Genomic DNA, 72,089 nt, shown 5'->3' on the forward strand with positions numbered 1-72,089 from the left:
GCACTCAAGTCTTCGATGATACATGCTGCTTCAGGTATCCTTCGAATCTTGTACTGACCTGGCATCACATGTCTCCCTTGACATAGTGGGATCCTGATGTAAGTGATACAGATTAACCCTCATAATGTTGCATATTTTCCTGAGGTGTTCAAGCCCTGAGAACCGTCAAATATAGTTTTGCACCTTTTGTCGCCGCAGTGCCCAGCCTGGCGTGGACGTGTCCACTGAACTTGTGTTGTTTGGTAGTATATAATGTTTTACTATACCATGGCTGGTGATGTGGATGGAGTCGTGTTCTTGCAAGAATATGCTCACAAAATCGAAGAGTCAGTTTGTAGACTGGGCTGTATAAACTCTGTGTTATGACGCTGTTTTTGGACATTGTTTTTCCTTGGAAGCGTTTTCATTAATGTTGATGTGGTTGCTGTCCCCTGATGCAGGGTTATAGGATAGATTGTGGACATTGTTGTGATGCTTAGTTGTTTTAGGGTCAGTGTATTTACCCTCGTCGCCTGGGGAGTCCAGGTACGGCGGCGGATGTGTCCTCTCCCGTGCCTGGGTGTGTTCAGTAGTGGACTTGCCCTGCGGAGGGATGTGGTCGGTGTGGTAATCATCCTGAGTGGTAAGAGGTGGGTCAGGCGACGACCTTGACCTGTCTTGTGTAGTTATATCACGTGGCTGCGCCAGCTGAGGGTTAGATGTATACTGTCTCTGGTCACACTGTCCATGTCATATAAACATTTCGGTAAGTTGTTTACTGAGAGGTAGCTGCCTGGCTTTATCCTGGTGTCTGTCATTAGGATTGTTAATTCGAATTGCGTAAAATGCAAGATGTAAGGGAGGTGTCATAATAAATATATATATATATATATATATATATATATATATATATATATATATATATATATATATATATATATATGTATATATATATATATATATATATATATATATATATATATATATATATATATATATATATATATATATATATATATATGCCTTTATCTTGCATGACGGTAGCGGCATCTTTACACTCTCCAACCGACTTCCATTTCTCGATTTTACATCTTACCAACTGCGGCTGGGGTAAAGCGCCACACCTCGAGATAACCCAGGATTGCCCACGTCCTGAGACATGACCCTCACTGACAGTCAGGTAAGCCTGCTAACTGATGGGTCTTCATTTTTGTACATTTTTTTTCTTTCTCTACCCATTTTGGGGCAATGAGGGAGTCGATAGACGAGAGTAGGGGAAGAATGGTGATTACATGATAGGAGATGGATCAAGTAGGAATAGAAAAGAAAGGAGGAGAACATGGTGGTTGGTGTACGGCAACATAATGCAAGGGTGTAGAACTCTGACCTCTCTCTCCAGGTGTGTTCTAGTGTCCTTGTTAACTGAGTCAGAGCATGGGCGTCCCCCTCCCTCTGTGTCCTGGCGATCTGGTTAGTTAAACCAGTGGACGATCGTTCACCTCCCACTACGCCTAAGTGTCTCTGTCATCTGAGATGGGGTATAGTCGTTCATCACCCCCACTGCTCTCCACCATCCCGGTACAGGAGGCGGGGTCCCGTACCGTATGACATGTACAGGACTGCAACGTTGACGAAGAATTTGACACAGGAGTTTGGGCCTGACACACGAGTCAACAACAGCAGGCCTGCAGCTTACAGCCAGTGTACCATCATACTCCCTGGACAGACCCAAGTCAACACACGCCAAGCCTACGGCATACAGGTGTGACCACTCAAACACTGACTCGATTACATTCAGACACGTACACTATGTCTCCAGCATATATATATATATATATATATATATATATATATATATATATATATATATATATATATATATATATATATAAATAATGTGTGTGTGTGTGTGTGTGTGTCCTAGATTATGATGCTTACAGCAAGCAGTAACACCTGCACCATGATCACATCATACGCAGTAACACCTGCACCATGACCCTATCATACGCAGTAACACCTGCACCATGACCACATCGAACGCAGTAACACCTGCACCATGACCACATCGAACGCAGTAACACCTGTACCATGATCGCTACATACACAGTAACACCTGCACCATGACTACATCATACACCGTAATACATGCACCATGACCACATTATACGCAGTAACACCAGCACCATGACCATATCATACGCAGTAATACCTGTACCATGACCATTACGTACAGAGTAACGCCTGCACCCTGACTACAACATACACAGTAACACCTGCACCATGATCACAACACACTGTCACTTGCACCATGCTCACACCATACACAGTGACACTTGCACCATGATCACAGCATATATAGTAACACCTGCACCATGACCACAACATTCACAGTAACACCTGCACGATGACCACAACATTCATAATAACACCTGCCCCATGCTCACAACATACACAGTAACACCTGCACCATGATCACAGCATACACAGTAACACCTATACCATGACCATAACATACACAGTAACACTTGCACCATGACCATAACATACATGGTAACACCTGCACCATGACCACAGCATTCACTGTAACACCTGCACCATTGCCACAACATACACAGTAACACCTGCACCATTACTACAACATCCACAGTAGCACGTACACCATTACCACAGCATACACAGTAACACCTGCACCATTACCACAACATACACAGTAACACCTGCACCATTACCAAAACATACAGGGTAACACCTTCACCATTACCGCAACACACATGGTAACACCTTCACCATGACCGCAACACACATGGTAACACCTGTACCATAACCACAACATACATCACTGTAACACCTGCACTATTGCCACAACATACACAGTAACACCTGTACCATGGTAGCATCTGCACCATGACCACAACATACATGGTAACACCTGCATTAGTACCCCAACATACACAGTAACACCTGCACCATGACCACAACATACATAGTAACACCTACACCATGACCACAACATACATGGTAACACCTGCACCATGACCACAACATACATGGTAAAACCTGCACCTTGACCACAACATACATAGTAACACCTGCACCATGACCACAACATACATGGTAGCACCTGCACCTTGACCACAGCATCCACAGTAACACCTAGACCATGACCACAACATACATAGTAACACCTGTACCATGACCATAACATATATAGTAACACCTGCACCATGACCACAACATACACAGTAACACCTAGACCATGATCACAACATATATAGTAACACCTGCACCATGACCACAACATATACAGTAACACCTGCACCATGACCACTGCATCCAATGTAACACTTGCACCATGATCACAACATACACAGCAACACCTGCACCATGACCACAACATACATAGTAACACCTACACCATGACCATATCATACACAGTAACACCTGCACCATGACCACAACATATACAAACACCTGCACCATGACCATATCATAAACAGTAACACCTGCACCGTTACCATATCATACACAGTAACCCCTGCACCATGATCACAACATACACAGCAACACCTGCACCATGATCACAACATACACAGTAACACCTGCACCATATCTACATCATACACAATAACACTTGCACCATGACCACAACATACACAGTAACACCTGCGCCATGACCACACTATACACAGCAACACCTGCACCATGACCAATACGTCCACTGTAACACTTCCACTATGACCACAGCATACACTAACACCTGCATTATGACCATATCATAAACAGTAACACCTGCACCATGACCATATCATACACAGTAACCCTTGCACCATGATCACAACATACACAGCAACACCTGCACCATGCTCACAACATACACTAACACCTGCACCATGACTGTATCATACACTGTAACACCTGCACCATGACCACAACATACACAGTAACACCTGCACCATGACCACAACATACACGGTAACACCTGCACCATGACCACAACATATACAAACACCTGCACCATGACTATATCATAAACAGTAACACCTGCACCATGACCATATCATACACAGTAACACCTGCACCATGACCACAACATACACAGTAACACCTGCACCATGACCACAACGTACACAGTAACACCTGCACCATGACCACAACATACACAGTAACACCTGCACCATGACCACAACATACACAGTAACACCTGCACAATGACTATATCATACTCAGTAACACCTTCACCATGACCATATCATACACTAACACCTACACCATGACCACAACATACACAGTAACACCTGCACCATGATCACAACATACACAGTAACACCTGCACCATGATCACAACATACACAGTAACACTTGCACCATGACCATATCATAAACATTAATACCTGCACCATGACCATATCATACACAGTAATACCTGCGCCGTGATCACAACATACACAGTAACACCTGCACAGTGACCACAACATACACAGTAACACCTGCACAATGACCACAACATACACAGTAGCACCTGTACCATGACTATATCATGCACAGTAACACCTGCACCTTGATCACAACATACACAGCAACACCTGCACCATAACCACTACACACAGTAACACCTGCACCATATCTACAACATAGACAATAACACCTGCACCATAACCACAACATACACAGTAACACCTGCACCATGATCACAACACACACAGTAATACCTGCACCATGATCGCAGAACACATTGTCCTGAGCCAGAACACATGCACCATGACATACATAATAACATCTACCCTATGACCACAACATGAACAGTAACACCTGCACCATGACCATATCATGCACAGTGATACCTGCACCGTGATCATAACATACACAGTAACAGCTGTACAATGACCGCAACATACACAGTAACACCTGCACCATGACCACAACATACACAGTAACACCTGCACAATGACCACAACATAAACAGTAACACCTGCACCATGACCATATCATGCACAGTAATACCTGCACCGTGATCACAACATACACAGTAACACCTGCACCATGATCACAACATACACAGTAGCACCTGTGCCATGACTATATCATACACAGTAACACCTGCACCATGATCACAACATACACAGCAACACCTGCACCATAACCATATCATACACAGTAACACCTGCACCATGACCACAACATGCACAGTAACACCTTCACCATGACTATATCATACACAGTAGCACCTGTACCATGACTATATCATACACAGTAACACCTGCACCATTTTTACAACATACACAGCAACACCTGCACCATGACTATATATCATACACAGTAGCACCTGTACCATGACTATATCATACACAGTAACACCTGCACCATGATCACAACATACACAGCAACACCTGCACCATGACTATATCATACACAGTAGCACCTGTACCATGACTATATCATATACAGTAGCACCTTTACCATAACCATATCATACACAGTAACACCTGCACCATGATCACAACATACACAGTAACACCTGCACCATGACTATATCATACATAGTAGCACCTGTACCATGACTATATCATACACAGTAACACCTGCACCATGATCACAACATACACAGTAACACCTGCACCATGATCACAACATATACAGTAACACCTGCACCATGACTATATCATACATAGTAGCACCTGTACCATGACTATATCATACACAGTAACACCTGCACCATGATCACAACATACACAGTAACACCTGCACCATGACCATATCATGCACAGTAATACCTGCACCATGATCACAACATACACAGTAACACCTGCACCATGATCACAACATACACAGCAACACCTGCACCATAACCACAACCCTTATTGTCCTGAGCCAGAACTCTGGGCATATCATACACAGCAACACCTGCACCATGACCACAACATACACAGTAGCACCTGTACAATGACTATATCATACACAGTAACACCTGCACCATGACCATATCATAAGCAGTAACACCTGTGCCATGACTATATCATACACAGTAGCACCTGTACCATGACTATATCATACACAGTAACACCTGCACCATGATCACAACATACACAGCAACACCTGCACCATAACCACAACCCATATTGTCCTGAGCCAGAACTCGTGGGTGAAGGAAATGTTCGTCTCTTTGAGTCACCTGTTTTTGTTGTCGTCTGATTACCAGGGAAGGTTTGAATGGGAGGTGGACGCTCACTGTACCTGTGTGGCCTTTGACTGGCAAATATTGGGAGTCTCCTGCTGTAGTTGCTTCCACCCAGCCTGATGATGCGATAGCAACAGTTCTGTTACCCTCCCTTCCAGACACCACTGGAAAATAAACATGGATTTGAATACCTGAAATTGGAGAGTATCTGAGTTGTTGAGTGAAGTAGAGAGTACTCTGCCTCTCAGTAGATTGTAGTCCTGCTGGTCAGTAAAGTAGCCAGGAGTCCTGCGTTTCAGGTATATGTTGACTTTGGGTTAGCTTCGTTCCCCACCTGTCGCCAGAGTCCCACGTTAGGAGAATGATAAAGGAGACAAACTGTCTGCTGGCAAATATTACAACAGCATTTCCTGGGTCAAGAAATACAAAGCGAGCTATTCACACCTTGTATTAGGCTAACTCTAGCATATGCTTCTTCAGTTTCATTACCGTCCTTGAATAAGCACGAAGAACTAATGGAGAAGGTCCGGAGGAGTACAGAGAAGGTCGTGGATAAGTCAAGAGAACTGAGTTAGAGGGAATGGTTGAAGACCTTACATTTGTCTATAATGGAAAGAGAAGAGTGAGGGGTGACATGATCACAGCTTTTAAGTATGTAAACTTAGCTTGTTAACCGAGACCGTGAACAATTCTTCGAAACATATCAGAAGCCATGATATGCAGTAAAGTAAATTGGTAGAAAAGTTACAAAGAAGAACTTATTTTAGTACGAGTTGATGAATAGGAAAACTAAGTTATGACTTAGATTGTGAACTGAATGAAGAAAACATACACGAGTTCAAAGAGTTGCATATTAGTAAAGAAAGTTCATAAGATGGGGCCTCGCGACCGTAGAATTCGCTCCTCAGACAGCACAAATGGGTAATTTCACAGAGTGATATGCTGGGGGTTCTCACACACACACACACACACACACACACACACACACACACACCGCGGGGAGGAGGGAGCCTGGCACTCACACATGGCACAGTGCTATGTTACCGTCTCCGCCGCCAGTCTCGTTATTACCTTTATTAAAACGTGTGACGGGCCAACCTGGCCTCACCATCACCCGCTGAACTTGTCCTCACCCCAGCCTCTCCTGATGGCCGCCGGGTTAGCTCACCCTAGTACTCTACCCTTCCTCTTACGGCTCCTAGTAGTCCTCTAATGTCACACCTTTTCAGCCTCTTAACATCCCTTCTTATTCCTCTTACTCTTCTGTTAGTCATTTGGTAGTTGTTTTTTGTTGTTGTTGTTGTTCCCCGTTACATCCACTGCTAATCTTTGTTTCGGACACATGATGCGAATCAGTTTGAGGAAGTCATTGCAGCAATTTATTGCAAGAATATAGCAGTGTAGTTACAATATATGAATATAGATGTAGTTATATAATCGGGTCAGAAATCTGGTTCTGCGACGTGAAATGTGTAACTTTGTCCGACGTGCGGTGGCTCTACCCCAGCCAGGGTGTTCGTTGACTCGTTGAGGAATGACTGGTGGATTGTGGTGATTAATGAAGCCTAGCCAGAGCTGTGTGTATGGAGGATGGTGGTGGTTAGTGGTGTCTGGCCTGAACTGAGGGTATAGGAGAATGTGGTACTAGTGGAGCCTGGCCTGAGCTGTGGGTGTGGAGGAAGGTGGTGGCTAGTGGAGCCTGGCCTGAGCTGTGGGTGTGGAGGAAGGTGGTGGTTTGTGGAGCCTGGCCTGAGCTGTGGGTGTGGAGGAAGGTGGTGGTTAGTGGACCCCGGCCTGAGCTGTGGGTTTACCGAGCGTATCTTCATAAGTCTTCTCACCCTACAGCTCGACCTGAGTCCAAGCTGCTGAGTAGGGTCTTCGGTCCATCGAGCTGGAGTTCTCGGCCCACGTAACCTCTACAGCCTGGCTGGTATAGCACACTTTGTAAATAGACAGGGTCTTCTATAACTTCTCCACTGTATATCCTATAAGCAGGGTCTTCTATAGTCTCTTCACCATATATCCAGTAAACAGGGTCTTCTATAGCCTCTTCACCGTATATCATTTGATGTTTTTGTTGGTTACAATCAATGTATTCAAAAATCTTAGACCCCCGCATGTTTAAAATATTTTCTCGTGCTTTTGGCACTATTTGTTTTCAGTGGTAATATTTTACAAAATTTTCTCTGCCTGTCATGCTTGTTGGGCCGCGTTTCCCAGTTTTTGTATCCCATTACCACTTTTTCATATGAATAGCTTCAGAATGACGCCCACATGATTCCAGTTAACTGTTACCTACCGTGAACATAATACTGAGAAAGATCCTCATTTGGCTATTTCCTAGTGTATTTTTTTTAATGTAATTCAAGATTTGTTGAGGTTTTCGCAAAAGAGGAAACATTATGGGGTGAAAAGAGAGTGGTGAGATTAATTGAGGTTGTAATAGAGGCTTGTGTGAAGAAATATCAGGAGAAATTAAGTGCAGAATGGCAAAAGGTGAGAGTAAACGAAGCTAAGGGAGTGGGTGAGGAATAACAGATGTTTAGGGAAGCAGTGCTGGCATGTGCGAGAGATGTGTGTGGCATGCGAAAGGTGGGTGTCTCATGCCTTGTGGAGTTATGGTCTGTGTTCATCATTTCGTATGACGTTTTCTTTACTGAGAGAGCTTTTTTTTTTCTATGCTTGCTTTTTAAAGGTCTGGAGTTCTTATTCACTGTGTAGGTTCATGTTTCTCCTAATTTAAAACTTTTGTCTGGAGTATTTTGTGGTCATACATGTAACACATTCTTTTGGTGTTATGGCACACAGTTGTGTTCCCCATTGTGTTGCGGACAAGTCTTTGGTTACATATTCCCATTTTATGCGTTTACAATTAAAAATTGAATTTGCTGAGTTCATCTGCACAGTGGCGTGTGTTGTGCCTACATGGGTTAGAAGAAGTTGGGAAGGATTGTTAAGAAAGCAAGAAAACTAGGTGCAGAGACCACATCACTGAATAAGCTGTATCAAAAAGGTACAATGAAACAAGTAGACAGAATGATGAAAGATGTAACGCATCCGTTACATAATTGTTACACGTATCTTAAATCTGGTAGAAGGCTAGCTCTGCCCAAGCTGCGCACTGACAGATACAAAAAGTCGTTTGTACCAAAAAGCATTCTGCTTTTCAATCATCTATCATCACTATAACTTCTAGCTTTAAGATTCATGATAACTGTAGGTGATGGTTCATGATAGGGATGGTGACAAGCTGATATCGCATGTACACAATAGCAAAGTAACATTTTATATGAAATAACCTATGCAATATTTCTTGTTAATATTTTAATGTTTTTTTTTTTTTACAACTACTAAGGAGCTCTAAAGCCAAAACGAATTTCATTTTGTATTACATTTTGTATAACAATTTGACGAATAAAGTATCTTATCTTATATTATTATCTTAGCCATCCACACTTGTTTACGTTGTGATCAAAATCTGTTGGTGTGGTGACGTCACACTTTACGTCTACACTGTTTATGAAGAGCAGATCTGGTATGTTAACTTTCTAGTGGGTTCCAGGTGTTAGCTGACTTAAGAGAGAGAGAGATCTTGTCACACAGTCTATACTCTCTCTCTCTCTCTCTCTCTCTCTCTCTCTCTCTCTCTCTCTCTCTCTCTCTCTCTCTCTCTCTCTCTCTCTCTCTTTCATCCGCGCTGCTTCCTGTGAGATTCTCGGCGACAGTGTTGTGTCCACACTTGTTTCCACCTCCGGTATGGTAAGGTGAAATCCCCTGAGAAGTTAATGTCTGGAGCCAAGTTTCCCCAGGAGATCAAGATGGGTTTTTATGTCATTTGTATCGTAAATTCTTGTGTCTTTGCTTCTGTTGGCTTAAAGATAAGTGCAGTGCTAATGATCTAGTTTATATCCTTGATAACACAACACGAACTTCTGCTGCATTCTACGATCCTTGACAACAATTACTTATGGTACATCCCATGATCCTTGACAACACATCTGATACATCCCACGATCCTGACAACACTTATGGTACATCCCACGATCCTGACAACAACACCTCTGGTGCATCCCACGATCCTGACAACAGAACACGTCCTTTTGGTACATCCTTGACAACACGTACTGATTCTAGATCTTGCGAGGAATAAGGAGCTCACTTGTCATCATAAAAGAAACTCTGACATACAGTCCAACTCCCGCACACGACCTTCCAGATCTGTCGCATCTGTATACTCTGAGATCCAGCCTCACTCCTCACGTCTGATCTAGTGTGTGTAGGCTGCAGATATTGCATTTGACCCGGTCAGTAAGCCACTTAGCAAGATTTGTTTCTTTTTGTTTTGTATGATTTTTGCCTATGAATATTATTATATAAGAAAGATGACACACGTTGGGGTAAGTATCCTCTGCTCTGTTGAACTTGGAGGAGTGCTTTCCGATCCATCATCATCCTGTAGAGGGAAGCCAGGGTCATGTCTTGTTCTGCCACTTCTCCCCAGTCTCCGTTGGACCCCGTGACTGAGTCGAAAATAAATTCTTGGCCATTTTACATAGATCGCAGTGGAGTACATTGCAATCGTTTCGATTTTCTCCATATTTTGATCCTGCCACTTGGTAATGTTCGCAGTGGTGGCTGAGGCAGAGTCTGTCCTCTAGTAACAATAACTTGCACATTTCTTGGTGGTGAATCCTCCATCTCTCACTAGGACAACATTTGTGTTTCTTGAACAGGTTTAGATATGTTAGGGTACGCTGGAATTTACATATCTCCCGACATGATGTGCAACTCTTGCGCAACGTGCATATTCCCCTCGCGCAGTCTATACAGAATTTGGACTTTGAATGATATCCTTCCTCTCACAGTGTCTGACTCGTCCATATCTATTCCCTATCTGTGTGTACGTTTGTGATGACATCCTGATACTTCCAATGTTGCTTTCCACTGTGTCCCTCAGTGTGTTTCCCTGCCTGAGCCAGTGTCTGTTGTGACTGCCTGAGCACAACCAGGCTACTGGGTCTATGTCTGTGGTCCCACTCTAGATCTCTTTCCTTTAAAACGTTTCCCATTATTGTTCGTCGTGCTAGTGATGTTAATTGTGAGGGAGAGGGGGCGGTGGTGTGTGATGTAGGATGGGAGGAGAGCTGCTGCAGACACCTACAGGTTTCATGTGTACTTAGTTCTTTCCAATTACAGTTTACGAAGGGGGAAGGATATGTAGACTAACTCATCATACTTCTGTTGTTTGATGGGTGGTGCCCAGTGTGATGCAGAGGGGTGTTCACTGAATGTGATTGATGGAAGGAAGATGGAAGTGTGAGCCTCTGGCACCACATGGTGCTGGTCAGACCTCGTCAGGAGAGGGTCATGAATTCCTCATTACATCTTGTTACTACTCTTTGTCTCACTTTTTGTATTAACCTTGACGGTGAGGTGTTGGAAGGTACTTTTGACACTAGTCTTCTAAATGCACAGTATCAACACTTTTATATTTCACGTAAAACACTAGTGTTCATCTGTCAGGTAAGTGGTGATTACCTGTGAACTGTTACCAGAACTTTTCTCTGGGATGTTTGGTTAGGTTATGACTCGCCAGGGTTTGTTCGACGTGTACAACTTTCACTTTTATTCCACTAACTCTAATCACGTCGTCGCACCTGCTCAGAACACAAGGTGGTGTGGAGGACGGATAGTGGAACACTGGATGTATGGAGGAAGGTGATGGTTTAGTGGAGCCTAGCATGATCGGTGGGTGTGGTGCAGGGTGGTAATAAGTGTAGCCCGGCCTGGTCTGTGGGTGTGGTGGAGGGGTGGTGGTGGATTGCGGTGGTAGGGGAGCTAGGTTGATGATGCATTCAATAATGAAAAAGTAAATGAAATCGTTATTTACTTTTATTCCATGTATACTGTGGTTAAGTTCGTAGCATTCGGAAATAAATATGTATACAGTAAAATATTATGAGGGACAAAATGATGTATAAAAGATTGTGGGGCCACCAGCAGGAGGCAGCCGGGACAGTATCCACCAGCAGGAGGCGAACGGGGCAGTAGCCACCAGCAGGAGGCGTCCGGGGCAGTAGCCACCAGCAGGAGGCGGCCGGGGCAGTAGCCACCAGCAGGAGGCGAACGGGGCAGTAGCCACCAGCAGGAGGCAGCCGGGACAGTAGCCACCAGCAGGAGGCGGCCGGGGCAGTAGCCACCAGCAGGAGGCAGCCGGGGCAGTAGCCACCAGCAGGAGGCGGCCGGGGCAGTAGCCACCAGCAGGAGGCGGCCGGGACAGTAGCCACCAGCAGGAGGCGACCGGGGCAGTAGTTACCAGCAGGAGGCGGCCGGGGCTGTAGCCACCAGCAGGAGGCGTCCGGGGCAGCAGCCACCAGCAGGAGGCGTCCGGTAGCCACCAGCAGGAGGCGGCCGGGGCAGTAGCCACCAGCAGGAGGCGACCGTGGCAGTAGTTACCAGCAGGAGGCGGCCGGGGCAGTAGCCACCAGCAGGAGGCGAACGGGGCAGTAGCCACCAGCAGGAGGCGAACGGGGCAGTAGCCACCAGCAGGAGGCGAACGGGGCAGTAGCCACCAGCAGGAGGCAGCTGGGGCGGTAGCCACCAGGAGGAGGCAGCTGGGGCAGTAGCCACCAGGAGTAGGCAGCCGGGGCAGTAGCCACCAGCAGGAGGCGGCCGGGGCTGTATCCACCAGCAGGAGGCAGCCGCGGCAGTAGCCACCTCCTGCCAGCCACTTGAGAAGGTATATGAATGGAGAGGAAGTTGACGCTGAAGACGAAGATGGAGATTAAGACTGATCAGAGCCGACCATGTAGGAAAGGATGACTCAGGACCAGACAGAAAGTGGGCTCATCCTAGGAATTTTTCTCCCGTCATCAATTACATACAGAAAGATTTATACTTAGGTATAATGCGCTACCTCGCAAACGCGGGAGACAGCGGCAAAAAAAAAAGAAAAAAAAAATAATGTGAAATGCTGAGAGACTGGAGAGTAATAGTAATTAGCAACCTTGGGCCTCAGGGGATATGGGGTGGGGATGATGGGACGCCGTGGCTCCAGATGTGCCGTTCTCACAACTCCTGGTGCCCCCACATGTGTTGTCACATCTGCAGGCACTAGTGGCCTAAGATGTGTTGTTGGCACACCTGTAGATACTAGTGGCCCGGGATGTGCCATTCTCCCAGCTCCAACCACCGGTGGCCTCATATATGCTGTTCTCGCTGTTCCAGTCTCCCTTGGCCTCGGATGTGCTGTTGTGACACATCCTGGCAGTAGTGACCCAGATGTGTTCCTCTCACACCCTCACTCACAAACATTCTGTTGCTTTAAGAGGAAAGAGACCATCAGCTAACTACCCGTAGTGAGGAACTGTTTGTACAAACAGTAAGATATTACTGGAAATATTTGTTTTTGAATATTACTGAAATGATTGATGATTGAATGAAGTTTCCAAGGTAGTTATCAAAGCGCATCCATTCTTTATGATCGAAATCAGAGCCCCCAGCCCACAGCCAGTCCCCACAGACCTTTCCTATGTGTACCCTGACCGCTTCACATACCATGATTCAGCCCAATGACGATACGTCGTTCACTGTGTACCGCACTGCCCCAGCTCGCTCTATCCCATGCACGCTCCACACCCTCCTGCATTATCTATCTCGTCCTCATTCTCCTCCTCCCCCTCCTTGTACCTTCCATTTTTGACACGTATACCCTCCTAATCAGTCTGACCTCACTTATCCTTTCCATACGTCGGATTATACAGGCTTCAATTCCTGTGAGAAGCACGGAAACTACTTCACGGCAGCCATGGAAAATATTTTAGTCTTGCATACCACGAGTCTTCCTGTGTTAGGTCATGTTATGTGTGACTGCTGCAGGTGAGGTAAGTTGTTTGGTGCGTGTTACATTAAGCAAGTCTGATGGTGACGAAAGCTGTAGATGAAAGATAAAGTCAGATAAATGCAAGAAATATTTTTTTCCCCCACACTGCCACAAGTTTTCCAAGCAACTGCAACTCTAGAATGATATCATCCTCGATGTCGTGCAACCTTTTGTCGTTATTGGTGGAGTTGTGGCAGACAAGACCTTGCGTATTGTGGAAGACGACAGAATATAACTGGGAGGTGTCCAGACCAGGGGTCCAGGCCCGGGGTCTCGGCCTCATTCTGTCCAGCTCACTGGGGTAACGTTGTATGATAATGCACACCACCAACCCGGGGGATATTCAAATTAGATATCATGACTCCACCTAGGAACAAGGGAAAAGTTAGAGTCTAACTATGAGACTGAGTTCGTCTCTCCCAACGTATGTCAGGCGTGTGTTTCTTGTTTTAACAGCTTGGCTTGGGGGATGTCCAGGGGAAGGGGAAGGGTGGGGTTGTTCTTACAGAAATCGTTGGTTGTGTTTTGGTCAACAAGAATGGTGCATAGACTATGATATTCAAACCCTGGTCATGTACAGATAATTCAGATCATTGTTATGGTCCGGATAGTTGACCACGGTGTATCATGCTGTCGAGATTATAGTTATAGTGTAAAGACAAATAACAACATTAGGTATGATGGTGTGAAGTGGCGTAGCCCGGAACATGGCCACCAGATCAGACAAGATGGCATAGCCCGGAACATGGCCACCAGCTCAGAGAAGGTGGTGTGGCCCGGAACATGGCCACCAGCTCAGAGAAGGTGGTGTGGCCCGGAACATGGCCACCAGCTGAGCCAAGATGGCGTGTCTTGGGTTTACTGATCCTTCTTATTAGAAGTGAAGATGTGAAGTCGTTGCCGTATTTTGCAGTGCATTTTAGATGTATACTATTAGGAACGAGTGGAGGAGAGTCTTGGTGCTCTCACCCACACCACGCTCGCTCTCACTTGTTGCTCCTGCCCGCTCACTCCGGCTCTCTCTATGCCCAGGGCTGCTCGTCGCCCCTCTTATGTAACCGGGTTCTGTCAACATCCGGATGATATACATATAACATTCAGGTTGTAGCACGGGGTTAGAACATTACGCTGAAGGTAATCTATATTTTTCACTTGATGCAAGACTATGCAGTCGGTGTCCTTCCCTGGTCACAACCACCACCAGGCAGGAGGGGTCGTGTCAGTGACTCCCCCCCACACCTTCACCTCCCTTCACCATCCCAGGCACCCACCAGGCAGGAGAGGGAGGGAGGGAGGGAGGGAAGGGATCGTGTCGAGGTGCCACCCGGGGCCGCCCCAGCACAGAGGCTTTCCAGGTGCTCCTCCCTCCCGCCTGCTGCCTCCTCACTCTCACCTGCTTACGTTACTCCTCTTCCCCTCCCTCCACCCCACACACACACACACACACACACACACACACACACACACACACACACCCTCTAACCTGCTGCCTCTTGCACACTCACCTACTCAGAATATTCACCCACCCCTCCAACCTGCTGCCCCTGCACACTCACCTGCTCAAGTTACTCACCTTCTTATTCATCATATCATTTTCAGCTCACCTGGCCATGTAAACTTTCGCCCTCGCCTGGCCTACGTTATATCATTCGTTAAGTTTCCACGTTTCGGTCATTTTGCACCACACAGTCTGTATTCCCTGACCTCAGCCACGAGCCAAAGAAATTCGCCGTTTCCGAAATTACAAAATTCTTAACTTTAAGGTTATAACTTGATAGTTTTTAAGGCTAAATCTACTCGTAGTTAACTTGCAGTAACGTGATTAGAATTTGTTTAACACATGTCAGATGTTTTCCTGTCAAATATGCAGTTTGATTTTGCCGGTTGTGCTAATGAGGCTTATTTTGACAGGAATCATAGGAGGATTTTCCCTGACATCACTGGACCAGCTCTGAACAGACGTGACACAGATGGTCCCTGGATGGTCCCTTACCAAAGAGGTTCAGGCAACCCGGACCACGGTTCAAGATGGCTCTTATTACTAAGAATAGAAGCTTCTTTAGGTGGCCAAAACTCGGTTTTGAAGCAGAATTTGCTCAAAACTGAATAGTAAGGTCATGATTAGGCGTCGTTTAACCTATAATAGATTTGTTGTGAAATGTACAACGGCCGATCTTCGCCGATTATACACATTAGACCTATGTTGTCCAAATTTGACATTATTTCCTGAAGCATCTGGGCCAGTGTGAACCAAACCTCCCACAGATGGTTCTTGTATTGTCCTCCTGAACTTTGGCGACCCCGATCATCACACAAGATGGCCGCTCAAACGAAAAACAATTTCTTTTTTTTAGAATTGCTTCGCTTTAAAAAAATAGATGAGGATTGCTTTAAATTTGAACTGCAGCCACACAATTATATAGTTGTTTCACAAATATTGTTTTTTTCCTGTGAAATATATAGTTTTGGCTAATTATTTCAGCTATGCAGACTGATCATATTTTGATGAAACTACCGGTGTAATGGTGGGACAAATTTAGATGTGATAAGTGATTCTCTCTCTCTCTCTCTCTCTCTCTCTCTCTCTCTCTCTCTCTCTCTCTCTCTCTCTCCCACACACACACACACTCCCCAGTCAACTCTCCCTTCATTCCTGCGGCTTATTCAACCTTACTCGTCCTCCCGCCTCTATTTCACGCTCCTTGTCCTGACCGGCTTTTCCTGGAGGCCCCGCTCCTAGCTCTGGCCAGCACCTTTTAAAAGGTACGAGGGCCCCGCTACTAATTATGGTCAGCACCTTTTAAAAGGCACGAGGGCCCCGTTCGTAGTTATGGTCAGCACTTTTTAAAAGGCAGAGGGATCCGCTCTTAGTTCTGGCAAGCACCTTTTAAAAGGCACGAGGGTCCCGCTGTTAGCTCTGGTCAGCACCTTTTAAAAGGCACGAAGGCCATGCTCCTATTCCTGGCAAGCACCTTTTAAAAGGCACGAAGGCCCTGCTCCTATTCCTGGCAAGCACCTTTTAAAAGGCACGAAGGCCCTGCCCTTAGTTGTGGTCAGCACCTTTTAAAAGGCACGAGGGCCTCGTTCCTAGTCCTGTCAAGCACCTTCTACAGGCACAAGGGCTTCTTTTCTTGTCCAGGCCAGCCCCCTCCCTCCACCAGGCATGAGGGCACCGATCCTTGTCCTGGCCAGCATCCTGTAGGCCAGGTGACGATGGAAGGTGGAAGAGAGCAGCAGAACGGGTGAGCTACGCTGCGGCCCCAGGCCCGGGGCTCTTATTGTGAAGTGGAGCGGCACGCGCGGGTGTGGGGGGAGCACTAGTGAGGTGGCGCTGCTCGAGCCGCCGCCGCCCGTCAACAAACGTCGCAGTAAAGTGACTTTAAATCACTCCACTTTACGGCAGGAAACTACTGCATCTTGTATGCAGATTATATATGCAAATGTGCCGGCGGCTCGTGGGAAAAATGTCCCAAAACAAAGAAGAAATTGTCCCATGATGGTTAAAGGACTAATTATTAGAACTAATGTAACATGCACAATTATTCTCTCTCTCTCTCTCTCTCTCTCTCTCTCTCTCTCTCTCTCTCTCTCTCTCTCTCTCTCCAGGCGACTATCATGGCCACTTTATCTCTCAGTAATACAAACATTTGTAGGAAATGTCTGCGATTAAATATTCAGTTGTGCCGCCGCTGCTTGCACCACCTCCCAAGCCCCGGGGGTCGCACTGCTGTCCCGCCCACCTCTCCGGGGCCGCCCCAGCCCAGGGGGTCGTGCCAGTGTGTGCCGCCCGGCGCCGCCCCAGCCCAGACCCACCACCATGCTGGGGGGTCGTGCCAGTGTGTGCCGCCCGGCGCCGCCCCAGCCCACACCCACCACCATGATGGGGTTCGTGCCAGTGTGTGCCGCCCGACGCGCCCCAGCCCAGACCCACCACCATGCTGGGGGGTCGTGCCAGTGTGTGCCGCCCGGCGCCGCCCCAGCCCACACCCACCACCATGATGGGGTTCGTGCCAGTGTGTGCCGCCCGACGCGCCCCAGCCCAGACCCACCACCATGCTGGGGGATCGTGCCAGTGTGTGCCGCCCGGCGCCGCCCCAGCCCAGACCCACCACCACCCACCTTCCTGTCAAATGAAATCCCAAACGGCAGAGCAGCCGGCCAGTTTAGGAGGGGCACCAGCACCACCGGCCCGTTTAACATGGAAAACGACTTAACCAGGAACATGGCCAAATTTTTTTCATCCATTTTCTAGATATCGTTACAAGAAGTGGCGGGGTCTCTTACATATACGAAGGGGCGGAGATTTCCTGGCGGGTTCTGAGGTTAGGTTGCCTCGAGTGTCTGCTGTGTGGTGACTGAAGACTGATGATGACGGTAGAACTGTGTCGAGTGTTGCACTAGGAAGTAACTAAGGTCAACAACAGCTCTAGATGTCTATCATGCTGAGTTTTGAGCCTTATGTGAGAGGAGAATAGAGGAGAGTTTGAAGTGAATGTTCACTAAACTTCTTAAGAATTATAACATATGTTAAATACGACGATACGACTGTTGGTTAAGATAGTCTTGCCTTAAGGGTCAGGTCAAAGGTCACTTTTTAATCATGGGTCGTATCGTCTTGCTTTAGGATTTTAGTAAACACATGAGTACTTGTTACATTGTTGTTGACAATGCTTATCTTGTTGTTAGGGGTACTGTATATTGACGTTGCCAGGTCCCAGCTGGTAGCATACAGGTGTCCCAGTATATATATATATATATATATATATATATATATATATATATATATATATATATATATATATATGTGATTCGTAGCTATTATTTGTAACAGGTTTCATAAAACTAGAGTAAAACAGACAGGACGTTAGGTTGGAGTGCGTACTCTGGAAATTGATGTTATATTCTCAAATTTCACATTCAGGTCACTCGGCAATTTGCCTTCTCGCAGACATTTGTTGAATGTGATGATGGGAATCTATAGATCGGCTTACGTCTTTTGACATTCTGGGAGAGATGTCATCAGGGCCACTTGACTTAGGTTTGATTTTTATAGATATAGAAGTACCCCATAGAACTGGATGTCTGGAATGTTTAGCATCTCATTTTCCTTCCTTAGGAGAATGTTTTGTGTTATGTTTTGGTAAACATAGAGTCGGAATACTTGTTCAGTAAGGACGCCATTTGTGGACTGTCTTTAGTTAAAGCGCCATTCCCAAGATGTGCTTCATTCCTGAAGTCATTTTGAATGTTTTAAACTGTGTCTACGTGTAAGAAACCTAATTCAGTTTACATTACCAGTCCTGACGCATTGTATCAGAATGTGCTCATCTAAGCATAGGTATCATCAGGTTTATGTCTTCTAACCTAAGTGGAAATTTGCAGTAAAACACATAATAATGTCGTCACTGTGTTCCAGCTTTTCACCAACCTAAATCTAGTTCATCTCTGTTTGTGGATATCATTTGGTCCAGAATGTTATTACCTCTCGTTGGTTCATGGATCACTTGATTTAAAAGCAGTTATCAATTATATCCATGGTACCCACTCGGTCTCCTGGTAAGAAATTCCCAGTTAATGCTGTTTGTTCAAATCTCTTCCAGAGTTATCGCCTCGTTATTAACAGAAGACTTAATTTCTTCATGTAAAGCTATATCGTTTCCTTCACATTTTTGGGGGAAGTTTACGTAACAGTCCAGAGTATATTTTGGACGTCTTATTGATTGTATCAGCAGTCATGTGCATGGACGTAAGTTGTAAGTGTCCTCCTTACCTCTCTTTTACTGATGGCATAACTCCTTCGCCTGCCTTGGGTAATTATTCTTTGTTAATAGCTTCGTACCCTTGTGTCGCTAATTGTGCTGACGAGTTATTACTTCTAGCCTTCATCCAGGTATCTGTTGTTGCTGTGACATCAGGCTTTTCCGTCTGAGCGAATTAGTTCAAGAAATTTAACTGGCTGCGGCCCACACTGGGGTTACCATAAGGGTGGGAGGTGCCTGGCAGAACCCTACTCCAGGATTACCGTAGGTGGTGGCTGGTGCTTGGCTGGACCCCACACACGCCAGCTGCCCGAGCATCTAGCTGTCATCCCCATGTCATCTGCCATGTGTAACCAGGCGTTATCCTGGCGTGGTGCTGAGATATCCAGCTGACTCTCATAGTCAGCTGTGGAGCTGTGGCCCCCCGCACCGCTGTCGTCACATCCCCAAGCTGCCCCACTTGGACTATATATATATATATACAACTCTGTAACTAATTAGTAAGTTTCCCACGAGTGGTTCTCTACAACTTCTGAAGTATCTTCATTAATCTCAGAAGACTTGGCAGTATTATGGCCATTGGTTCATAAACGGACGACCAGGAAATATTGCTCTTGTTGTTATCAACCAACACTTTAGTGGTGGCATCAGCAGCTGGGTTGCCAGGTCTCACCTGTCGTACCCGCCCTCACCCCGTAATTACTCCTCCCACAGGAACTGTTACTATATCTTTCTAATATTTCACTTGCTTCCAGGAGTGAGCCTCACGGGGGGCATTACCTCGCCTCCTGCTTCTGGTTATGGATGTTCTTCATTTGTTTACTTTTGAATACATTCTTTTTGTCTTGTGGGGACAGTATGAGGCAGTGTGAGGGTCACTCACCAGGAGCGGGAGACTGCCAAGTGTGTTGTGCTGGTGTTGGTGAGGGCGGGGCTGGCCGCCTGGCTAGTATGAGGAAAGCCGATGTTGAATCAAGGAGGGAGCAGTGAGAGGCGAGGGAAGGTGTTGGCATGGTGTGGATAGTTGACGAGAGTGGATGTGGAGAGAGTAAACAGGTAGGAGGAAAGCTGTGAAGAGGAGAGAGGCAGCAGGAGTTGCTGGCACCGTGTTTCATTTCTAGAGTTATAAAGTTGCACAACCAAGAGTCCACGATCTAATTCCAGCTGTAGTAGACACACGAGATCCTCAAAACAATGCTGTGTGTTAAGACCAAGGTCAGTCTTTACTGAAGTGAAATATTACTCGGAGAGATGATTTGTGACACAAGAACCCCAGCCTATGGTTCGTGTTCTCCTGGATCATTACTCATGATACAGTTCTCCGTCGGTTGTGGCCCTGGTCTCCGTGGTGCCACTATCATGTTTGTCATTACAGAAGTCCTCCTTCGTCAGTTGCGGCCGTTGTGGTTTCGCTGCCGTGCTTGCTATGAAGATTCTGTTGTATCAGTTGCAGGTGTCCGCTGTCGTGGCGTCATATTGACCCCAACACGAAGATTGCTGGTGCGGGCCATGCTGGACCGACAGACGGCCCGTTGCGGCCTCCACCGCTAACTTCTCGGACACGAGATAATGTGGCCCACACTCCATGCTGTGGCCAAGTGGCCAACTTTCCCAGTGGGTTGTATTTAGGTGACAGAGATGTGGGCCTACTGACCGGGCATCATAGGACCTGTGATGTGGTGACAAGATATCGTGGGATTGATAGTTTGGTGACCGGATAGGCTGGCCGGATATCTTGGGCCTGGTAGTGTGGAACCCGTACAGTGTGGGTAATGTGGTGGACGGTTATCTATCTGTGTTGTGACCTAGCAAATTGGGAGTTGTATATATCATGCATACACATACAAAGTTTTGTTAAAGATAAAGTAAACCGTATGAGGCGTTCTATCTGACGAGTTGCCTCACGTTCTCATGGAGCAGCAACAAGAACAGCAGATGAGCTTAACATGAGGTGTTTGGTTGAGATAGACTGATCCTACTTTTGGGAATGATCCGGTACATCAACAGCCAGGAGGAGGTTCAGCGGTAACCAGAATAGCCCCTGTAACCACCTTAGTGGTCAAAGAACGCTTCAGGTGTGGGAAATTAGCTACTCATCTTGTATTTCAGCTAATAAAATAAGGAACAGAGGGAGCCAAGCAGGCATTGCTCCTCGACCTCGAAGGTTAGGGCTGGGATGTCTAAATGTGTGTGGATATGCTCAAGATGAGAAAAGAGGAGAGATACTCAGTTTGATTAAAAAAAAAAATTCTCCGAGTGAAACAACGTTCAAGGGTAAAGTGGAAGAATGGTTGGAAACGTCTTGGGGGCACAGTCAGGGGTGGATGAGAGGACAAGAGTTAAGAAAGGAGTAGCACTACTCTTGAAGCAGGAGTTGTGGGAGTGTGTGATTGACTATAAGGAAGTAAATTGTATATTGATGTGGGTAAAAATGAAGATGGATGGTGAGAAACAGGTGATTATTAATACTTATGCGCCTGGCTAAGAGAAGAATGATCATGAAAGGCAAATGTTTTGGGAGCAACTGAGTGAGTGTGTTAGCAGTTTTGATGTAAGAGACTGGATCATAGTGATGGACGATTTAAATGTGGTGAGTAATGTTGCAGTTAGGGGGCATGGGTTATTCGGGATTATGTATGAACAGCTTGTGGAGTTGTGTGCTGAAGGACTGGTGATTGGGAATACCTAGTTTAGAAAGATTGACATGCACAAATACACTCATGTGACTTAGAGAGATGGTCTTAGGGCATTATTAGATGATTGAAAGGTGTGTAAAAGAGAGACTTTTGGATGTTAATGTGCTGAGAGGGGCAGCTGGTGGGATAGCAGGTCGCTATCTTGTGGAGGCGAAGGTTGAGATTTTGTAGAGGTTTTCGGAAAATAGGAAACATTGACGGTCAGGAGAGAGTGGTGAGAATAAGTGACCTTGTAAAGAGAATTACATGAAGAAATACCACGAGATATTGAGTCTTGAATGGCAAAAGTTGAGAGAACATGAAGTAAGGTGAGGAATGGGAGGTATTTAGGGAAGTAGTGCTAACATGTGCAATGAGGCAAAGGGGAAGTGATAAAAGGTAGTAATGAAGGGAGGAGGGAATGCAGTGAGCATTTTGAAGGACTGTTGAATGTGTTTGATGATAGAGTGGCAGATGTAGTGTGTTTGGGTTGGGGTGATATGCTAAGTGAGAGTCAAGCAGAGTAGTTTGGCGAAGAAAGAGGATTTGGTGAAAGCTTGGCGTGAGATGAAATGTGCCACGGAGGCTGGAGTGAATGATTTGCAGTTGAATCTTTTGAGAAAGGGGATGACAGTGTTTTGATTGTTTGGTAAGGATTTTCAGTGTATTTATGGATCATGGTGAGGTGCCTGAGGATTGGTAGAATGCATGTACAGTGCCACTGTAGAAAGGTAAGGTGAATAATGGAGTATGTTCAAACTACAGAGGTACAAATTTGTTGAATGTACGTAGTAAGTTGTATGGGAGGGTATTGATTGGGAGGGTGAAGGAAATGTACTGAGCATCAGATTTGGGAGGAACAATGTGGTTTCAGAAGCGGTGGAGGATGTGTAAATCAGGTGTTTGCTTTCAAGAATGCATGTGGTATTTATGGATCTTGAGAAATCATATGATGGGGTTAGTAGAGATGCCTTGTGTAAGGTCTTAAGAATACACAGCGTTAGAGAAAGCTGCCAGAAACAGTGAGAATATCTTATCAAGGATGTAAGGCATGTGTGCGAGTAGGAGGAGAGGAGAGTGAATCGTTCACAGGGAAGAATGGTCTGCGACAGCGGTGTGTGATGCCATCATGGTTGTTCAATTTGTTTAAGGATGGGGTGGCGAGGGAAGAAAATGCGGGAGTCTTTGGATAGAGTGCGAGTATGCAGTCTGTTGGGGATGAGAGGGCCTTGCAAGTAAGTTAGTTGTTGTTTGCTGTTGATACAGCACCAGCTGTAGATTCGAGTGTGAAGCTGCAGATGTTTGTCACTTAGTTTGGAGGAGTGTGTGAAAAGCGAAAGTTGAGAGTGAATGTGAATGAAAGCAAGGTTATTTGTTTTACCAGGGTTTAGGGATAGGTTAGTTGGGATGTCAGTTTGAACGGAGAGAAATTGAAGGAAGTGAAGTGTTTTAGATATCTGGGAGTGGACATGGCAGAGAATGGAACCATGAAAGCAGAAGTGAGTCATAAGGTGGGAGAGGGAGAGAAGGTTCTGAGAGCGCTGATGAATGTGTGGAAAGAAACACTGTTATCTGAGAGGTCGGGCAAAAAATGGCATATTTGCAGGAATAGTAGTTCCAACAATATCGTGTGAGTGCGAGGCATGGGCATATAGATAAGTATGTCCGGAAGATGTTCAGTGTGTTGGTAATGAAATGAGGACAATATGTGGTGAAAGGTAATATGATCGAGTAGGTAATGAGTTATACGAGAGATGTGTGTTAACAAAAAGTGTGTGATTGAGAGAGCTGAAGAGGTTGTGTTGAAATGGTTTGGACATATGGAGAGAATGATTGAGGAAAGGTTTACAAAGGGGATATATGTGTCAGAAGTAGAGGGAACAAATAGGACGTGGCGACCAATTAGAGATGAAAAGATGGAGTGAAAAAGCTTTTGAGCGATCGAGGTCTGAATGTGGAAGAAAGTGAATAGAGCGAAGTAGAACTATGTGGTATACTGGGGCCGACGTGCTATCACTGGACTTGAACCAGGGCATTTTTAGCGTCTTGGGATAAACCATGTATAGGTCTTTAGCGCCTGGTTGTGTATAGGGAGCGGTGGTTTCGATGCATTACACATGACAGCCAGAGAATGGATGTACGTGGAGACGGCATGTCTGTCTGTTCCTGGCCCTGCAATCTCCCGTGGGAAACGTTGATCAAATATTGAAAAAGAATAAGAGAAAATCTTATTTCTCGCCCGTTCTATTCAAGGCTCCATGAGCCTCCTCTGTTACGTCGCTGGTCACTTGATTCTTCCATTAGACGACGTCACTGTACTGTCCACACGTGAAGCGTGTCTCCCACAGTGCGTTACCTCATGATAGACAGGGTAGGATAAGGAAGGTCTTGGGCGCCATATGATGTGCAGGGCCGGTCAGGGAAGGTTGAAGGATTATCAAGTCTCCTTCAGGTGTCTCATGTTAGGCAATAGGAAGAAACTTAGTGGGTTTAGTCGATGACTGGGACTAACCTGAAGGAAGACGAAGAGTTTGTCTCTGGCAGAATAGTATGGATTTTACTTTGTTGTATCATGTAATTAGATTTTACTGTTGAATTTACTATCGTTTGTTTGCACGAGTTGGTAATTCTAGAACTAGATAATGGTGGCATTGTGTTCATGTAAATGAAGAGGTAATTATTAGACCAAGTATGAATAAAGGAATTTTATACTTTAGATATAAGAATGATTTCTGTCTTAACTACTTCGTCCTTAGAATGATATATATATATATATATATATATATATATATATATATATATATATATATATATATATATATATATATATATATATATGAGCTTTAGGTTGTTCTAAGTAGCAGTTTCACCATATTTGGCCCTCGTACATCACTGATTGGTATGCAGATTTCATGTGTGTCAGGAATTCATATATCTATGCAAAGTATTTTTGGGAAATTATGCTCTCTCCTGGATCTATTCTAGACATTTTCAGTAAAAATTTTGTTAATGTTCGTTTGTTATCTTTGGCAGGTTGGTACACTCGAGACTATGGAGGGTAACTTTGGAAGGTTATTGACTACATAGAAACAAAAGGTAGGTTACTATTGTTACAACAGAAGAAACCTGCTACATAGAGCAGGCATGGTGTCGTGGTGGACCACAGCTTGACACTGTTCTTGATCATATGGTAGTAAAGTAACCACCAGCTTGACGTATATCAATGAGAAACATTAAGGAAGGATGAGCCACCCATGTTCTTATTTACCCCCTGACCTACAAGTTGGGGCTGGAGGAGTGCATCTCTCTCGTATGTCTTCATATAGTCAGTTCAAGTGCTGTTGTCTCACTAGGATGTATCACTAGTCATTGTTTTGCCGTTAATTTAAATATTTTGACATTGATCTCTGTCTGTGTCCTGTGTATGTCTGCTTACCTGGTTTTTCTTCTCCGTATAGTTATTGATAATTGATCTGTATCTGTGCGTTTCACCGGCCTCTTTACTGTCACTACCTGTCGTTGAATGACTTGGATTCTTTTTATGATTATGTAGTTTAACTGTCCCAGTCTATTTATCTTGGGTCTTTATCTATCCATTTTTGCTTAGTCTCTCGTCTTTTATCCTCCTGGAGACTGTTTCGAGAGACGGACGGACCCTCCTGAAGATCGTCTCGAGGGACGGACGGACCCTCCTGGAGACTGTCTTGAGGGACGGGCGGACCCTCCTGGAGACTGTCTTGAGGGACGGGCGGACCCTCCTGGAGACTGTCTTGAGGGACGGGCGGGTCCTCCTGGAGACTGTCTTGAGGGACGAGCGGACCCTCCTGGAGACTGTCTTGAGGGACGGGCGGACCCTCCTGGAGACTGTCTTGAGGGACGGGCGGGTCCTCCTGGAGACTGTCTTGAGGGACAAGCGGACCCTCCTGGAGACTGTCTTGAGGGACGGGCGGACCCTCCTAGAGGCGGTCTTGAGGGACGGGCGGGTCCTCCTGGAGGCCGTCTTGAGGGACGGGCGGACCCTCGTATAGACTGTCTTGAGGGACGGGCGGACCCTCGTATAGGCTGTCTTGAGGGACGGGTGGGTTCTCCTGGAGACTGTCTTGAGGGACGGGCGGACCCTCCTGGAGACTGTCTTGAGGGACGTACGGACCCTCCTAGAGACGGTCTTGAGGGACGGGCGGGTCCTCCTGGAGACTGTCTTGAGGGACGGGCGGGTCCTCCTAGAGACGGTCTTGAGGGACGGGCGGGTCCTCCTGGAGACTGTCTTGAGGGGCGGGCGGACCCTCCTAGAGACTGTCTTGAGGAACGGACGGACCCTCCTAGAGACGGTCTTAAGGGACGGGCGGACCCTCCTAGAGAAGGTCTTGAAGGACGGGCGGACCCTCCTAGAGACGGTCTTGAAGGACGGGCGGACCCTCCTAGAGACGGTCTTAAGGGACGGGCGGGTCCTCCTAGAGACGGTCTTGAGGGACGGGCGGGTCCTCCTGGAGACTGTCTTGAGGGGCGGGCGGACCCTCCTAGAGACTGTCTTGAGGAACGGACGGACCCTCCTAGAGACGGTCTTAAGGGACGGGCGGACCCTCCTAGAGACGGTCTTGAAGGACGGGCGGACCCTCCTAGAGACGGTCTTGAAGGACGGGCGGACCCTCCTAGAGACGGTCTTAAGGGACGGGCGGGTCCTCCTAGAGACGGTCTTGAGGGACGGGCGGGTCCTCCTGGAGACTGTCTTGAGGGACGGGCGGACCCTCCTAGAGACGGTCTTGAGGGACGGACGGACCCTCCTAGAGACGGTCTTGAGGGACGGGCGGACCCTCCTAGAGACGGTCTTGAGGGACGGACGGACCCTCCTAGAGACGGTCTTGAAGGACGGGCGGACCCTCCTGGAGACTGTCTTGAGGGGCGGGCGGACCCTCCTAGAGACGGTCTTAAGGGACGGGCGGACCCTCCTAGAGACGGTCTTAAGGGACGGGCGGGTCCTCCTGGAGACTGTCTTGAGGGGCAAGTGAACCTCTTGGAAAGTTTCCTGAAGGACCGGAGCCCTTTAGAAACTGTCGTGAGGGATTGTTGGACTTATCTGGGAGCGGTCGGACCTTTCTGAAGACCCTGAGGGGTTGGTGGACTCTCCTGGAGGCTGTTCCTGAAGACCGGGTGGACTGTCTTGAGGGATAGGCGGAACCTCCTATAGGACGAATCCTGCATCAAGGAAATGGGCGAGAAGCTTCTGTTTCGGTTGTTGTATCCATCTGTGAGTGGCAAGTTGATTAACTGGTAAGAGGGATAGTTGATGCTTGAGGAGGATAGTGAAGAAGGTCCTCTATCCCCTATCCCCGCTTTCCCAGCTCATCCCACTTTTCACTATTACCTTCTCTCAACCCACCTTCTCAGCGCATCCCATTCCACACCATTTTCCTCTCTCACCCCGTCGTTCTCTGCGTACCCTAGTTCCTCCCTGACTTCCCCAAGTCCTCTACACATCCCCCACGTCTTATCGTCTCACAGATGTTGCCTTATTGCAGAGCTTGACTGACGAAGTTCTTGTTAATGAGAGCTGAAAAGAATTTTCATCCATCTGACTTAGAAATACTTTAGGAGTCACGATCGTGGCATAAGGAAGCTACAAGGCTAATACTAGTAGCTCAAACAACCTCGTATTTATGTATACATACTTTCTTCTTTCCATATTAATGGAATGGAAGCTAAATGAAACTTGGAGGGTTTTCAGCGCTGAGTGGACTTAACTTTATGGTGAAAAAGGACAAGTTAGTTCAATACAGGGGAAGCGGCCGTGATGATGTGGGTTTTGGTGACGATCATTGTCTGCTGGAGAGGAAGGAGTTGGATGTTGAGGATGGAGGCTGCTTACGTCACAGTGAGGATTTGTTGTTCGTACTGGATAGTTGAGGTTGGGATGGCGAGGCGCTTGAGGAGGACGTCTGGTCGATTTTGTGAAGAGTTTTGTGACATAAGTCAAGTTGTTTGAGGCCACAAATTTATCAATTCTTATTATAATGTTAGTTGTTTGTGAGGGAGGACTTAACAGAGGGAAACTTTACCTCTAGGAGTTGTAGGGGGATGGTTGAGATGAGAAGACTGGTTGTTTGAAAGTGACAGGTAGCATTTGATGATGAGCTATTGGTTATGTGAAAAAGATTCATCGTATTTGTGAGAACAAGTTGTGTGTTCCTTAAAACTTATTCTCGTTCTAAGGTGAGAATGACCGAGAGATTTATCTCATCTCCCTGTTGCTTATGTCATATCAACCCACTGGGGTCTGACTACGACCCTTTGTGACCTTTGTCATCCTTTCGCGTAACTGCTCACAGGATGAGCATGGGCGGCACAATACATTGCCGGGGTTACCGGTACAAATCAATCAATCATTTCCCATCGTCTTCGTTTGAAGGCAAATTCCAGCGCCCAGGAATTTTGATAAAAATTGCACTACTTGTTAAAGATTACCGAAGTCTGTAAAATTTGTTTTGTATTTGCTTCAGTAAATTATCGGAAATTTGTACCATTATACTCGAGCAGTATAGCCAGTAGCCCCCTCCGCTCACATACCCACTTTCTCAAGTACTCACAAACACATTTACTTGTGTACGTCCTCAGACGCACCCATATAACTCTATACACGCATGATTCCTCAGCCTTTACACAGGCACCCTGCACGAGACCTCGAAGCCACGGCTTCTGCGGGAGCACCTTCAGGGTACAGCCAACCGTGCTGTTGGCTAACATGACGGATGTGGGGAGTACACGAGAAAGGAGAGAGAACAGCAGACCTGATGGTCCATGACCAGGTGATCTGCGATCATAAACATGTTTATGGTAGAAATAGGATAGTAAAGCAGGGTGCAGCTCCCTGCCCACCGCTCCTTCAGGCTCAATAGTCGGCAGGAAAGAGGCTGAGAAGGGTTAGCAAGCTGTCTGGAGAGAGTGAACTGCCAAAAAGGTTTTATACGTGTGAAGAGAAGTAGGTGTCTCTAGCGAGACTCAAATGTGAAGTGACAATAAAAAGGTTCAGTGTTCAAACAGTAACATTGACTTTTTCCATTTGCCTTCTTGAACAGCCTAGTTACTGATAGTAGATAACTCTGAAGAATTTGCCTAACCTTGATCTGAAGGCTGCGATGGTAACTTGTGTCGATGTTCAAGCGAGAAAAACCTTTCCCCACGTTGCTCTAACATTTCCTGCCTTTACTTTCGTAATTTCTGTCTGATGTGAAATTTTCGTAAGTTAAGGTGACGCAGATGTTTAGTATTTGAAAAACTTGTGTTAGGTCTTCTCGAAGTCTTTAGCTTTCAGCCATTAATGGCTTAGCGAATATTTTGCAGTCGTGGGTATTATTTCTATCACTCGAATTCACTACTTTCCATTTGTCTATATTGAAATCCATTTGCCGTGTCTCTGAAAATTCTTGTAATCTATCTAACTCATTATGAATCTTTAGATAACTCTCCTTCTACTGGGCTGTTTCCTAATTACGTGTCATCGACAGAGTTTTAAATTCACCTGGTGAGTCCTGTCCCCACACCGTTGATGTAGATGGTGTGGAGTATGGGGTTTAGGTATTATTTATTATAATTACCCCAGAACCAGTTTACAAGAAAGAGTCCTGATGGTATCCGGAATCTCTTTCTAAAGGCTGATCTGCTTCCAGGATTAGCGAAATATAAGCTCCTTGTGGAGTGAAAGGTACTTTGACGACGACTGTTTTCTCAGACTAACGCACGCACGCGCACGCACGCACGCAGAGGTGGTGATGGAGTTATAAAGAGATGGAGTGAGTATTTTGAAGAGTTGTTGAATGTGTTTATTGATAGAGTGGCAGATATAGGGTGTTTTGGTCGGGGTGGTGTACGAAGTGACAGGGGTCAGGGAGAATGGTTTGTTGGAGGGTTTAATTTTACGGATGGGGTAGTTAGGGATATAAATGCAAGAGTTTTGGAGAGAGGGGTGAGTATGCAGTCTGTTGTGGATGAGAGGGTCTGGGAAGTGAGTGAGTCAGTTTTTCGCCGATGACACAGCTCTAATGGCTGATTTGTGCGAGAAACTGCAAAGGTTGGTGATCGACTTTGGAAAAGGTTGCGAAAGGAGAAAGTTGAGAGTAGATGTAAATAAGAGCAAGGTTATTAGCTTCAGTAGGGTTGAGGGACAGGTAAATTGGATGTAAGTTTGAATGGAGAAAAATTGTAGGAAGTGAAGTGTTTAAGATATTTGGAAGTGGACTTAGCAGCGAATGGAACCATGGAAGCGGAAGTAAGTGACAGGATGGGGGAGGGGGCGAAAGTTTTGGGAGCGATTAAGAATGTGTGGAAGGAGAGAACGTTATCTCGGAGAGCAAAAATGGTATGTATGAAGGAATAGTGGTTCCAACAATGTTATATGAATGCGAGGCATAGATAGGGTTGTGCGGAGGAGGGTATATGTGTTGGAAATTAAATGTTTCAGGACAATATGTGGTTTGATCGAGTAAGTAATGTAAGGGTAAGAGAGATGTGTGGAAATAAAAAAGAGTACGGTTGAGAGAGCAGAAGAGTGTGTGTTGAAATGGCATGGACATATGGAGAGAAATAGTGAGGAAAGACTGACAAAGAGGATATATGTGTCAGAGGTGGAGGGAAGAAGTGGGTGAAAGTCGTGCAAGGAATAGAATGAGTTGGAATGATATGGTATACCGGGGTCGACGTGCTGTCAGTAGACTGGTCCAGGGCGTGTGAAGTGTCTAGGGTAAATCATGGAAAGGTCTGTGGGGCCTGGATGTGGATAGGGAGCTGTTGTTTCGGTGTAATACACATGACAGCTAGAGACTGAGTGTGAATGAATGTGGGCATCTTGTCTGTTTTCCTGGCGCTACCTCGCTGAAACAGGGGATGGCGTTGCTGTTTTCCTGTCGGACGGGGTGGCGACAGGAATGGATGAAGGCAAGCAAGTATGAATATGTACATGTATATGTACGTAATGTCTGCGTAAGTGGATATATATGTATGTATATGTTGATATGTATAAGTATGTATTTGTGCGTATGTGGGCACTTATGTATGTATATATATATATATATATATATATATATATATATATATATATATATATATATATATATATATATATATATATTTTTTTTATTTTTTTTTTATTTTTTTTTTTCTTTCATACTATTCGCCATTTCCCGCATTAGCGAGGTAGCATTAAGAACAAAGGACTGGGCCTTTGAGGGAATATCGTCACCAGGCCCTCTTCTCTGTTCCTTCCTTTGGAAAAAAAAAAAAAAAAAACGAGAGGGGAGGATTTCCAGCCACCCGCTCCCTCCCCTTTTGGTCGCCTTCTACGACACGCAGGGAATACGTGGGAAGTAATCTTTCTCCACTATCCCCAGGTATATATATATATATATATATATATATATATATATATATATATATATATATATATGTGTGTGTGTGTGTGTGTGTGTGTATGTATGTGAGTGGATGGTCCATTCTTCGTCTGTTTCCTGGCACTACCTCGCAGATGCGGGAAACAGCGATTATGTGAGAGAGAGAGAGAGAGAGAGAGAGAGAGAGAGAGAGAGAGAGAGAGAGAGAGAGAGAGAGAGAGAGTCCGAAAAATAACGTCCCCCTCCACTTATATTTTCAAAGGCAATGCCACACTTACATTGTAGTACTCCGTCATCTCTTCCTTGGCCTTTATCATCATCTGCAGACATCTGGGCATGGAACTGGCGAGGTTCCTGAAGTATTCCAGGACCATGTTTTGTGTTCACAGGGTCTTCCTCTCGTGAATAAGGCGAGGCACTGATGACCTGTTGCAGGAGGCAAGCTTGACTTTCATCTGGTTCCAGCATTTCTCGATTGGGCTAAAGTCTAACGGAGTTCCCAAGCTAATCCTTCTAGTCTTGTGGCAGGTGGCACTATCCTGCATAAAGTGATCACACCCATGAACCTCATGTTTAGGCAGCAGATTGTCCTCGAGCACCTCAATGTACGGCTCTCCAATCATTGTAGTGTTTTAGGTAAGAAGTGCAACCCTCCCCTACCTTTTGCACCACTCAAGTAACCCCAGATCATCACACGATCTGGATGTTTCGCCGTCTTCTGTGAAACGTGAGTCTTGCTGGCTGGCATTTTCTGGCCTCTTTACCCACTCCTTCTTCACTCCACTGTCGCTCCCTCCTGTCCATGGATTTCCTCGAAAATGCAAGTCGTTTGCGTCTCACTTCCTTCGTAAGTAGGGATTTGGCAGCTGGCTTAGGGGAGGAAATGTAAAGGCCCTTTTGCAGGCGATGTTGAATGGTTCTTTGAGAGACGTTTCTTTGAAGTTTGTACGGCTTTTCTTGAGTTCAGCAGCAAAAATGCGGGGTTGCCTCAATACTTCTTGTCTTGGGAGCTTATCTGTAATAGGTCTGGAAGTCTTCCTTAGGCGATTAGAAATAGGTTTTGGCGAAGGATGGACGTTGTCAGGGAGAGCACGAGTGCTGGCACGCAGTCGCCTGATCGTGCGGTCTGAGCGCCCAGTGCGCCTAGAAATCTCATGTCTATCTACATTTTTTGCCTCCAGGCGAGAATTTTGGCTTTCTCTTCCTCAAAAAGTAAGAGCCAACCATCTTGAAGCTCAGGTGGAAGAAATGCAGCGCCCGGAAGTGAAATTCCGAAAGTGAAGTGGCAGCCAGGAGGAGTAAAGAAAGTCTTCCCTAAAGATAGCCTGAGGCACACGTAGGCGGGTTGCTGGTGTTCACACGTCAGAACACTGGTCGCAGCTTCCAGATGTACGATGATTTCACCCCCTAAAGAAAACGTCATATGCTTGTACCGACAGTAAACCTTAGCCTTGTATCGCCTTCAAGATATATAGGGATGATTTTTTTTTAAGCCATGTACGCGATTTGTTGAGACCCATAAGGGAGGATGAACAGATGAGTTGACTACGGAACGAATACCCCGATCAGGACTCGAATGTACGTGGATTCGACCCCGGGCGGCCTGTGAATGCGACACTGTCAGCAACACGGACCGCTACACCACGGAGTCCCTCTTGTTGTTATACGCCCAATGTTGATGGAGTCTGTTTATAAACCCAAAAGTAATTCTGTCCATTTTGTTCATAAAACCTCTGCACAGCTATTCATATACATCATTAGTTTTACGTATTGTTATTCTTAGCCTCTGTTTTACATACATATACCTGTTAACTCTGCTGATAGCTGTTATTTTCAGTATTTAATCTTCATTTCTGTCATATCTGTGAAAGACCTCTCTTAGTTCATCGCGTTTTAGGTCGACATTTCCAACGCTGGCGTATGAAACGTTAGTGTTGGCTGGGGAAGCCGAGATGTGTGTATCACAAATCTCTGAGGTCAGACCTCAGTACTCAGGTCCATTATTTTCATGATCCCTGGGGCTGTGTCTCGTCTTATCAGGTGCAGTTTTACCTGACTTCTGTGACGTCTGACTTCCTCTGTTGACATGAATTGTTTTACCTGGTTCCCGATACATACTTGCTGCTTCTTTCCGTTCACGAATTTTTCCAGTTCGTGCACTTAAAACCCCATTCAAATGCAAGCCATCTTCAGCAAGGAAGCTCCTATCGCCTCAAAACTATTCTACAGATATGTGTAGTTAGTCTCCTTGGGTTTAAAATTACTCTCTACTTTACTACAGATATCTAATATTTTCCTTAGAATTATAGATTATACATAGGAAGTAGTAACACTACCACAATTACAGGTTATCCATAGGAAGTAGTAACACTACCACAATTACAGGTTATACATAGGAAGTAGTAACACTACCACAATTACAGGTTATACATAGGAAGCAGTAACACTACCACAATTACAGGTTATACATAGGAAGTAGTAACACTACCACAATTACAGGTTATACATAGGAAGTAGTAACACTACCACAATTACAGGTTATACATAGGAAGTAGTAACACTGCCACAATTACAGGTTATACATAAGAAGTAGTAACACTACCACAATTACAGGTTATCCATAGGAAGTAGTAACACTACCACAATTACAGGTTATACATAGGAAGTAGTAACACTACCACAATTACAGGTTATCCATAGGAAGTAGTAACACTACCACAATTACAGGTTATACATAGGAAGTAGTAACACTACCACAATTACAAGTTATACATAGGAAGTAGTAACACTACCACAATTACAGGTTATAAATAGGAAGTAGTAACACTACCACAATTACAGGTTATACATAGGAAGTAGTAACACTACCACAATAACAGGTTATACATAGGAAGTAGTAACACTACCACAATTACAGGTTATACATAGGAAGTAGTAACACTACCACAATTATAGGTTATACATAGGAAGTAGTAACACTACCACAATTACAGGTTATACATAGGAAGTAGTAACACTGCCACAATTACAGGTTATATATAGGAAGTAGTAACACTACCACAATTACAGGTTATACATAGGAAGTAGTAACACTACCACAATTACAGGTTATACATAGGAAGTAGTAACACTACCACAATTATAGGTTATCCATAGGAAGTAGTAACACTACCACAATTACAGGCTATACATAGGAAGTAGTAACACTACCACAATTACAGGTTATCCATAGGAAGTAGTAACACTACCACAATTACAGGTCATACATAGGAATTAGTAACACTACCACAATTACAGGTTATCCATAGGAAGTAGTAACACTACCACAATTACAGGTTATACATAGGAAGTAGTAACACTACCACATATACAGGTTATATATAGGAAACGTGTGAAAGCATGTGTGACGGTTACTCTTGATTTTATTTCAGCTTGATATGAAAAATTGTTTCTTACATTTTTCATATGTATATATATGTATGTGTGTGTGTGTGTGTGTGTGTGTGTGTGTGTGTGTGTGTGTGTGTGGGTGTATATATATATGTATATTATCCCTGGGGATAGGGGTGAAAGAATACTTCCCACGTATTCCTCGCGTGTCGTAGAAAGCGACTAGAGGGGACGGGAGCAGGGGGCCGGAAATCCTCCCCTCCTTGTATTAACTTTCTAAAATGGGAAACAGAAGAAGGAGTCACGCGGGGAGTGCTCATCCTCCTCGAAGGCTCAGAGTGGGGTGCCTAAATGTGTGTGGATGTAACCAAGATGTGAAAAAAGGAGAGATAGGTAGTATGTTTGAGGAAAGGAACCTGGATGTTTTGGCTCTGAGTGAAACGAAGCTCAAGGGTAAAGGGGAAGAGTGGTTTGGAAATGTCTGGGGAGTGAAGTCAGGGGTTAGTGAGAGGACAAGAGCAAGGGAAGGAGTAGCAATACTCCTGAAACAGGAGTTGTGGGAGTATGTGATAGAATGTAAGAAAGTAAATTCTCGATTAATATGGGTAAAATTGAAAGTTGATGGAGAGAGGTGGGTGATTATTGGTGCATATGCACCTGGGCATGAGAAGAAAGATCATGAGAGGCAAGTGTTTTGGGAGCAGCTAAATGAGTGTGTTAGCGGTTTTGATGCACGAGACCGGGTTATAGTGATGGGTGATTTGAATGCAAAGGTGAGTAATGTGGCAGTTGAGGGAATAATTGGTATACATGGGGTGTTCAGTGTTGTAAATGGAAATGGTGAAGAGCTTGTAGATTTATGTGCTGAAAAAGGACTGATGATTGGGAATACCTGGTTTAAAAAGCGAGATATACATAAGTATACTTATGTAAGTAGGAGAGATGGCCAGAGAGCGTTATTGGATTACGTGTTAATTGACAGGCGTGCGAAAGAGAGACTTTTGGATGTCAATGTGCTGAGAGGTGCAACTGGAGGGATGTCTGATCATTATCTTGTGGAGGCTAAGGTGAAGATTAGTATGGGTTTTCAGAAAAGAAGAGTGAATGTTGGGGTGAAGAAGGTGGTGAGAGTAAGTGAGCTTGGGAAGGAGACCTGTGTGAAGAAGTATCAGGAGAGACTGTGTACAGAATGGAAAAAGGTGAGAACAATGGAAGTAAGGGGAGTGGGGGAGGAATGGGATGTATTTAGGGAATCAGTGATGGATTGCGCAAAAGATGCTTGTGGCATGAGAAGAGTGGGAGGTGGGCTGTTTAGAAAGGGTAGTGAGTGGTGGGATGAAGAAGTAAGAGTATTAGTGAAAGAGAAGAGAGAGGCATTTGGACGATTTTTGCAGGGAAAAAATGCAATTGAGTGGGAGAAGTATAAAAGAAAGAGACAGGAGGTCAAGAGGAAGGTGCAAGAGGTGAAAAAAAGGGCAAATGAGAGTTGGGGTGAGAGACTATCAGTAGATTTTAGGGAGAATAAAAAGATGTTCTGGAAGGAGGTAAATAGGGTGCGTAAGACAAGGGAGCAAATGGGAACTTCAGTGAAGGGCGTAAATGGGGAGGTGATAACAAGTAGTGGTGATGTGAGAAGGAGATGGAATGAGTATTTTGAAGGTTTGTTGAATGTGTCTGATGACAGAGTGGCAGATATAGGGTGTTTGGGTCGAGGTGGTGTGCAAAGTGAGAGGGTTAGGGAAAATGATTTGGTAAACAGAGAAGAGGTAGTAAAAGCTTTGCGGAAGATGAAAGCCGGCAAGGCAGCAGGTTTGGATGGTATTGCAGTGGAATTTATTAAAAAAGGGGGTGACTGTATTGTTGACTGGTTGGTAAGGTTATTTAATGTATGTATGACTCATGGTGAGGTGCCTGAGGATTGGCGGAATGCGTGCATAGTGCCATTGTACAAAGGCAAAGGGGATAAGAGTGAGTGCTCAAATTACAGAGGTATAAGTTTGTTGAGTATTCCTGGTAAATTATATGGGAGGGTATTGATTGAGAGGGTGAAGGCATGTACAGAGCATCAGATTGGGGAAGAGCAGTGTGGTTTCAGAAGTGGTAGAGGTTGTGTGGATCAGGTGTTTGCTTTGAAGAATGTATGTGAGAAATACTTAGAAAAGCAAATGGATTTGTATGTAGCATTTATGGATCTGGAGAAGGCATATGATAGAGTTGATAGAGATGCTCTGTGGAAGGTATTAAGAATATATGGTGTGGGAGGCAAGTTGTTAGAAGCAGTGAAAAGTTTTTATCGAGGATGTAAGGCATGTGTACGTGTAGGAAGAGAGGAAAGTGATTGGTTCTCAGTGAATGTAGGTTTGCGGCAGGGGTGTGTGATGTCTCCATGGTTGTTTAATTTGTTTATGGATGGGGTTGTTAGGGAGGTAAATGCAAGAGTCTTGGAAAGAGGGGCAAGTATGAAGTCTGTTGGGGATGAGAGAGCTTGGGAAGTGAGTCAGTTGTTGTTCGCTGATGATACAGCGCTGGTGGCGGATTCATGTGAGAAACTGCAGAAGCTGGTGACGGAATTTGGTAAAGTGTGTGGAAGAAGAAAGTTAAGAGTAAATGTGAATAAGAGCAAGGTTATTAGGTACAGTAGGGTTGAGGGTCAAGTCAATTGGGAGGTGAGTTTGAATGGAGAAAAACTGGAGGAAGTGAAGTGTTTTAGATATCTGGGAGTGGATCTGTCAGCGGATGGAACCATGGAAGCGGAAGTGGATCATAGGGTGGGGGAGGGGGCGAAAATTTTGGGAGCCTTGAAAAATGTGTGGAAGTCGAGAACATTATCCCGGAAAGCAAAAATGGGTATGTTTGAAGGAATAGTAGTTCCAACAATGTTGTATGGTTGCGAGGCGTGGGCTATGGATAGAGTTGTGCGCAGGAGGATGGATGTGCTGGAAATGAGATGTTTGAGGACAATGTGTGGTGTGAGGTGGTTTGATCGAGTAAGTAACGTAAGGGTAAGAGAGATGTGTGGAAATAAAAAGAGCGCGGTTGTGAGAGCAGAAGAGGGTGTTTTGAAATGGTTTGGGCACATGGAGAGAATGAGTGAGGAAAGATTGACCAAGAGGATATATGTGTCGGAGGTGGAGGGAACGAGGAGAAGAGGGAGACCAAATTGGAGGTGGAAAGATGGAGTGAAAAGGATTTTGTGTGATCGGGGCCTGAACATGCAGGAGGGTGAAAGGAGGGCAAGGAATAGAGTGAATTGGAGCGATGTGGTATACAGGGGTTGACGTGCTGTCAGTGGATTGAATCAAGGCATGTGAAGCGTCCGGGGTAAACCATGGAAAGCTGTGTAGGTATGTATATTTGCGTGTGTGGACGTGTGTATGTACATGTGTATGGGGGGGGTTGGGCCATTTCTTTCGTCTGTTTCCTTGCGCTACCTCGCAAACGCGGGAGACAGCGACAAAGTATAAAAAAAAAAAAAAATATAGGAAGTAGTAACACTACCACAATTACAGGTTATACATAGGAAGTAGTAACACTACCACAATTACAGGTTATACATAGGAAGCAGTAACACTACCACAATTACAGGTTATACATAGGAAGTAGTAACACTACCACAATTACAGGTTATACATAGGAAGTAGTAACACTACCACAATTACAGGTTATACATAGGAAGTAGTAACACTGCCACAATTACAGGTTATACATAGGAAGTAGTAACCCTACCACAATTACAGGTTATCCATAGGAAGTAGTAACACTACCACAATTACAGGTTATACATAGGAAGTAGTAACACTACCACAATTACAGGTTATACATAGGAAGTAGTAACACTACCACAATTACAAGTTATACATAGGAAGTAGTAACACTACCACAATTACAGGTTATACATAGGAAGTAGTAACACTACCTCAATTACAGTTTATACATAGGAAGTAGTAACACTACCACAATAACAGGTTATACATAGGAAGTCGTAACACTACTACAATTACAGGTTATACATAGGAAGTAGTAACACTACCACAATTACAGGTTATACATAGGAAGTAGTAACACTACCACAATTACAGGTTATACATAGGAAGTAGTAACACTGCCACAATTACAGGTTATATATAGGATGTAGTAGCACTACCACAATTACAGGTTATACATAGGAAGTAGTAACACTGCCACAATTACAGGTTATACATAGGAAGTAGTAACACTACCACAATTACAGGTTATACATAGGAAGTAGTAACACTACCACAATTACAGGTTATGCATAGGAAGTAGTAACTCTACCACAATTACAGGTTATATATAAGAAGTAGTAACACTACCACAATTACAGGTTATACATAGGAAGTAGTAACACTACCACAATTACAGGTTATACATAGGAAGTAGTAACACTGCCACAATTACAGGTTATACGTAGGAAGTAGTAACACTACCACAATTACAGGTTATACATAGGAAGTAGTAACACTACCACAATTACAGATTATACATAGGAAGTAGTAACACTACCACAATTATAGGTTATACATAGGAAGTAGTAACACTACCACAATTATAGGTTATACATAGGAAGCAGTAACACTACCACAATTATAGGTTATACATAGGAAGTAGTAACACTACCACAATTATAGGTTATACATAGGAAGTAGTAACACTACCACAATTATAGGTTATACATAGGAAGTAGTAACACTACCACAATTATAGGTTATACATAGGAAGTAGTAACACTACCACAATTATAGGTTATACATAGGAAGTAGTAACACTACCACAATTACAGGTTATACATAGGAAGTAGTAACACCACCACAATTACAGGTTATACGTAGGAAGTAGTAACACTACCACAATTATAGGTTATACATAGGAAGTAGTAACACTACCACAATTATAGGTTATACATAGGAAGTAGTAACACTACCACAATTATAGGTTATACATAGGAAGTAGTAACACTGCCACAATTATAGGTTATACATAGGAAGTAGTAACACTACCACAATTACAGGTTATACATAGGAAGTAGTAACTCTACCACAATTACAGGTTATACATAGGAAGTAGTAACACTACCACAGTTACAGGTTATACATAGGAAGTAGTAACACTACCACAATTATAGGTTATACATAGGAAGTAGTAACACTACCACAATTATAGGTTATACATAGGAAGTAGTAACACTACCACAATTATAGGTTATACATAGGAAGTAGTAACACTGCCACAATTACAGGTTATACATAGGAAGTAGTAACACTACCACAATTACAGGTTATACATAGGAAGTAGTAACACTAGCACAATTACAGGTTATACATAGGAAGTAGTAACACTAGCACAACGTTACTACGGCTTTCGTTAGATATCCTGATATATAAGTGCACTATACTTTCCTGGGATCCTCTGTGATCTACCCTGAAGCCCGTTGTTTCCTCCTGGTGAACAACTACACTGTCTAATGAAGTGTTCAAAGATATGTCCTGTGCCTTATGTGTCAAGTCTTTCAGCTAGACGCGGGGTAACACAGCCTCCGCAAATAATTGTTTCTGTAACAAAACAGGATTTGCAAATGTCTCATTAAGACCACGACAAGGGTGAGGCTAGGTTCATCCTTCTTATCTCCCCATATCACTTAGTATCCTTTGTTTGTTTATCGATGTTTTTCTTCCTACTTTAGGCTTCGTACGATTCCTAACCAATTGGATGTGATCTATATAATTTTGTCTCCACCATAACCATTCTAGTTTCTAGATTATCTTTCTTATACAAAATCCAGGACCCATGCAACGAGGAGTCCTGAATTAATTCTAACACATACCTGGCCTACTGGCAAAACTTTCTATACTTATCTACTTTTCTTCATCTCTTTCGACAACCTACTCTCCAGCTAACCAAAAAAAAAAAGAAAAAAAAGTATCTTACGAAGAAACGCTTTGTGAATTCTCTTTTACACTGTGGACAGGTAAGTTGAGAATTGTAAGGCCTTTTGGGGAAATTTCTTGACCTCACTAACTCGAGAGACGTAAGCAGAGCACGATCGTCGTCGACCAGGGGGTCAGTATGGGGTCATGATGGTGTCGGGGTCGGCCATGACGAGTTTAGGGGCGGTAGTGTCTCACTAGCGTCGTCCCTCGACCGTCTTCGTCTCCGTAGCTCTCACATGTGAACTGAGTGGGAGGAACTCTTGTTATCCTTTATATCCCATGGATCATGACTGTCATAACTCTGGTGGGTATGGGGAAGGTTGTGTGTGTTTTACTGTCTTTCAGGTGGAAGAGAGAAAAGGTGGATGTGTAAGAAGTGAGAGTAAAGAATAAATGCCATGGTGAGGGTAGTATGGAGTGAGAGAGGAAAACGTGAAAGTCAGGTGTGTGGAGCTGTGCAGTGGTGAGCAGGACCGGTGGTCAGCACAGCTGTATCCTGCCATGGTGCCCTGTTGACGCCTCTGTCCCTGACCCTCACTCGTGCTGAATCCTTCCTGACGTGGACTCTGCCCACTCACCCGTCGACTGCCGCAGTGTGGCCGCTGATTACTTGTGTGAGTTGCTCTTTGATCCCTTTCCTTCTGATGTTTGCGTGGCTGTATGTTTGTCCTGTCTACAACTGTCTGTCTCTTTGAAAAACATGGAGCTCTGTGTGACGCTAGGTGCAGGCCACGGGGGACAGACCTCGTCGTAGATAAGTCATGCAAATCCCTTAGTAACTCCAGCCACCCTAATTAGGAGGTAGCAGTACACTGCTCCCTCCCCCAGGCTCTCCTCATTATCCGTCTCCCTCCCAAGCTTCCATTTTCCGCCTCTGCTGCCTGCCTTACCCCTCCTGTATACCAACTCGCTTCCCATCCCCTGCCTCCCTCCCCCTCATCTCCTGACTCTTTCCACCTTCATCTACTGCTTCTCTCCCCCCCCCTCCCCACCCCCCATCTCATCTGCCATCCTGTCCTCCCTTATCTTTCGCCTCTCCCTCCGTCCCTTTACAGTAAAAACTCCAAAGGTACAGTACACTGTACGTCAGACGAACCCAGAGCCATGGCTGATGCTGGCTGTGGTCAGAGCCTCACATCTAACGGACCCTCCTGAAAACATCATCGGCTTTTGAATAAATGATTCGCAAGTTACCTTAGCCAACTGCTAGTGGCAACATATGGCTGTTCATATCACAGTGTCATAAGGTAAACAATCACTGCTAAACTCTCTCTCTTCGCCTGGGGATATTTTTCAGGGATTTGATAGCGACTAATCTCTGGGAGAGAGAGAGAGAGAGAGAGAGAGAGAGAGAGAGAGAGAGAGAGAGAGAGAGAGAGACTTAGGTCCAACAGGAGTAAATTGTCAGGTACAGAGCAGCTATTCAGACTAAGAAATTTAAGAGGGAGGAGTTGTTGAGGATATGTGAAAGATAAGGATGAAAAGGGTTCTCTTAAAGACATGATAACCCCAGAACCAGTGAGATGGATCAGTGAGGATGTATTAGAAAGCACTGAAATATGTGGGAAAAACATTAATAAGATAGTAAATGGTCTCTCCTTATATATGGTTCATGCTCCTGATGCAACTTCACCATATAAGCTGAAATGTGTGTGCTGTTACACTTAGTAAACCACTTGAAACACTATTCACGATGTAGCTGGAGAAAGGCAAAGTGCCAAGGAAGTGGAAAAGAGAAATGTCATACCTGTCTACAAGAATGGAGACCGGAAGAGGTGATGAAATACAGACCGGTCTCTCTGATAAGTTTAGTCTGTAAAGTACTGGAAAGATAATCAGAGAGCAGTTGGATGTCTTATTACATAGGAAAGATTGCTTAAGAAACAACGGGGTTTTAGGAAAAGATCCTGTGTATCGAACGTCGTAGATTTCTGTGCGAGAGTAAGCACTGGTTAGGACAGCAGAGAAGGCCGAGTGGATTGCTTGTGTTTGGACGTCCAGAAAGCATTTGACACTACTCCACATGTGAGACTGATTAAGAAGAGCCTGGGTCACCAGGCAGGAATAATAGAGAGATTCCTTTGATGGATGGAAGATTATCTTAGTGGAAAGAACAGAGGAAGCATGTGAGAGGAGGCCTCTGAAAATGGGTTTAGGTTCATTTCTTAGACCATACTTTTCTAGATCTATGTGAATACCATGCCAGAAGCTCCTCCCTGGTTACGTTTGTGCATGACACAAATATTCTGAGTGAAGTGTAAAACGAGGAGTATTGTATTACCTTACAAGGGAACCTAGAGATACTACAAAGATAGTCTGACGCAAGGCGGAAGAAATTCATCCCGATACATGTAAACTAACAAGGTTATGTCACTGAAGGAGGATCTCTGTATAGACATTATCCAGCTTGGAAACAACCTGCAAGAATCTGTGTGTCAGACGGATTTGGGAGTTGACATCGACCCTAACCTGCTGCTAGAATCACGCATAAGAAGAATAGTAAAGAAGACCAACTGTCTTATGTTTATGGATGAAGAACTGCCCAGCAAGCTGTTCACGTCCTACATGAAGCCAAAACTGAAATGTGTTTCTTATGTTTGGTCACCACACTTAAAGAGGCCCAAAGAACTGACAGAAAAGGTCCAGAAGAAGTACCCTGAGTTATGAGAGCTGAACAACAGGGAAAAACTAGAGGCCTTAAATCTGCCCATCCCGGAAGAGAGAAGAGGGAGGGGTGACCTGCTCACAACCTTTAAGTTTGTAAGACAGATTGTTGACGTGGACAGTGCACAAACCTCGAGAGATGTAGAGATCCAGCAACCGCAGGACGTAACATGAAATTAAGCAAGGCTTTTGTTAAAAAATATATAGATAAATTGTTTTATGGAATAAGAGTGGTGGATGAATGGATTAGAATGACTGAAGGTATGGTTAATGCAGACATCATACATGAATTTAAGAAGTTGTATGAGAAGAGAATGTTCAAGAGATAGGACTCCATGAGTGTAAGCTCCGTCACCGTACACACACACACACACACACACACACACACACACACACACACACACACACACGTACGTAGGTCCAAGGCCGCCATCCTGCCCTGGTAATGACTGCAGTAATGTACTGGAAATATGAAAACTTACAAACATAAGCCTGTTAGCCACACGGGATCCTCACGTGATTAATTTTTACCTCAACAACTTTTGTCAGGAAATAACATACGTCGCTGCACATGATACTGTGTGTTGCATGTGGAGTTTATGTGGTGACCTGCCTGCACTCACCACTCTGGCAACACTGTGTGGTGAGGCCAGCTGGCCTGCCTGCCCTCACCACTCAGGCAACACTGTGTGGTGAGGCCAGCTGGCCTGCCTGCCCTCACCACTCAGGCAACACTGTGTGGTGAGGCCAGCTGACCTGCCTGCACTCACCACTCAGGCAACACTGTGTGGTGAGGCTAGCTGGCCTGCCTGCCCTCACCACTCAGGCAACACTGTGTGGTGAGGTCAGCTGACCTGCCTGCCCTCACCACTCTGGCAACACTGTGTGGTGAGGCCAGCTGACCTTTATGTCCTCACCACTCAGGCAACACTGTGTGGTGAGGCCAGCTGACCTGCCTGCCCTCACCACTCTGGCAACACTGTGTGGTGAGGCCAGCTAACCTGCCTGCCTTCACCACTCAGGCAACACTGTGTGGTGAGGCCAGCTGACCTGCCTGCCCTCACCACTCAGGCAACACTGTGATGAGGCCAGCTGACCTTTATGTCCTCACCACTCAGGCAACACTGTGTGGTGAGGCCAGCTGGCCTGCCTGACCTCATCACTTAGGCAACACTGTGTGGTGAGGCTAGCTGACCTGCCTGCCCTCACCACTCAGGCAACACTGTGTGGTGAGGCCAGCTGACCTGCCTGCCCTCACCACTCAGGCAACACTGTGTGGTGAGGCCAGCTGGCCTGCCTGCCCTCACCACTCTGGCACCACTGTGTGGTGAGGCCAGGTGGCCTCCCTGCACTTACCACTCAGGCAACTCTGTGTGATGAGGCCAGCTGGCCTCCCTGCCCTCACCACTCTGGCAACACTGTGTGGTGAGGCCAGCTGGCCTCCCTGCCCTCACCACTCTGGCAACACTGTGTGGTGAGGCCAGCTGGCCTCCCTGCACTCACCACTCAGGCAACACTGTGTGATGAGGCCAGCTGGCCTCCCTGCCCTCACCACTCTGGCAACACTGTGTGGTGAGGCCAGCTGGCCTCCCTGCCCTCACCACTCAGGCAACACTGTGTGGTGAGGCCAGCTGACCTGCCTGCCCTCACCACTCAGACAACACTGTGTGGTGAGGCCAGCTGGCCTCCCTGCCCTCACCACTCAGGCAACACTGTGTGATGAGGCCAGCTGGCCTCCCTGCCCTCACCACTCTGGCAACACTGTGTGGTGAGGCCAGCTGGCCTCCCTGCCCTCACCACTCTGGCAACACTGTGTGGTGAGGCCAGCTGACCTGCCTGCCCTCACCACTCTGGCAACACTGTGTGGTGAGGCCAGCTGGCCTCCCTGCCCTCACCACTCTGGCAACACTGTGTGGTGAGGCCAGCTGGCCTCCCTGCCCTCACCACTCTGGCAACACTGTGTGGTGAGGCCAGCTGGCCTCCCTGCCCTCACCACTCAGGCAACACTGTGTGGTGAGGCCAGCTGACCTGCCTGCCCTCACCACTTAGGCAACACTGTGTGGTGAGGCCAGCTGACCTGCCTGCCCTCACCACTTAGGCAACACTGTGTGGTGAGGCTAGCTGGCCTCCCTGCCCTCACCACTCAGGCAACACTGCGTGGTGAGGCCAGCTGACCTGCCTGCCCTCACCAATCAGGCAACACTGTGTGGTGAGGCCAGCTGACCTGCCTGCCCTCACCACTTAGGCAACACTGTGTGGTGAGGCCAGCTGACCTGCCTGCCCTCACCACTCAGACAACACTGTGTGGTGAGGCTAGCTGGCCTCCCTGCCTCACCACTCAGGCAACACTGTGTGGTGAGGCCAGCTGACCTGCCTGCCCTCACCACTCAGACAACACTGTGTGGTGAGGCTAGCTGGCCTCCCTGCCTCACCACTCAGGCAACACTGTGTGGTGAGGCCAGCTGACCTGCCTGCCCTCACCAATCAGGCAACACTGTGTGGTGAGGCCAGCTGACCTGCCTGCCCTCACCACTTAGGCAACACTGTGTGGTGAGGCCAGCTGACCTGCCTGCCCTCACCACTCAGACAACACTGTGTGGTGAGGCTAGCTGGCCTCCCTGCCTCACCACTTAGGCAACACTGTGTGGTGAGGCCAGCTGACCTGCCTGCCCTCACCACTCAGACAACACTGTGTGGTGAGGCTAGCTGGCCTCCCTGCCTCACCACTCAGGCAACACTGTGTGGTGAGGCCAGCTGACCTGCCTGCCCTCACCACTTAGGCAACACTGTGTGGTGAGGCTAGCTGGCCTGCCTGCCCTCACCACTCAGGCAACACTGTATGGTGAGGCCAGCTGGCCTGCCTGCCCTCACCACTCAGGCAACACTGTGTGGTGAGGCCAGCTGACCTGCCTGTCCTCACCACTCAGACAACACTGTGTGGTGAGGCTAGCTGGCCCACACCCTTGCGTGAGTGGCGCATGATTCTTGATGCTGGGAGCCAGTCACACCTCTCTATCCTGCCCCAAACACCAGCTCTTCATTTCCTTCCCCGCCTCCTCCTCCTCCTCCTCCTCCTCCTCCTCCTCCTCTCATCTCATCTCACGGCTCCTCTTCATCTCTCCACTTTGTCCCTTCCTGTATGCCAGTCTCTCCCGTTCTCTCTTCCTCGGAAAATCTCGCTCACTAGCACAAACATTTCGTGGAAGAGTTATTGGTGTATTTTTGGTTCAGGTGCTACGTGCCACAGGTGCTCGTGGCGCGTATGGTGCAGTGTGAGAACGTCATTGTGGTGGTGGTGGTTGTGTGCCCTGAGTTATTTGGTGAGTCTCCTGGTGGGGTACCACTCCAGGCACCAACACGGATTGTGTATTCTCTCTCTCTCTCTCTCTCTCTCTCTCTCTCTCTCTCTCTCTCTCTCTCTCTCTCTCTCTCTCTCTCTCTCTCTGGTCATAACCTTATGTTTAATAGAAGTAGGACAGCGAAGGAGAATGCACCTGAGGGCTGGATCACCCTTGCCCTGGCTGATAGTAGTAGTGCTGGTGAGTGGTGAGGCTTGAGCTTCCTTCTCCTGGCCTGCAGTAACCTGGTGAGTGCTGGCCTGTGAGGGTAACCTTGAGGTCGTCCTCCCCACCGAGCATTTACTGTACCTCACTATTATAAACAGCGGGTGGCCGGCCTTGGCTGCTAATATTCCAAGTCAATATTTGTGGGGCGGCCGCGGCGGCATTGTTTCTCCCTCCATTATAACAGTGAGAGGCTCGGGGCGGACGACGAGCAAGATCCTTCCATTTCCGGCAGCGGTGGGTTGCATCTGCTGACCAGCTTCGCTAGGAATACTGTGGTGGTATATTATGAGGTCATCGCCCGGAGGCGCATATTATGGCCTGATCAAGCTCATTTCGAGGTCACAGCCAGCAGGCGTAGTCCCTAACCTTAGCAGGAGAGATACGTTCGTAGGTTCAGTGTCTGAAGGGCGTACACGTTCTTAGTCCTTCATCTGGGTAGTGATGTGTGTGTGTGTGCGCGGGAGAGGGAGTTGCCTTACCATGGCTGGGAGGAAAGTATGGTGTGTGGGCTGAACACCTTGCGTAGGGACACAAGTTGAGTCGTGGGTCCAACCTGTGGGAGCTACAGGTTAAGCCTTGGTATGAGGTGTATCCTGTACAGCTGAAGGATTATGACACAAGGTAATAATGTCTCAATAGAGAGAGAGTGTGTGAAAGCTTTCGGTCTCCCTCTCATACTTAATCAAGGATCTCATGCTGATTGTTTATTAGTGCAATTGATATGTACTCCAGCAATAAGGTTGCTAGATGAAAGCTAGGTTATATTAAGAGGCCAGAGGGCGGCTGTAGGGCCGCGCAGTTCAGTTGGCAACTCAGGTGCAGCAATTTCCTGTGAAGCTTCGTTTTTGACAGTATTGTGACAGTCTCGTGTTGTTATGGTTAGTGTAGAAATGGTCATAGCATGGCTGATCCAGAGCTGGTCATGGTGTGGTTCTGGTTGTTATGTCTGGTCCAGAGCTGGTTATTGTGTGGTTCTGGTTGTTATGTCTGGTCCAGAGCTGGTTATTGTGTGGTTCTGGTTGTTGTGTCTGGTCCAGAGCTGGTTATGGTGTGGTTCTGGTTGTTATGTCTGGTCCAGAGCTGGTTATGGTGTGGTTCTGGTTGTTATGTCTGGTCCAGAGCTGGTTATGGTGTGGTTCTGGTTGTTATGTTTGGTTCAGAGCTGGTTATGGTGTGGTTGTGGTTATGTCTGGTCCAGAGCTGGTTATGGTGTGGTTGTGGTTGTCTGGTCCCGAGCTAATTATGGTGTGGTTCTGGTTATGTCTGGTCCAGAGCTGATTATTGTGTGGTTCTGGTAGTTATGTCTGGTCCAGAGCTGGTTATGGTGTGGTTGTAGTTGTTATGTCTGGTCCAGAGCTAGTTATGGTGTGGTTCTGGATGTTATGTCTGGTCCAGAACTGGTTATGGTGTGGTTGTTATGTCTGGTCCAGAGCTGGTTATGGTGTGGTTGTGGTTGTTATGTTTGGTCCACAGCTGGTTATGGTGTGGTTGTGGTTGTTATGTCTGGTCCAGAGCTAGTCATGCTGTGGTTGTGCTTGTTAGGTCCGGTCCAAAGCTGGTTATGGTGTGGTTGTGGTTGTTATGTCTGGTCCAGAGCTGGTTATGGTGTGGTTCTGGGAGGCATATTGATGCACCAGTAATGCATCATAGTGTGGCGTGTGGGAATTACATTGGTATTACAGAGAGGTGTACCATATAGATGGATTGATACTGTTAAAAGAGAGCTCGCAGGGTAGTCTGGGAAGGTTGTACTGCTGCTACAGAGTCCAGGAATACGACCAAATCGGATGGTTTCAGTTAGAACTCATGGAAAGTTTATTTGACTCTTGAGGGTGTGTGACTCGTGTTCCTGTAACATTTGTGTCGCAGGTGGACAGTTGAATTGTACTCTCAATGAAATTCTACAGCCTGTCAACTCTTTAAGCTGTATTTATCTCGTGATGGGAATTAAGATCCATGTGGAAGGTGCTGATTCGACACCCTCTTGAGATCTGCAAAACTGTTTGGTCGATTTTGCTCGTTGGAGACGCAAAATGACCCTGGTAGTGCAAACTAACTTTCTATTACCAACAGAAGGCGATTATGCCGTTTTGAATTATTCCTTTACGATAATGCTTCTCCCAAAGTACTAGGCCAATTCAGTGTACCATTTTTGGAGGCATGAAGGTGTTTGGGAAATCAGGGACAGAAGTAGGACCAGAGACGAGGAGGAGGGATTAAAATAATTTTTTTTGTCACAGTTTAATGATTAGTTTCGGCAACTATACCATCCCAGAAGGTTTCAGAATTTGATGAAGACATAAGAGAAGATCCAGAACAGCATGAAGGGACGTATATAGAACACACGTAACTCTGCAGAGACGCAGACTTTGACAACTGCAGCCAGACAGTTTTTCAGTCCAGCAGGGACCTGGTAGTCAGGCGTTAGGACGGTCTATAAGAATCCATCATCGCTGAGGTTGCAAGCTTGACCATCCGGGTCTGGTAACTTTTGTGTTGCATTTAGCATTTTATCCAGACAGGTGGCTGTGTATGTACCTGTCAGGCAGGTGGCCCCTCCCCTCAATTCTGGATCACGTCTCTGCCATTCTTACCCCCTGCTATGACTGCACTACTATGAGGCTGATTTTTGTCAAGAACTTTGCAATAATTGATATCGAACATTTTCATGTCTAACCGCATAATTGATAACTCTACTGTAAGGTAAAATTACCCCCCGTTTTGACGTCTTAGATCCAACTGTGCACTTTCTTCTTTAAAATTTTGGCCTGAAGATCTTCCAGAGTCATATCCCAAAGTACTGTGAAGTGACGATCATTGTAAACGGTGTTGAAGTTAAGTGTTTTGTGAAAAACATTACCGTTAATAAGTCATCTAAAATGGCGCAATCAATTCGATTGCAATCAGCTAAAATTCCTCCCATTTTCTGTTGCACAAATGAATATCTAAATCATTGTAGACGGTGTTGAACGAAATCCATTTTCTGGACCTCTCAAGAAAATTGGCATCTGAACTCATTTTTCCATCGTGCCATTGGAGAGGAGTAACGGGTGTTACTGGGAGGTTACCACTATGAAGCTTAGGAAGGTGTAATCGTATTATGGAAGGGTTGTCACTGTGTAGTTAAGTTAGGGTTTATAGATATCATTGGAAAGTTATTCCAGTAAGGTTCAGGAAGAAAGTGCAGATATTACAACACTCTTTCCATTTTTGAGTAGTTTACAGGTACCACTGCCATTGTGGGGTTCTTGTAAGGTGGACGTATATTCAGGAAACTTGCTCTAATATGGTCTTTGGCATGGTGATGGTATAGGATGGTTGCTGTAGTATGGTATGTGGCAGGGGTACTGGTTTAGGATGGTTGCTGTAGTATGGTATGTGGCAGGGGTACTGGTACAGGGTGGTATCTGTAGTATGGTATGTGGCAGGGGTACTGGTGTAGGATGGTTGCTGTAGTATGGTATGTGGCAGAGGTACTGGAATGGGAAAGTTGCCTACAAAGGTCACATTACAGCAACCATAAACTGCAAAATTTCCTGACCACTTGAGTTACACAAGTGTATCTAACCAACAGTATAACGCACACATCATACCAGGTTCTCCGTAGGTCTGCAGAATTATATAATGAGCAACATATCGTTCGCATACGTCAGCTTCCCTGCTGGGGCCTGAGTGCTGCCACAAGAAAAATTTCCAATGAACGTTTGTCGTCGGAATCCTCGAGAGCCACATCTCACACAGTGCCGGGTATAACGGCCGCTTCGGGACATAAGACGTGATCGCTGTACAGAGATTGAGGTTATACGTGAGACGCAACAGGCGACCAGAGGAGCGTTAAACCGAGGTGGCCGCTTGCACGAGTTGGCTGGCCTTTAAAGGTTAGGTAAGAGTGGAGTGAGAGGCAGGAGTTGGGTATATGAGGTGAGTGAGAGCTGGACATGAGATCAGTGAGGACCAGTTGAGAGTCAGGCATCAGCTTTAAGTTGACAGGTGGATGAAGGTGAGTGAAAGCCTCCTTTGGCCAGCAGGAATCACGTAAGGCCTCAGTAAGCCTCAAGTGAGAGGTACGAGTCACACTGAACAGTCTCTCTGGTTATGACCTTTTATTTCTGTCCCTTGACCACCTCGACCAATGTGTGTGTGTGTGTGTGTGTGTGTGTGTGTGTGTGTGTTGGTGTGTTTGTGTGTGTGTTTGTGTGTGTTAATACCTACTGCACTTGTGCCACACGGGGAGGGAGTCCTACACTCATGGGTCCCCTTCTCTTAAACTCACTTCACTCTCATACAACGTATTACACTTCTGTATGTTATCATCATGAACAGTTTCGTCACTCAGTTTATCCCATTCTTCCACTGTTGCTATACACTGAAAGTACTTTTTTTGTATCTTTTCTAACATTTTTGGCTGAACCTCATGTTATGACTTGTAGTTCTTCTGTCTTTACATCTTCCACAGTATTGTTTATCCCATCCACTGAGGGAGTCTCTACCGTGCTCCTGCCTGAAGATCCAGCTTCTTCAGCCGCTCATATGGCACAGCGTCAGATGCTTTTTAGCGATCCAGACACACAGTCCACACATCCTGTAATTGTAACTCCTGCTACCTGCTTGTACAGTACAGGTAGAATTCCCCACTTGTGGATTTCCTCTCGATCTTTCACTATCATCATGCAGCTTTTTAAGCCTTTGTATCGCTGGTATTTACGGTTTCTGGTCCTGTCTGTTCCAACACCACCTCAGTAGGTCATCTCGTCATGACTCGTGGTTACGCAAGTTTTGTGTCTCATGAAAGACAGGTCACCGCCGACGTCATCCACCTTTTTCATAAACTCGAAAGCTGTAAGCAGGTCACCCCTCACTCTTCTCTCCTCCATATTGGATATATTGATAACTCTCAGTTGTTCATGGTAGCCCAGCTCTCGTATTTCAGGTACCCGCATTGTTGCTCTCCTCTGGACCCCTCTCACATAGATCTTGCTGTGCCTGTGTTTGTTTTTCTAGTATTAGTCGAACATAGTACAGTAATATTAACCCAGACAGCATTACTAGGGATAATCCTGGTCCCAGCTGGTGCAACCAGCGTTACCAAGGGTAGTGCTGTGCTCAGCTGGTGCGTGCAGGACCACCAAGGTAATGTTGGCCTTAGCTAATGCATTCGATGTTCCCATTGGCAGCACTGGCATGTTCTGGTGCGTCCGGGGTGTCCAGTGGTAATGCTGCTCTCACTGCCAGGTAAAGAGGACCTCCAGCTGTAAATGTGTTCATTAATACTTAACACTCGCTCGTACGTTTCTCACTCCAGTACCTGACGTAACAGATTACTGATTGTAATTTCCTCAAACACTGGAGCTCTGTGCGAGACTCATGGTGAGTCACAGGTACCTGCAGGTACTCACGTCTACTCAGTCAAGCGCTGAGTTCGCACATTACAGACCTGGTATGACTGTACATACAACAGCACGTTCCAGTCGTGGCTCAAATTACAGAGAGAGGGTGTACTTACCTGGTATATGGATACAGCAGGTGTACTTACCCTGGTGCTCTGAGACAGGAGATGAATTTATCCTGGTACACAGAAACAGGTGTACTTTCCCTGGCACTCGTAGAAGAGGTGTACTTACCCTGGTACTCATAGAGGAGGTGTACCTACCCTGATACTCGTAGAGGAGGTGTACTTCCCCTGGTACTCGTAGAGAAGGTGTACTTCCCCTGGTACTCGTAGAGGATGTGTACTTACCCTGGTACTCGTAGATGAGGTGTACTTACCCTGGTACTCGTAGATAAGGTGTACTTCCCCTGGTACTCGTAGAGGAGGTGTACTTACCCTGGTACTCGTAGAGGAGGTGTACTTACCCTGGTACTCGTAGATAAGGTGTACTTCCCCTGGTACTCATAGAGGAGGTGTACTTACCCTGGTACTCGTAGAGGAGGTGTACTTACCCTGGTACTCGTAGATAAGGTGTACTTACCCCGGTACTCATAGAGGTATACTTACCCTGGTACTCGTAGAGGAGGTATACTGACCACGATACACAGCATGTAGGGAAGGCCAGGCTTGGAGCTAGGAGGCGTGCACCTCCCTCCACCATCACTTGGGTTACCCTCCTGGACGTGAGGTAAAGGTGTGAAATTCAGTGTCCAGACAATGTCTGGCTTGATGGTGCACCTTGGTGAGACACTGGATTGATTGTGCACCTTGGTGAGACACTGGCTTGATGGTGATGGTGCACCTTGATGAGACACTGGCTTGATGGTGCACCTTGGTGAGACACTGGCTTGATGGTGCACCTTGGTGAGACACTGGCTTGATGGTGATGGTGCACCTTGGTGAGACACTGGCTTGATGGTGCACCTTGGTGAGACACTGGCTTGATGGTGCACCTTGGTGAGACACTGGCTTGATGGTGATGGTGCACCTTGGTGAGACACTGGCTTGATGGTGATGGTGCACCTTGGTGAGACACTGGCTTGATGGTGCACCTTGGTGAGACACTGGCTTGATGGTGATGGTGCACCTTGGTGAGACACTGGCTTGATGGTGCACCTTGGTGAGACATTGGCTTGATGGTGCACCTTGGTGAGACACTGGCTTGATGGTGCACCTTGGTGAGACACTGGCTTGATGGTGATGGTGCACCATGGTGAGACACTGGCTTGATGGTGCACCTTGGTGAGACATTGGCTTGATGGTGCACCATGGTGAGACATTGGCTTGATGGTGCACCTTGGTGAGACACTGGCTTGATGGTGCACCTTGGTGAGACACTGGCTTGATGGTGCACCTTGGTGAGACACTGGCTTGATGGTGATGGTGCACCTTGGTGAGACACTGGCTTGATGGTGCACCATGGTGAGACATTGGCTTGATGGTGCACCTTGGTGAGACACTGGCTTGATGGTGCACCGTGGTGAGACACTGGCTTGATGGTGCACCTTGGTGAGACACTGGCTTGTTGGTGCACCTTGGTGAGACACTGGCTTGATGGTGCACCTTGGTAAGAAATTAGCATGATGGTAAGACTAGCTGGGACTGGCGGAACCTCTCATACTGTGAGAGGACTAAGGAATTATTCTGTTTTATTCCCTTCCAAGTAATTCTCCCAAGAGCTGAGGCAGAATTCCACCGTAGTGATGCTCTGGATGTGGAAAGGGAGCTGTGGTTCGGTGCATTATACATGACAGCTAGAGACAGAATGTGAACGAATGTGGCATTTTTTTCGTCTGTTTCCCTGCCGATACCTCGCTGACACAGGGGGTGGCGATGCTCTTTGCTGTGGGGCGGGGTGGCGCCGTGAATGGATGAAGGTAAGTATTAATATGTGTGTATATTCATATGTTTGTGTATATGTATGTTTATGTGTATATGTTATGTATATGTACATGTATGCCTATATGTGTGTATATGAGTGGATGGGTCGTTCTTCGTATGTTTCCTGGCGCTGTTTCACTAACGCGAGAAACTGCGATTAGGTATTATATTAATGAAATGATAATGATTAGATATATATATATATATATATATATATATATATATATATATATATATATATATATATATATATATATATATATACAAATTTGTACAGCTTTCCCAATTAAGATTTCTCATTATTTTCCACTTTTTTTCTGGCAAACTCTGGTCAAAGATTGATTAAACTATTTTTGTTGTTTACATAAAAACAGTAGTTGCAACTATTATGCTTTTTTTTGTGAAATTTTTGTTGACAATGGAAAATAGTAAAACGTGTTTGTAACACTGAATTAGTGCTGGGTAGAGACAGGTGGCCGCCGTTAGCGGGTGTTCGCTTCTGTGCAGGTGGCTGGTGTGGCAAAGGCAGCCGAGGTTTAGAGAAACTCGAATCCTTTCACAGCATCAGCCTGATTGACCATCAGTATCCTGAGGTCTCTCCCTCCTCACCACACTGGCAGCTGGTCCTCGATGTATCCTCACCATGATCAACCAGTCCAGTTGTTCCTGCACAGGTCGCGAGCACCGCCGGCCAGGCGAGGCTGCTCGGGTTGGCATATCGTGTTGCTTGTGGAAAATTTGATGATGTTCATTTCAGTGTCTGATTTCTTCTGTAATGGCGAGGACTGAGGGAGGGATACGGAAACGTGACTTGACACCAGCTACACAGTGCTTTATTGGGTATGTGCAAAGGTAATGAGCTGGTTGGTACACTTGGAGAAGGAGGTGAGGCAAGGGTTTAGAAGTGAGGGTGACAGGATTTCATGACGCTGTTGTGAATGCGCGAAATGCGACGGGCGTTCCGTGTGAGAGGTGCGTAGCTGTTAGGTTTCTGAGAGCTTTTGCGTAAGGGAGAGACGTACAGAGATCCTTAGTTTGTAAGCGGGTGATGTTTGTGTTGCAAGAGGGCGTGGCTGTAGGCTCTCTAGTTCAAACTGCTTCGTGAGACCGGCAGTAGCCATGTTCAACGTGATTTCTGCTTGAGGGAGACGTGGGAGATGGTGCTACACAGAGCCCTGCCAGAATTGTGAGCCTCGAACCACATGACGTACGATTGCAGGCACCAGGCGGTACTTGGTGTACGATAGGTAGTGTGTGCAGATATACCCTGTTCCCTGATATCTGACAGGTGGGTTGACACAAAGCTTAACTGCTCTTAGTGGACACAAACAGGTGAAGGGTGTGCGTGGAGTAGAGAGTCACTTTGGTTACCAGACAACAATGACTGGTCGCCGCGGGAACATCTCCGGCCAGAGGGTGGAGACCAGGCACCAGTCAGGCTGCTGTAATAGCTTAGCCTGTTTTCTATTGCCATTTATTGTTTTACTTATAGTTAGACAGATCAAGGAACTGCATTAATTAGGATATTTCTAAAATATTTCTTGATATTTTATGATTGTCAGATGTAATTACTACTGGTTAAGACTTAAAATTCTGACAGTTGTTATAACACTGGTTCACCCGCCTGCTCTGTAAACCTTACCTGTTCACGACACCTGTCAAGTCTTCTACATCATACTGTAATGAAAGGTTTTCATATTATCATCACATTACAGTATGGTGTGAAATAAACAACCAGAAACCTTTAGATAATGGGGAGTAAGTTGCAGTGTCGGCACACTTTGGCACGCTCCGCTCTAGTTTCCCGCCATTTCTTCGTTTTCAAATATTTCCTCAGCCAGAAATAAGCTCGAAATAAGAAGTGTTATGACATTTCAGGAACAATATTTTATTGATCTTGTATCTCACGAAATATAAGGACCAATGCAAAACGCATCGTGGCGAATATATATGAAAATGATAAACTGACGATCTGAAAGCGCATGTAATGCGCTGGTGCCAGATTTAAGCCCTTTGATCATTCACTGTCGAATTTGCTTATTCTTTCCTTTGAGTCATGGAAAATAAAGCCAGACACAAATGATTTACAAAAAAGATTACTTGAACTAGCAAATGATAATCATCTACAGAACAATGAAAACTGGCAGCTCATCACTATTTACAGTACGAGTCCATACAGTTGGCACCATTGTAGTATGAGACAAAACACGTAATCTTGTTGATTGAGAACATCTACATGCCCGCATTTACTTCAAACGTCACTCATCGTTTCACAGAACTTTATAATCAACTTTGACTTTCTTTGATAACGGTATAATTTTTATGCAATTTTTTTTACTTCTTTAGCTTCAGAAATTATTCCATATTTAAACTGGTTGCTTATATTGAAAGCCATTTACAATTACAAATATATACGTGTTAAGATAAGAAGAGCTGTATATTTACCACGCTCCTGAGTGTTGCATTAACCAATTAGCACTTAATTCAAACGTTTCAAGGCTCGAGCTATCAGATGTGAGGGAACACTGTGTAGACTTGAAGTAGATCGATGGCTTGAGTGACTGTGAGGTGACGGTCGCAGTGGTATTCATACGTGGCCGGAGGCCCTTGGGGATTACACGAGTTTTATTTTTTTTTTTTTCGGTGAAAGACCAAATCCTGTGGGTCTTGTGTCGTTAAGGTCAAAAGTGTTCACACGTTCAACTGTGAGTGTTCACACGTTCAACTGTGGCGTGGGTGGTAACCTTAGGTCGTACGGGGTCATACAAGGTTACTTTCGTTTGCTTAATGTGATAATGACACTGGCCACTTGTGAATCTGTGACCTACGTAGAGAAGGATTGAATACCTCTTGAGCTCGACGGTGAGGCCCTTGAGCACGACGGTGAGGCCCTTAAGCACGACGGTGAGGCCCTTGAGCACGACGGTGAGGCCCTTAAGCACGACGGTGAGGCCCTTGAGCACGACGGTGAGGCCCTTGAGCATGACGGTACAACCCCTGGGCACCAGAGTACCATCCTACTGTAGGTGCGGTGGTACCGTAACCCTCACGGCGTTGATATAGCAGTACGGCCTCGCCCAAGCACTGTGACTCCATTGACCAAGTACATGTTGGGGGGACTACTACTAACCACAGAACACGGTACGTCGGTCAACACAAGATCCTCGCCAGACCAGTGGATGGTGCAGGGGTTCCCCTCTCTCTCTCTCTCTCTCTCTCTCTCTCTCTCTCTCTCTCTCTCTCTCTCTCTGGCGGCTAAGGGGGCTTCTCATGGGAACAATAACGTGATCAACGCCCATCATGCTAGGGTTCTCGCGTGATGTTTTTCCTTTTATAACCCTCCACTCTGTCCTGGGAACCCCATGTAATCAACACTCAAACAGTGGGAGTGTTGCACAGGTGCCGTGATTATATTTCATGTGTGCAGCTGTATCGTATCTGCAGAGGTTTTATCCACCCTGGTGTGTAATACAGTTCACACATCTGAGGTGGCTTATCCTCAAGCCACAAGAGAGGAATGAAAAGCCTTCTGTCTTGGTCATTCTCCTGGCAACACATCTCTTCAGCCTTCCCTCTCTCTACGTCGCCATGTTGCTACTCTCTCTCTCTCTCTCTCTCTCTCTCTCTCTCTCTCTCTCTCTCTCTCTCTCTCTCTCTCTCTCTCTCTCTCTCTCTCTCCTGTGTAGATATTATTTTCGCCAAAGCTCTCGTGAGTTGTCTGCATGTCTCCCCACTCCTAAAGTTTGGAGCCATGGCACGCGTTTAGCTGCTGCTTCCCACAGTTTGTGTGTGGAGATCGGCCACCCGAGGGCTCCTCTTTCCCTCATCATACAACCTTTCTTCCTTGAAGAGCCAGGTCTACAAACACCTGCGGAGCTCACATTGATTTGCTGTTTTTTACCCTTACTTCTCTCCTCTCACCTGGAGATGGCTTGACTGGGGCATGTGTTGCCCGTGCCATGCCGGTCACTGCAAAAGAATGAGATTCTATTGGTATGTTGGAAGGGAAGGGGGCTGAGGGTCCTGTCCAGACCCAGCCAGGACACCATCTCCGTCATGTTATCAGCTGCTCTTGGATCCCATCACGCTGCCAGAGGTGTGATCATACAACCCTCAGTGTGATCATGTCATCTGCATTGTTGCTAGAGACAGATTTGATCGTTCTCAAGAATGTTATTCATCTCCCGTACCTGTTGTCTGGTTATCTTGGGTTATATTAGGCTGGAATATTGTCTGGTTATTAAGAGGTTATGTCACTAAGCTTGAGGTTCGTGTTCCAGTAACTCTCTGGCCATCCTAAATGTTACCACAACTTCCTCAGGATAACTCGGCTCCCTTAAATGTTATCAGGTCGGCTTGGAATATTAGCCAAGTCTTAAATGTTATGAGGTTATCGTAAGGCATCTGTCTGGTAGAGATGAGTGGATCATGATGATGATGGTAATGATACAGCTGGTGTGATGATAGTGATGATGATGATGATGGTAATGATACAGCTGGTGTGATGATAGTGTTGATGATAATGATGGTAATGATACAGCTGGTGTGATGATAGTGTTGATGATAATGATGGTAATGATACAGCTGGTGTGATGATAGTGTTGATGATGATGATGATGGTGGTAATGATACAGCTGGTGTGATGATAGTGTTGATGATGATGGTGGTAATGATACAGCTGGTGTGATGATAGTGTTGATGATGATGGTGGTAATGATACAGCTGGTGGGATGATAGTGTTGATGATGATGGTGGTAATGATACAGCTGGTGGGATGATAGTGTTGATGATAATGATGATGGTAATGATACAGCTGGTAGGATGATAGTGTTGATGATGATGATGATGATGATGATGATGGCCAGGTGTTCGTGCTGATAACGGTGGTGGAGGGGTGCTGGTGACGATGATGCTGGTGGCTGGCTGCTGGTGTCGACAACTGTGGTCGGTGGATGTGGGTGTCGATGATTATGATAGCAGAGGTGGCTTCGGTAACTGTGTTGGATGGCAGGGTGGTGGCTTCGGTAACTGTGGTGGATGGCAGGGTGGTGGCTTCGGTAACTGTGGTGGATGGCAGGGTGTTGGCTTCGGTAACTGTGGTGGATGGCAGGGTGTTGGCTTCGGTAACTGTGGTGGATGGCTGGGTGTTGGCTTCGGTAACTTTGGTGGATGGCAGGGTGTTGGCTTCGGTAACTGTGGTGGATGGCAGGGTGGTGGCTTCGGTAACTGTGGTGGATGTCAGGGTGTTGGCTTCGGTAACTGTGGTGGATGGCAGGGTGGTGGCTTCGGTAACTGTGGTGGATGGTAGGGTGGTGGCTTCGGTAACTGTGGTGGATGGCAGGGTGTTGGCTTCGATAACTGTGGTGGATGGCAGGGTGTTGGCTTCGGTAACTGTGGTGGATGGCAGGGTGTTGGCTTCGGTAACTGTGGTGGATGGCTGGGTGTTGACTTCGGTAACTGTGGTGGATGGCAGGGTGTTGGCATCGGTAACTGTGGTGGATGGCAGGGTATTGGCTTCGGTAAGTGTGGTGGATGGCAGGGTGTTGGCTTCGGTAACTGTGGTGGATGGCAGGGTGTTGGCATCGGTAACTGTGGTGGATGGCAGGGTGGTGGCTTCGGTAACTGTGGTGGATGGTAGGGTGTTGGCTTCGATAACTGTGGTGGATGGCAGGGTGTTGGCTTCGGTAACTGTGGTGGATGGCAGGGTGGTGGCTTCGGTAACTGTGGTGGATGGCAGGGTGGTGGCTTCGGTAACTGTGGTGGATGGCAGGGTGGTGGCTTCGGTAACTGTGGTGGATGGCTGGGTGTTGGCTTCGGCAACTGTAGTGGATGGCCGGGTGTTGGCTTCGGTAACTGTGGTGGATGGCAGGGTGTTGGCTTCTGTAACTGTGGTGGATGGCTGGGTGTTGGCTTTGGTAACTGTGGTGGATGGCAGGGTGTTGGCTTCGGTAACTGTGGTGGATGGCAGGGTGGTGGCTTCGGTAACTGTGGTGGATGGCAGGGTGGTGGCTTCGGTAACTGTGGTGGATGGCAAGGGTGGTGGCTTCGGTAACTGTGGTGGATGGCATGTTGTCATAAGTTCTATGTATTATATCGTACATAATGACTAATCTTTTGTTAAGGTTTATGAATTCATGAACATCTTTCCTGTGCCTGATGATCCCCGATATTAACTAAGTCTTGATACGTTCTAAGGCCGGACCGGAGGACCCTGGTAAGTCCTGCTGCCCTTCCTAATGTGGCCACGTCTAAGGCCGGACTGGAGGACCCTGGTAAGTCCTGCTGCCCTTCCTAATGTGGCCACATCTAAGGCTGGACTGGAGGACCCTGGTAAGTCCTGCTGCCCCGTCCTAATGTGGCAGCCACGTCTGCTGGAAGGTTGTGATGTGTATCTTAAGGCTACTTGACTACCCTGTTGTCTGATCCTCTTAAATGTCAGGACTTATGGAAAATGTTATACATGTTGTATTGGTAGGAGGAGAGTGGACTAAAGCTGACATCTGCCAGTCAGCACTGGACCAAAGGTGACATCTACGAGTCAGTACTGGGCCAAAGGTGACATCTACCAGTCAGTACTGGACCGAAAAATAGCAGCTACTGATCTGTACTGGACTAAAAAATGGCAGGTACCGGTCAATACTGGACCAAACATGGCAGACACTGGTCACTTCTGGACCAAAGATGGCAGATACTGGTCACTTCTGGACCAAAGATGGCAGGTACCGGTCAACACTGGACCAAAGATGGCAGATACTGGTCACTTCTGGACCAAAGATGGCAGGTACTGGTCAACACTGGACCAAAGATGGCAGATACTGGTCACTTCTGGACCAAAGATGGCAGGTACTGGTCAACACTGGACCAAAGATGGCAGATACTGGTCACTTCTGGACCAAAGATGGCAGGTACTGGTCAACACTGGACCAAAGATGGCAGGTACTGGTCAACACTGGACCAAAGATGGCAGGTACCGGTCAACACTGGACCAAAGATGGCAAGTACTGGTCAACACTGGACCAAAGATGGCAGGTACCGGTCAACACTGGACCAAAGGTGGCAGGTACCGGTCAACACTGGAATAAAGATGGCAGGTACTGGTCAACACTGGACCAAAGATGGCAGGTACTGGTCAACACTGGACCAAAGATGGCAGGTACTGGTCAACACTGGACCAAAGATGGCAGGTACTGGTCAACACTGGACCAAAGATAGCAGGTACCAGTTAGCAGTTTACGTCAACTTTATGCGAGCTGTGTCACCATGCAAATTTTGACATATTTATGTTATGATCTTAGAATACTTATGATCTCTCACAGTAGTCGTATGGTCTCTCACAGAGGTTGTCTGATCTCTCATGGAATGCAGGTTTTCCACAGAAGTTTGTTCGTCCCTCACAGACGTGGTCCGTTCTCTCGAATGAGTTTTCTGTTATCTCATACTAGTTGTCTGGTCTCTCAGGAATTGTGTGTTCTCTCACAGCAGTGGTCTGGCCTCACAGGTGTCTCTCGTCTCTCACAGGTGACGTATGGTGTCTCACAGGAGTTGGCTGGACTCTCACGGAAGTGGTTTGGTCTTTCACAGAAATCGTATGATCTGATATCACACAGAATCTGGTCTCTTGTGGGACATCTCTGGTTTCTCACAGAACATATCTGGTCTCACAGAACTCTGGCGTGTCATAGATGTATGATCTCACAGTTGTCTGGCTTCACAGAAGTCCTCTGGTCTCTTACATTTTTTCTTTTTTCTTTTGGATGTTACGGTCACGGACAAAAGTCCACACGAAAGTCGAGGTTTGATTAAAATATAGGAAGGATTATGAAAGGGAAAAAGAAGAGACAAGGGGAAATATTTACGAATTTTGGAGGAAGTGAAACACATGTCTTTTTCAAATGTGTCAGGTCCTAATTACTGGGAAAGACGTAAGAAGGTAGAGAGTTCCAAAATTTTAAAGTGTAGAAAAAGAAACAGTTATCAAAACGGCCCACCCTTGAGTTGCCGATGGTCACACAATAATCATGTGACGCAGCAGCTTGCCGCGTGTTATTGCGTGGTCTAGCTAGTGATGAGGGCACACAAGCAGCCAGCTCTCGGAAGTTGGTTCGTTATAGAGGTTGTCTAATCTCTCAAGAAGTCGTCTCATGTCTTACAGCTTTTGTCAACTTTCTGTAAACTGTATTTAAGGAGTCCTTTGGTCCCTCACAGACGTGGCCTGGTCTCCAAAAGGAGTTCTCTGGTTAATCACAAAAGTTGTCTGATCTCTCTCAGACGGGGTCTGGTCTCTCACATAAGTTATTATGTCTCTGAAAGAAGTCCATCGGTCTCTTACATAGAGGTTTTATGATCTCTCACAGGGGTTGTTTGCTATCTCACAAATGTTATTTGGTCTTTCAGAGAAGCACTCTGGTCTCACAGTAGTAGTCTGATCTTATTGGAGTTGCCTGATTTCCAGCAAACGTTGTCTGGTCTTTCACAAATGATGTTTGGTGATGCAGATGTTTAGTCTCTCACAGGAGTTGTTTGGTCTCACAGATACTGTCTGGTCTCACAGATATTGTCTGGTCTCTTAACAAATTATGGTCTCACAGAACTTGTTCTGGTGTCTCACAAACGTCTGGCTTTTTACAGGAGTTGTGTGGTATCTCACAGAATTTGGTTAGCTTTTCACAGAACATCTCAGTTCTTTTCACAGAATTTGTCTGGTTGGTCACAAGTGTTGTCTGGTCTGTCACAGATGTTGGTTCTCTCATAAAAACTGTGTGGTCTCTTTCTAAGGATAACTTCATTTTTTTTTGTCTGTCACAGTGGTTATCTGGTCGTGTATAAATTCTTTGATCTTTCACACAAGTTGTCTGATCTCTCTCAGTTGCCTGGTCTCACAGAAGTCGTCTGGTCTCACAAGAGTTGTCTGGTCTCTGACAGCGGATGTATGGTCTTTCACAGCTGTGGTTTGTCTCAAACTTCTCTGGCGTCTCACAGAACTTCATTGAGTTTTTCGAAGAAGTTGTTTGATCTCTCGCAGTTGTCTGGTCTCTCGTAGAATTGGTCTGATCTCCCGCAAAAGTGGTCTAGTCTCTCATAGAATTTCTTTCGTCTCTCACAGAACTTTGTTGGAGTTGCCTTATCTCACAAGAGTTCTCGTGATTTTTGTACCAGTAACTCTGACTCCCTTTATTTTTTCATTCTTTTTTTTCCATCATCTTCTATGCCTTTGATATGTAGGTTGTACCAGAGCAGACATATCCCGGGGAAGCTGACAGCTGCTGTCAATAAAACTACCTCTTTTCCCCACAGTGTAGACTTACTCTGGGCGTTCTTTGAAACCAGCTTGTCAGGTGTTTGTGGGAGCGAGCGGCCGACGTGCTACAGTAAGTAAAGTTGTGAGTGTTGAGGTACCCTTAGCTGATCCCTCTGTTATCGGTCACTAGAGATCAGCCTTTTGAAGTTGTGTGGTGAGGTGCAAAGCCTCTCTCAGGAATGTACCTTTGTTGCCACTAACAACAAAACTTTGTTTCCAGGTTTGGGATGATGTCGAGGACGAGGACCACGAGGTTCTCTATTGATGTCTCGATCTCGTGCGGAAGCCCGTGCCCAGTCATGCCAGGTAAGACCTCTTCAGGTATTTCGGAATGGTTGTTGGTTGCTGTGTTATCCCATGGAATGGTTGTGTCTTGGCTTCCTTGTCGTATGTCTGTCCAAGTTCCGTGTCAGTCGATACATCGTTGACTGTCCCCTGCTTCACTCCCACAGTGAGGTCCTCCCTTTCCCAGACTGTGGCTGTTGTACCCCCGCTGGTAAGCTTGGCATTGTTGTAGGGTAGTGAGGTAGACAGGAGACACACTTGGTATGATCAGCTGTCACAAGACACGGATGCATCTCTTCATCACTCCAGTCTATGAAGACACTCCGATGATCCTGACCATACCCTCCTCCCCCAATGGATTCATCCCTTAGGGCTTCTATACATGTTGATGATGGACTCAGCCTGGCTATAAAAAGTGGGTCGGTTATTTCTGAGACGCGAGTGTGACCTGTACAGCACTGAGACACAAACACGTAGGACTTTGATGTAAAAGCTGATCTCCATCTCGTGATGTGTTAACTCAAAGGTTTGTAATGCATGAAGAACATGTGATGTGGGAGGCTGTTAAAGACGGGACATGTGGATAGACTGATTACAGTTTCATGGAAACTGTAATTTTTCTCTTCCAGAACTACTACCTTCCTGTTAGTTGATAGGTATCTGAATCCACTCAATAAATCTGTCGCATGATTGACTTTGTGACTTTTGGGATTGGATGGATTACAGCTAGTCATTTGGAAATGTTATATACAGGAAGATGACATGGTTTTGATTACATCTGTAATTACACTCCCAAATATTGAAGATCTCTTCGTTTTAAACAGGTATGGTGGCTGGTTAGGCTATTTCAGTATTTTAGTATTAAGAGACTTTGCTCAGAAAGGCCTATGAGACCTATATTTTTTCTGAAAATAGTGCTAATGTATAGAATAATGGGAATGTATGAGAAAGAGAGATCGTTATCTGGACGGCGAAAATGGGTATGTTTGAGGGTACAGTATAGTAGTCCCAGCGATGTTGTATGGATGCGAAGCATAGTCAGTAGAGGAGAATGTGCGGAGGATGGTTGATGTGCTGGAAATGAAATGTGTAAGGACAGTGTGTTGTGAGAGGTGGTTTGATCGAGTAAGTACTAGGGGTAAGAGAAAAGTGAGGCAACAATAAGTGTAGTAGCAAAGGCTGAAAAAGGTGTGCCAAAATGATCTGGAGATATGGTAAGAATAAGTGAGGAAAGGTTGATAAAGAGGATGTATATGTTAGAATTAGAGGGAGCAAGGAAGGGGGGGGGGGATCAAATTAGAGATGGAAGGATTGAATGAAAAATATTTTAAGTGCTCGATCCCTGAACACGTAGAAGAGTGAAAAGCGTTCTCGGAATTGAATGAATTGGAGCGATGTGGTATACAGGGGGCAACGTGCTGTCAGTAGACTGAACAAGGACATATGGGGCCTGGTTGTAGATAGGGAGCTGTGGTTCCGGTACATTACACTTGGCAATTATAGAATGGACGTGAGCGAATAAGGCCTTTTCTTCATCTGTTCCTTGCGTTGCCTAGCTAACACGGGAAACTGCGAACAGCTATGGAAAATAAAGGTAATTACTATCAAAATGTAACAACCTACATCTTTGTTATTAATACCTCGGTTGATTATTTTCCTCAGTGGAAGTTGTGTCAAATGGATGATTCTGTTTCTCGTACCCCTAAATCCGGTCTCACACTGGGGTTCCCACCATCGGTAGTAAACATGAGACAAGCTACAATGTGAATTCTGTGGGAGCTGCAAAACTGTAAATGAGGAAAACTGCCTGAGTGGAATAATCACTGATGACATAAGATCCAACTAAGCAGTGCTTAGGAACAGTGGAAAAGGCGAACGATGTTCTGAGATTCATAAGTAAATATTTTGAATTTAAGAAACTAAACGTCATTCCCTATGATTTAGTGGCACTTCCCCATCTTGAACGTTGTGTTAAGTTTTGGTAGCCCTTCTTGAAGAAAGACGTGGAAAGAAAAAGAAGAATACAATGGTGAGATGATTTGCAGACTAAAAAAAAAAAATCTGTCAGCTGGCAAGACGACTTAAGTTTGATATGATTAGATAAAATGTCAAGGTTATCTGATGCAGGTATTCACAGTCATCAAAGGCCGTCATGATCTCGATCTAATCAGCATGGATTTAAGGCTATTTCACTCATAGTGTTGGATACAAACTCATGTTTATACTTCATTTATCATTTTATTATACTTAGTCGCTGTCTCTCACGTTAGCGAGGTACCGCAAGGAAGCAGACGAAAGAATGGCCCAACCCACCTGCATACACATTTATATACATACACGCCCACATACGCATATATACATACATATACATACACAGGTTTGGATGGTATTGCAGTGGAATTTATTAAGAAAGGGGGTGACTGTATTGTTGACTGGTTGGTAAGGTTATTTAATGTATGTATGACTCATGGTGAGGTGCCTGAGGATTGGCGGAATGCGTGCATAGTGCCATTGTACAAAGGCAAAGGGGATAAGAGTGAGTGCTCAAATTACAGAGGTATAAGTTTGTTGAGTATTCCTGGTAAATTATATGGGAGGGTATTGATTGAGAGGGTGAAGGCATGTACAGAGCATCAGATTGGGGAAGAGCAGTGCGGTTTCAGAAGTGGTAGAGGATGTGTGGATCAGGTGTTTGCTTTGAAGAATGTATGTGAGAAATACTTAGAAAAGCAAATGGATTTGTATGTAGCATTTATGGATCTGGAGAAGGCATATGATAGAGTTGATAGAGATGCTCTGTGGAAGGTATTAAGAATATATGGTGTGGGAGGAAAGTTGTTAGAAGCAGTGAAAAGTTTTTATCGAGGATGTAAGGCATGTGTACGTGTAGGAAGAGAGGAAAGTGATTGGTTCTCAGTGAATGTAGGTTTGCGGCAGGGGTGTGTGATGTCTCCATGGTTGTTTAATTTGTTTATGGATGGGGTTGTAAGGGAGGTAAATGCAAGAGTCCTGGAAAGAGGGGCAAGTATCTGAAGTCTGTTGGGGATGAGAGAGCTTGGGAAGTGAGTCAGTTGTTGTTCGCTGATGATACAGCGCTGGTGGCTGATTCATGTGAGAAACTGCAGAAGCTGGTGACTGAGTTTGGTAAAGTGTGTGGAAGAAGAAAGTTGAGAGTAAATGTGAATAAGAGCAAGGTTATTAGGTACAGTAGGGGTGAGGGTCAAGTCAATTGGGAGGTGAGTTTGAATGGAGAAAAACTGGAGGAAGTGAAGTGTTTTAGATATCTGGGAGTGGATCTGTCAGCGGATGGAACCATGGAAGCGGAAGTGGATCATAGGGTGGGGGAGGGGGCGAAAATTTTGGGAGCCTTGAAAAATGTGTGGAAGTCGAGAACATTATCTCGGAAAGCAAAAATGGGTATGTTTGAGGGAATAGTGGTTCCAACAATGTTGTATGGTTGCGAGGCGTGGGCTATGGATAGAGATGTGCGCAGGAGGATGGATGTGCTGGAAATGAGATGTTTGAGGACAATGTGTGGTGTGAGGTGGTTTGATCGAGTAAGTAACGTAAGGGTGAGAGAGATGTGTGGAAATAAAAAGAGCGTGGTTGAGAGAGCAGAAGAGGGTGTTTTGAAATGGTTTGGGCACATGGAGAGAATGAGTGAGGAGAGATTGACCAAGAGGATATATGTGTCGGAGGTGGAGGGAACGAGGAGAAGAGGGAGACCAAATTGGAGGTGGAAAGATGGAGTGAAAAAGATTTTGTGTGATCGGGGCCTGAACATGCAGGAGGGTGAAAGGAGGGCAAGAAATAGAGTGAATTGGAGTCATGTGGTATACAGGGGTTGACGTGCTGTCAGTGGATTGAAGCAAGGCATGTGAAGCGTCTGGGGTAAACCATGGAAAGCTGTGTAGGTATGTATATTTGCGTGTGTGGACGTGTGTATGTACATGTGTATGGGGGGGGGGGGTTGGGCCATTTCTTTCGTCTGTTTCCTTGCGCTACCTCGCAAACGCGGGAGACAGCGACAAAGTATAAAAAAAAAAAAAAAAAAAAAAATATATATATATATATATATATATATATATATATATATATATATATATATATATATATATATACATGTACATATTCATACTTGCTGCCTTCATCCATTCTGGTCGCCACCCCGCCACACATGAAATAACCCCCCCCCCCCCCCTCTAGCGAGGTAGCGCCAGGAAAAGACAAAAAATTCCACATTCATTTACACTCAGTCAGTAGCTGCCATGAGTAATATACCGTAAGCACAACTCCCTCTCCACATCCAGGCCCCACAGACCTTTCCAAAGTTTACCCCAGACGCTTCACATGTCCTGGCTCAATCCACTGACAACACGTCGACAACGGTATACCACGTCGTTCCAATACACTCTATTCCTTGCACGCCTTTCACCCTCCGGTATGTTCAGGCCCCGATCGCTCAAAATCGTTTTCATCCCATCCTTCCCCCTCCAATTTGGTCTCCCGCTTCTCCTTGTTCCCTCCACATCTGACACATATATTCTTTTTGTCAATCTTTCCTCACTCATTCTCTCCATATGACCAAACCATTTCAACACACCCTCTTCTGTTCTTTCAACCACACTCTTTTTATTACCACACATCTCTCTTACCGTTTCTTTATTTACTCAATCTCACACCACATATTGTGCTCAAACATTTTCATATCAAACACATCCAACACAACCCTACCCATAGCCCATGCCTCGCAACCATATAACATTGTTAGCACCACTATTTCTTGAAACACCCATTTTTGCTCTCCGAGACAATGTTCTCGCCTCCCATACATTCTTCAACGCTCCCAGAACCTTCTCCCCCTCCCCCACCCTGTGACTCACTTGCGCTTCCATGGCTCCATCCGCTGCTAAGTCCACTCCCGGATATCTAAAATACTTCACTTCTTCCAGTTTTTCTATGAATTCCTTTTTATAACTAACATTATTTAAGCCTCTTTAGTTACGTAAAAAGTTTTAAGAGCATTTTCCCATAAGTCATCTGTGTTTCTTTTCTACTCTTACCAAACTAATTTCCGTTTTTCTAATATTTTCCACCATCACAAACAGCATGGAAAAGACCCAGTATTCTTGAGTCGGTCGCTCAGAATGCTGACTTAGTCATTCATAAAAGTGAGTGTTCCCAGAGTACTGACAGAAGTCAAATAGAGGAAACCAGTGAGGTCAGGTGGAGTTACATACCTACTTGTAGCTAACTGTTCGTGCCTCAGGCTGAAGTTTATATATGAAAATGCAGACGGACTGGTAGTAAATGTTAAGAAGCTTAAGTTCAAAGACCGCATCAGAGAAAGCAATTATGTTATTGCTGAGTATACGATGGCTAAGAGTGACAGAAAATGTAAAGAAAATGGAAAATGCCTTTTTGATATGGGAAACCATTGAATTTTAGGAAACTTTGCTGGTTGACTCACTTAGACGGTATATAACGGGTAAAATTGCTGTAGTGGCGTTGATGATTTACAGCCCTGTAAGAAGCTCCAGTGACCCACAACAGTTGTACAGCGACAACGACGAAGCAATATTCAGGACGATGAAAGAAGCAGGAAGACGCTTCATTTTTAGAGACGGCAAAGAACTAATTACTAAACAGAAATAGACTGGGAAATTTTAGATTCTCGTGAAGGTAGAGACTCGAGGAGATTCACAATCTAAGAATGATACAAGGGAATATCCTGCATCAGAATGTCATTAAGCATACGAGAGCTAAAGGTGATTACTTTACACGCAGAGGCCGGGATGAGGAACGTATGTCATGTGTGATAGACTTATTGAAAAGTTGTCATGTCATGCCCGAGTGTGGCTGTGCAATTAATGACACAAACTGGGGGTCAGAAGGGAAGCAGAAGTAGAGGCAAAACGATGGCAACTAGGCAGAGGTAAACAAGTTCTCAAAGAACATGATTTGGGAAATTGTTTTATAACCAGAAATAGATCATTCATTGACGGTTTTATTGAAATAGAAGTAGCTAGAACACGATTATTGTTGGGTACAAATGGAAGAGTTAGGTCGAAAAAGAGAGACCTTGTTTCTGTGAAAGATGTAAAATGCAAATAAGCTCAGAGATATGCCAATGAAGAAACATTAGCGACAAATTCGCCAACCAGCATTCAAATGCGTAAAAGAGCAAGAAAGAAGTGCTTCAAGGTTAGAGGAGAGGATCAGAGAAACTTTGAAAAGAATATTATGGATAACGGAGGAAGACGAATCAAAACTTTTGCACGAGTGTAGCAGGGACAAATTGACGTTTAAACAGCAGCTTATCAGGCTAAGGAAATGAGAGGAAGGAACTGCCAGGAATGATGAATATGAAAGGAGCTAAATGATGGGTTCAAGTGCCTTCACTGTAGAGAATACTTTTGCCCCAACATCAGATAGATGGGATAGATAGGAAATCTTGGAGGGCATTGAAACTGACAAGATACTGGGCTGTCAAAATATTTTGATCCATGTTCTTAATCAAGTCTGTTTATATTGTTACGCAACACTGGATAACGCTGTCTTAAAGTTAAGGGATGAAATTAAACACCAGTATTGAAATTACTTATTTAACAAGAGATGAACAGTACAAGATAACAAAAGCACATTAATCGAGCACAAATATTTACGTTAACATCAGAGAAAGATTTCAAACCGGGAGATCTCTTTCCTTTACAGCAATTTTACTATAGAAACATGACACAAGATACACTTATTCGCTGGGCAATTCTGTGACAAGTTACAATACATTGTTACACTCAGACCCGAAACGACAGACTAACACCTTATGGTTTAGTGTAGCGCCACATCACGTAGTGATCGCAGTGATCGGAGTGGCTCGTAATGGCCGCAGTGGCTAAGAGTTGATACAAGGAAGACTTGCAGTACATGCCGGGCGCGTGATGGCTGAAGGAATCACGGCCAAGCAGTTGTCAGGGGCTTTTATCGAAGGGGCAGCCAGCCCCGTCCTGCCCTGCCTCACCTCGACTATGACTGGGAGGAATGACCACATACAATTACTCGATTGGTCAAAAGTCTGATTATCACGCCCTCATCCCAACTGTATTTGACTTGAGTCATAAGGTACGGCCCTCATACCGCTTCAGGCCTAGCCCTGCATCTGGCTGGGAGGCGACCTTTCCCAGGCCTGACCTCGTGGCTGTCCCCGGCCAGTTGACTCTGCCGACGAGGAATAATTAGCAGGCCGATGTGACAAGCACGCCTTGAGTGACCATTCGGCGTGGGGGTGTGAAAACCCAGGCGTCATGGGAGCGGCCGAGGAAGCTGTTGAGGTCCCAGGTCACCAAGTGGCCTACCTATAACATACAATTTTCTACAACATAGACACAACGAACACACAGGTTCGTAACAATATGTACAGAAGAAATATGCAGATACACTTGATAGGAGGCGTGAAATATTGTTCGGTACGTCACCAGAGTAAGGCGTAGTGCTAAAGGAGAGGAAATTTCGTTTATCTTTAAAGTGGTCGAAAAATTGCGCTGAATTGCAGACCAGTTTCATTAATAAATGTGACTTGTGAAACAGTAGAAAACACTCAGAAAGTCAAAGGAGAAATAGTTAAGGAAAAATCTCTTAACTGAGAGGCAAGACGAATTCATCAGGCATAGGGAGATGTATCGTTAGAGTCTCTCAGACCTGTGAGACAGAGTGAGACCTGTCATAGACAAAAGTGGTGGATGCTTAGACCGTATGTTCCCAGATCACGAAGAGTTTGACACTGTA

The sequence above is a fragment of the Panulirus ornatus genome, chromosome 3, assembly GCF_036320965.1.
Source record: "Panulirus ornatus isolate Po-2019 chromosome 3, ASM3632096v1, whole genome shotgun sequence".
In the NCBI taxonomy this organism is placed as follows: domain Eukaryota; kingdom Metazoa; phylum Arthropoda; class Malacostraca; order Decapoda; family Palinuridae; genus Panulirus; species Panulirus ornatus.